Below are 72,089 nucleotides of genomic sequence, written 5' to 3' on the forward strand. Positions count from 1 at the left end.
TATTATATAGCACATAGTAATAGTAATTTTTGGGTTCTCATGTTTTTTAGGCCTAACTAAAGAGTTTTTACTTACCTTCGGATTAATAGTATACTTCAAATTCCTATAGTGATAGTAAATACTTAAGGGATTCAGTAAATAATTGTTGCACTATCATTGTCTTATATTAATCTTTGTGTTATCACAATATTATTCCCGCATTATGAATCTCCTCATGAAATATTTCTAAATATCAAATGAGCCCTTATAAATGTTTTCTACTTACCGTTTGAGCATGTAGCTCAATCGAATAGTTTTAGGAAACATGTTTTTGAAAAGATTTTAAAAAAGTGTATTTTTATTAGTTTTTAATTGGCAGAATAGCTTGGGACCCCCCTGAACTTATCGATTTTTATTCGGTGTACACCTAAACTATGCGTCGGCTTAATTACCCCCCTGAACTTGGTAATATGATAGTCTCGACCCCCCTAGACGCCGATGTGGCAAAGAGCATGAACACAATCTCTTTTAGGCGCGTGGATGGATCAAAAATCGAAAAATCAACTTCCAAGTGAAGTATTTTTCAACTATTAATCGCCATATAATCAATATAATGATTTATTTTTTCTAATTGTGTTTCTTTTTGGTTTTTCTTAATATTCATTACATATTTTATCCCAAATGTATTTTTTTCTTTTTAGATATAATGATTATTTATTTCAACTATGTATTTTTTTTTCTTTTTTTGGATCCAAATCTAAATAACTTAGTTGAAACTCTATTTATTTTAGCTAAATAAAAAGAAGGTTAGCAAAAGTAATAAAGTTTAGACGGTGCATTTTCTACAAAAAAAATTGTGTATTTTTCTTTTCATGCAATTACTATTTATTTCAACTCTGCATTATTTTTTTGGGGTCAAATTCTTAAAATATTTGGTTGATATTTTATTTATTTCTTTTTAGATACAATAATTTGCTTTAGCTGTGTATTTCTTCTTTTCCTGGCCAAATATATAAAAATAACTTGATTAGAATATCATTATCTTTAGCCAAATAAAAAAAAAAATGGTCAAAATATTGTTGTTAGAAGTTTTTTTTTTTTTTTTTTTTTACAGATTTGGCCCGAAAAAGATGATCTAAATAATTGGTGAACTTAAAAAGGTAAAAAATATATATTTTATCCTTAAAAAATGCCACATGGACAAAAAAAAATCCATGTGGCGGCGCGTGTGTCAAACGTCGAGGGGTTGTCGACGTCTGTGGGTCAAGACTATTATATTAGCAAGTTCGGGGGGTAATTAAGCCAACGCATAGTTTAGGTGTCAGACACCGAATAAAAATCGACAGTTCGGCCTGTTTATTATTGCTTTTTTTAATTTTAAGAAATTTGTTCCCTTCCGAAAAGGTAATTAAAAGTGCAAGTGTATAAAAAAAATCAAGAAACTTTTTGAACTGGTCATTTGAAAACAAACGTTTCTTCATCAACTTTTTTGTCTTCTCGAAATCTCTCAGTGTCAACAATGTAGAACTTATCTGGCTGGAGCCCAAGACTAGGAAGTGAAAAGAAAATCCGCAAAACCATGGTGACTGGTGAGACAATGTAGGGTAACATAAGTACACTTTTCGATTATGTAATGGAAAGGTAGCCACTTTTATCAAGTTTTAAATTGCAAAGATGAAACTTCATGATATTTTCTTGGAGTTTCACCCATGAAATTTAAAACTATATTTCATTAGCTATTTTTAAAGACACGGGCCGAAATGTGGTTAATGGATGCTATTTTTATGACAGAAAATGTAGGATAATTAAGGGGAGCCTTGGAGCAAAGAGAGAAATTTAGTAAGGAGAATTAAGCAGAAAACTCTTTTTTCTTCAAGAATTTTATCCACTCTCAACTTACAGAGACATGCTATAACAACATAAGTACTAGTAATAGTCTAATTTATGATTATGAAGATTCTTATCTGAATAATAATAAGATGGGAATCCAGAAAATTTTAAATTGCAACTGCTTGATAAACAAAATGAAAATAAAGACCTCTTCGGCTTTCAAAAACCTCTTGTGAGTCTTCTTTTCAATTATAATCAATGGAATCGACCATTTCGCTATATAAAGAATAATCGATTTGAACAGGCCGTAAGAACGAAAATGTCACAATATTTTTTTGACACATATAAAAGTGATAGAAAATAAATAATATCTTTTACATACCCGCCAAGTTACGTTCATCAACTTTTTGAAAAATGATAAAAAGAAGGCTACTCCCCGAGCCTTCCAATCAGGGGCGGATTTTGTGGCGTGGGAACGCCAAAACTTTGTATGTGTATGTATATATCTATAAGAAAAGGTACAAATAATAAGTATGCCACCTGGAGTAAAATGTAGCCCATGAGTGGTTAGCCCACCTTTTCTGCCCCGAGGGATGCCAGTACTCCTGTTGGTATCTTTCCTTTTCTTTCTTTTTTTTTCTTTTTCTTTTATGACACATAATGTGATATCCTTAACATTTGAACAAGGCTTTTTATTTATAATCCATAATAAATCATCTAAAATCTTCTCCTCTCTCTTCTTCAAAATTTTAGTAAAAAAAAATTTTCCCTGCAGCCCAACTTAGTTTCTTTATTATATATTATTTTATTTAAATGGTTTAATATGCAAAAAGAAACCGATTTAAAAGAGAATTTTATTTATGTTATGCTCCCTTCATCTCAATTTATGTGGCATTTTCGAATTTTGAGATTCATTACTTTGACTAGAATTTTTTCATGTATCTTTTAAATATTTTGAATTATCAATTATATTGACTATAGTACTTTTTCCGGTTCATGGTCAAAACTAAAAGATTTAATTCTCGGGAAGAAACTTGTAAGCTTGAGTTGATGTACCTATCAGAGTTCTATATAATATTTGAAATAATATTTGTCTATGTAACTCAAACAACAATCGAACCACAATTCAAAGTTGATCAAGTCATCAAACCGATCAAATGCTTACTTTATTTGGACCATGTAAATTACAATACGTCTACATTTATATCCTTGGAAACTCCAAATTAAGATCCGCCTACTCGTCTAAAACGAATTCCGACATATATCTATTTATTCTAAATATTTTAATCTATTCATTAAATCAAATTTAGTTTATTAATATTAGTGAATCGTTGAATATACACCGACCTGCTTTCATAAGCACTTGTTGGCAAGTTGGGAAGAAGGCTTTGAGGGGAACTAACTCGATGTGGCCTCAGCTCGATCTATAGGTCACTCTGGTTCGAACCGTGACCACGATGCTTGCATTGGGCGGTATCTCGTCTACACCACACCACTTAAGGGGTGGTGCAACCCTTCCTCGGACCCTACTAACGCGGGATGTTTTGTGCACTGGGTTGCCTTAATGTGGGGTAATGAATATCAAGAAATTTAACATAACCTCTAAAATTTGAAACTCCATGACATTGACTACCTCTTAAATATATAGTTAAAAAAGTGATTAGTAAACTCTCTTTGTACTAATAGACAATGTAGGGTAACTTGTGAAGTTTTTTTAATTTCTTTCTCTTTTTACATTTTGTTGGTAAGTTAATGTAGATGTGGGAGACAATGACCAAACCTTAGTGGTGTCATGACTCTCCATCCATCACTAAATCACAAATTACATGTAATTTGTCTCTATGAACAACTTTATATGTATACTGTGACTTATGGATTGGTGTGGCTGCTTATCCACCAAGAAAGAAAATGCTTTATGCGCTGTTAGAGTAATATTTTCATGAGTGGAAAAGCAAAGCTTTTCTATCACTGTCTTACTAATCCTAGTCAAAGATATGTTATAATGATACTTGTTGCATACTTGCATCTGTATATATGTGCATGTGGGTAATGATTTTTGTGATTGTTATTAGAACTATTTGCGATAAGTATTGGATGATAATATAGACAATGGAGGGTCCAATTTTATCTACAATTGTCTCATAACTTTTTTTAGGCCCCATAGCTCTTTTGTGTTAATGGGATTTTTCTTTTTCTCCTTATTAATTCTTCAAAGTCAATTGGTTGCTAGTGAGACTAGAATCATGGTGGTTTTTTCAGAGAAAACAACTTTACACAAGAGAAAGATGGCTAATTGGTTCCTTTTTAGTTTGAACTACTTGTTGAAATGTAACTTTCATATGTTGGAGTTGTACCTAGGGTATGGTTTAGCTAGTGGCGAAGTCAGAGATTTCGTTGTATATATATAAAGTAATTTTTACCTTATATATAGTCTAATTTTCTATATACACAATATAATTTTTTGATAAAGAAAGATTCAACTAATTAATCACCCTTCATAATATATAAAAAGAGGCCAAAATTAAAAATAGTTCATTTTTTACTTTTATATAAGATCTATTCAATTATCTCGTAATTTTCTATATACACAAAAAAAAATATAGAAATAATTCATATTTTTCTTTAAAAAAAAAAATTTTTTGATTATTTTAGTGAGTAAAAAATTATTTGAGGGTAAAATAATTTTGGGCTTGGAGACGACGATGTTACGTATTGATAATTAATTAATCACCCTTCATAATATATATGAGGCTACACCGTTGATCTAGGCGGCAATAAAATGGGTGAAAGATATATAGACATCAAGATTCAAATCCCAACTAAGATAAAACAACGTTAGGTATCTCTGTCATCAATTTAATCATTTTGCTGCGTAAATAACTTGATATGTATATTAATAGAAGATAACAGATATTCAAGGGAAATATATAGTTGCGGTACGCAAGTTAACATGACCACCATCATTGTCAAAGAGAAAGCTGTCATATGTGGTAATAGCAAATCTCGCTTATCAAGATTTCCATGATATTATGCAAGAGTCTTTGTTTGTGAAAGCAACACTTGTGATCGATGTTGAATGTAGCACCTCATATGGTGATATTTGGATAAAAATGAAGCAAAACAAAGTACACCATGTGTCACCATTAAGTGCATTTGTGGGATTATGGAAGGAGTATTGATAAGACAAATTCGTACTATGTGGTATTGATATTTTTCTATTATCGATAATAGTTGGTGGGGTAGATATGACCTCATCCAGAGACGGATCCAGAATTTAGAGGTTTCGGATGCCATTCTACAGTGAAAGTAGACGTATTGCAATTTATATGGTCCAAATAGAATAAAACATTTGATCAGTTGGATCAACTATAACTTGAAGTTCAAGTTGTTTGTCTTTTCGATTTACATAGGAAAATATTATTCCAAATATTATATAGAACTAACTCATGTTTAAAAGCATAATTACTCCTCCTCTAACATAAAGAATGTTTCTTTTCTAAATCAGCCCAAGGCTATCCTTTTCTTTTGTATTTTGTTAAATCATTTAATAAAAATAAAACAAATTGTAAAACTAAATATAAGAAATAAAATGGAAGAGAAGCTGGGGCTGTAATAGAATCTGTGTATACTAATTTTTTTAAAAATTGTAGGGGATCGAACTTGGGTCCCAAGGGTGGTTAACTTGGCGATTAGCCACTGGCACCACAGAATCTCTTTATTCTCTGCGTGGCACAAGTAATATGTATAAGATTTCTTATACATATATATACAGAGTTTCCACCGAGGAGTCCTGGTGGTGTGGCAATCTCACGGTCCTACATAGATCCGCCTCCGACCTCACCGGCTTTAGTTAAAAAAATTGTATTTGAATTCTTAAAAGAAAAAAAAAATCTTGGTAAGAATCTATTTCAACTTTAGTAAGCCTTACTCGAAGAACCTAATCCGAATTAGTCAAGATTCCAAAACAGATAGATTGCTTTGAGAGAATGGTTTTCAAAGTGGGTGGTCATGAATTTTGACTCCTCATGCCCTATGGACAAAACTTCAAGTTTAAGAAGCTATGCCCCAATGAGCATCACTTTTGACCTTAAAGGTTGTCCATGAGGCAAGTAGGGGTCAAAACTTCAAGACCATCCATTAGCATTGAATATAATGTCCTAAAAGGCTAAAACATATAACGGATACTGAGTGGAAAAAAAGAAAAATATAATCCCTATTTTTCTCAATATTTTATATTAAAAGTGACAAAATAATATGACGATCGTGCAACAAAAAGGTACTTGTTTCAACTTCACATAAAAAAGTTGAGAAAAGCCCTAATACTGTCTCTTATTTTTAGGTATAGTCTCAAAGTCATCCCTACTCTTTTCGCGTGAACTAATAGTCCTCTATGTTAGCTATATTGATGCACTTTTCGTCCATCTCCAAAATTCCCTAACTTTCTTTAACGTTAGAGAAAATTTATCACTTAAGATCTTGCCCCAACAATAGAATTTAAACTTAGAAACATAAATATCTTTGGGAAAAAGACATGATATCGCTTCCAGCAAATTAAATGGCGAAATTTTGCTCTATATGTCCTGAAATACACTTTAGGCCAAAATAAAAACAAGTTATAGTCAAACATAGAATTCACCCCACACTTTCTCCTATCTGTTATTTCACCGATCATTTTTTTTAAAAAAACCGTCTCATGTCTCCTGTCCCTTTTCTCCTAAGTCTCCTTCGCTCTCCGCCAGCGCTAATGAGCCACCAGCACCGCCTCCATCTCTATTTTGGTCTCCCCTTCTCTCTTCTTTCACTCTGATTGTCGCCCAGGAGCTGACTATCAGTCGAAGTAAACCAAGACAAAAGCAGATTTGATATTTTAAAATAGGTAGAGCAAAGGGACAGCCGGAGCTGAACATTTTCCGACCAAGAGAGCTGCAAGGGAGACAGATCTGGTGGCGGAGCTTTAAAGCTCGCTGACCGCCGGTTTAAAAACGCAATAGATCGAAATTTCTAGTCATATCTTCTTTTCTTTATCTCCCCCGTCTCGCATATCATCACACTGTCGCGAACCTCACCGGAAATACTTTAAGCTCTAACTGAAAAATTAAACGGATCTGAAAGTCACCACCGAAGAATATATTTTTTCCGGTCAAGTTTGTCGTCATTAATACATTGTGTCAAAAGTGTATAACAACTGTATAATTAGTGTGTATACATTATACACTGAGTATATGTTGATTATACATTTATTATACACAAATAATACAAAACAATCTATATAATATGTGTATATATTGTATGAAAAGTGTATATATGAAGTGTATAACAATGCATATGTATTGTATATATAGTGTATAATATAACATTTAGGCTACAATATGCCTATTGATTTTTTGTGGTCATCTAGTTGTCAATATTTTCACCGGATGATTACTTATATCCTTGACCCAATACTTATCTAAGTAAAGTATAGACATCAAAAGTTATTCATTTAATTGCACAGTTTGCCTTCAAATGAATTGGTCTTTAATTTTTGCCATTCAAATCGAACTTATGCCTAGCGGAAAAGTTCTTTAAGGGCACTGGGCATAACTTGTGGGATATTATGATGTGAAAATATAAACTTATATCTTCGCGAAAAGTTGTTTATTATGATGCATAAAATTTAAAGACCACCACAGAGTAGGATAAAATTGCAAATGACCTGCAATTATTTAAGCAATCTATTCGGGCCGTTATCGGGCCACTTGTCGATTCAAGCTTCATTGAAAATAGGCCCAGTCCCAATGCAAATGGATAAGTTATAGTGGTTAATCATGACACACGGATTGTCCTTCGAAGGCACTGGTCTTTAATTTTTGTCCCTCAAATTGCTGATCTTTAATTTTTTCCCGTCGGGTGGCCGAAAATATCCGAAGGTTCTGTGTTCGAACCCTCGCTTAGTAAAAAAAAAAAAAAAAAATCGCAAGGCAAGGCTTCGCTAAACTTCTGGCTTAAAACAGGTTTGCCTTGCGAAATTTTGCAAGGTAGATTTTTTTTTTATTATTCTGCTGGAATGCTACAAAAGTTAGGCCTTAAGGCGTAACTTTTGTCCGAATAGGCTTAATTTTGCTACAAAATTCTGCCTTACAATTATTATTTTTTTGACTGAACCGGGGTTGGAACCCAGAACCTCAGGGTATTTTAGGGGAAGCACAAAAATTAAAGACCACCCCTGAATAAGGCCAATCGTGCAAATTTCCCTAATTATGATATACAAATCCAAAAAGACCATGAAAAATGTTAATGTTGATGGGCAAAAGCCTGCATATATTTCTCTTAGTAGGACTTATTTCATGGCCCATTAATAAGTTGACTCCCATAAGGACTTTCATTGACTTCTAACCTAGTTTCATGGAAGAATAAACTTATGGTGACAAAAAAAGTCTCCTAATTAGAAATGGTGACAAGTTTGACCAGCCAAGGTCAAATTGTCTTAAAAATGTGATTAACTTAAGTTGGACTAAATTATAATTTTTAAAACTTATAATCTTTACAAAATATAAAATGACCCCAACTTAATCCCAAAAAACCCACTAGCCCCCCTTCTCCTCCCCCCACCCCCCCCCCCCCACCCAACCCCAAATTTATTTTTTAAAAAAGTTTTAAATTTTCTTTATTTGTTTTTTCACCCCCCCTCCTAATCCTCCCAACCCTCCCCACGCCCCAATTGCTTTTTTTTTTAACAACCCCACTCCGCCTCCTCCCACCCCTCACCCCCTCCCCCCACCCCCCCTCCAAAAAAAATATTTTAAAAAAAAAAAAAGTTAGAAAAGTTTTTCTTTTTATTTTTTTTGGACCCATCACCCTCCCCAAAAAAAAATTGTTTTAAAAAAAAGAAGTTTTGCAAAGTTTTTGTTTTTTTTTTTTGCACCACCCCCCCCCCCCCCCCCCCCAACCCAAAAAAATAATTTTTTTTTTAAAAGAAGTTTTTGAATTTTTTTAATTTTTTTTTTTTTTGGGTTTCTTACTTCCGCCACCCACCCCAAAAAAAAATTTGTTTTAAAAAAAAAGGTTTTGAAAAGTTTTTATTTTTGGTTTTTTGCACACAACACCCACTCCAAAAAAAAAAAAAATCTTGAAAGGCAGTTTTGATTTTTTTTTTTTTTTTTTGGGTTTAGGAAAAGTTTGGATAAAATTCAGGTTGTTGTTGTGTGTTTGTAGTGAAATAGATGATTTTTCTGTTGTTGTCCTGGTATGGTTCAGGGTTTAGGAAAATATATCCAACATATAGTTTTTTGTTCTTGTCCTGATATTTATCTGGTTCTGTTTGTAGAAGATAACTAATAGATTTGTAGTTGTTGCAACAAGTTCTACACTTTTTGCAACAAGTAGACAATCTGTTGCAACGACTCACTAATCTGTTGGACATAGCTTCAGTTATTTGCTTCTGTTTGTAGAAGATATCCAACAAATTTGTAGTTGTTGCAACAAGCTCTACACTTGTTGTTACAAGTAGACAATCTGTTGCAATAACTACAAATCTGCTGGACATAACTTCAGTTATTTGGTTCTATTTGTAGAAGATATCCTACAGATTTGTAGTTGTTGCAACAAGTTCTACACTTGTTGCAATAAATAGACAATCTGTTGTAACAACTACAAATTTGTTGGACATAGCTTCGGTTATTTGGTTCTGTTTGTAGAAGATATCCAACAGATTTGTAGTTGTTGCAACAAGTGTAGTGCAACAAGTTCTACACTTGTTGCAACAAGTAGACAACCTATTTATGAATCAGCAAATGTTGAGGAAAGATATAGTCAAATTGACAGCCAAATTAACAATCAATCCTCACAAAGAGATGAAGAACAGAGCCAATAAGCAGTAGATACAAATGAAGAAAGTGAAGAAGAACTAGAAGATGAAAAAACTAATAATGGAAACGAAGGAGATGGAGTAGATCAAGGAAATCTGCTACACCCCAGAAGGCAGTTGCTGAACAAAATATTACTTAAATTGTGGTATTTGGAGCTAAGGTGTCTACTGAATAATTTCTGTTTATGAACTTATTTATTTTGCTTACTAATTGTTGCAATAGATGCACACATTTGTTGAAGAAGTTGCAACAAGTTACTAATTTATTTCAACAAGTTACTAATCTGTTTCAACAAGTTACTAATCTTTTTAAACAAGTTGCTTAGTTGTTGCAACAAATTACTCACCTTGTTGGAAAAAATCAAAAAATTGCTTAAATTATTGCAAAAACTAAAAAATATGTCACAACAGATGAGTTAATCGTTGCAACAGATCATACATTTGTTGAAAAAGTTGCAACAAGTTACTAATCTGTTTCAACAGATGGATCAGATGTTTAAGCAAGTTGCGTAGTTGTTGCAACAACTTACTCACATGTTGCAGCAGATATCTCATATGTTGCAACAACTTACTCATATGTTGTCGCAGGTATCTCATGTGTTGCAACAACTCCTCTATTGTTGCAACATATTCACGATATTGATCACATTGAACTCCTTTGTTTATACTGAATAACATTGAATTCATTTTTTTATCACTAAATATGGTCGAATTAAGTACTTCACATCAAATCATTCTAATGATCACTTGATTTAGGAAGACTACACTTAGAATTGCCCATCTAATCTATGAAATTACTATCTAATCCATTAAGGATGTTAGTAGACATATATATTCATCGCTAAATACCATTTATTTTCTTTGTTTAACACTAAATATGGGTGAATCAAGTAGTTTGCATCAAATCACTCTAATGATCACTCGATTTAGTGCATACTGACTTAGTAGATCATCTCTCTTGACTCAAAATACATCAAATTGATTAAGTATTATACATTGATCACTAAATATCGTTGATTTCCTTTGTTTATCACTAAATATGGATGAATCAAGTAGTTCACATCAATTCACTCTAATGATCACTCGATTTAGTGCATACTGACTTAGTAATCATCTTTCCTGATTCAAAATGCATCAAATTGATTAAGTATATACATTGATCATTAAATATCGTTGATTTCCTTTGTTTATCACTAAATATGGGTGAATCAAGTAGTTCACATCAATTCACTCTAATGACCACTCGATTTAGTGCATACTGACTTAGTAAATCATCTTTCCTGACTCAAAATATATCAAATTGATTAAGTATTATACATTGATCACTATATATCGTTGATTTCCTTTGTTTATCACTAAATATCATTGATTCCCTTTGTTGATCACTAAATATGAGTGAATCAAGTAGTATCTGTTTCAACAACCGTAATATCCGTCGGCAAGTGTAGTATCTCGTTGCAACAACCGTAGTATCTCACAACAAGTGAGATACCCGTTCCAACAAGATACTAGTTGCTACAGCAATTCTTGTTACTTGTTGGATAAAACCCAATAAGTTACAGAGCTGTTACAACAGATTCATTACTTGTTGGAAACTGTTCAGCAATTTATTAACAAGAATACACGCATTTGTGATTTGAACACGATCAACATATCATATAAACCAAGTTCACAAACACCAAAGACATAAATTATTATTCTAAAAAAGAACAATATTAAAATGTCATAAAGTTCCAAAAAATAACTATTTTTGTGCCAGCTGTTTTACATAAGGAGCATTTATTTTTCCTTGTTCGCAATAATTCCCCGATTCCACGCCTCCTCTTTGTCCGCATTCTTTCGGGTTTGCTAGAATCAACATATGGAGGAGGTATCTCTCTCTCTCTAATTCAAAACTTCTTTTCAAGAATTTTTTTGGGGGGGTGGGTGATGCAAAAAACAAAAACAAAAAATAAAAACTTTTCAAAACTTTTGTTAAAACAAAATTATTTTTTTTGGGTGGGTGAGTGGAGTAAGAAGCTAAAGGAAAACATTACTTTTCAAGATTTTTTTTTTTTGCGGGGGGGGGGGGGGGGGTGGGTTTGGTGGATGGGGTGGGGGTGGTGCAAAAAATTAAAAACAAAAACTTTTCAAAACTTTTTTTTAAAATAAAATTAATTTTTTTTTGGATGGTAGGGGGTGGTGCAAAAAAAAAAAAAAACAAAAAAACTTTTCAAAATCTTTTTTAAAAAATAATTTTTTTTTGTGGGGTTTGGGGGTGGGGGAAAGGGCGGGGGGAGGGTGGATGGGGTGGGGGTGGTGCAAAAAATCAAAATCAAAAACTTTTCAAAACTTTTTTTTAAAATAAAATTAATTTTTTTGGGAGGGTGGGAGTGGTAGGGCGGGCGGGGAGGGGTGGGTGGTACAAAAAACAAACAAAAAAAATACTTTTCAAACTCTTTTTTAAAAAACATTTTTTTAGGGGTTTGGGGGGTGGGGGGGGGGAAGGGCGGGGGAGGGTGGATGGGGGGGGGGGGTGGGTACAAAAAACAAACAAAAAAAACTTTTCAAACTCTTTTTTAAAAAAACATTTTTTTTTCATGGGGGGTGGGGGTGGGGGTGGGGGGCAAGGTCAGGGGGAGGGGTGGTGCAAAAAATCAAAAACAAAAACAAAAAACCTTTCAAAACTTTTTTTTTAAAAATAAAATTAATTTTTTTTGGAGGGTGGGTGGTGGCGGGCCGAGGGGGGGGGGGGGGGAGGTTGGGTGGTACAAAAAACAAACAAAAAAAAAACTTTTAAAAATCTTTTTTTTAAAAAATATTTTTTTTGGTGGGGGGTGGGGGTGGGGGGGCAAGGGCGGGGGGAGGGGCGGATGGATTGGGATGGTGCAAAAAACCAAAAACAAAAACTTTTCAAAACTTTTTTTTAAAATAAAATTAATTTTTTTTTGGAGGGTGGGGGGTGGTGGGCGGGGGAGTGGGTGGTACAAAAAAAACAAAAAAAGAACTTTTCAAAATATTTTTTAAAAAAGTATTTTTTTTGTGGGGCGAGGGGGTGGGGGGCAAGGGAAGGGGGAGGGGTGTGGGGCTGGGGGCAGGGAGGGAGTGGGGGCAGGGGGCATGGGGGGCAGCGGGTATTTTATGATTTATATGAGTTGGGTCAAAGTGTTAAAAACAAAACTTGAAGGTAAAGTGTAAAAAACAAAGCTTGGGATCAAAGTGTTAAAAATATAACTTTGGGGCAAGTCAAAACTCCCTAATCACTAATCCAAAGTTTATCACCCCTATTCAATTAAAAAAACTAGAGTTACCCCAACTCAATTTTTAAACCTTTTTATTACCTTTAATTAAAAGCCCCTAATTTCATGCGATTCCATTTTTATGGGCCTATTTATTCTGTATTCGAGATCCAAGAAATTGCTCAAGGTATCTCCTGAAAGATTGATATTCATTTTTTTGTTCCTGTTTCTATATATATTGCAAAAATTTGTATATAAAAGTTTTCGACCAAGGCAAACAATATATGTGCGCTCTTACTATAGAAGTTGGAATAGGCTTCTGGAACAAGTTACGGTCCGAGCTAACAACGAACTTGTAATGATCTGATATTATATGTGACTAATCCAATAAGGCAACTTGATTGAATATAGCATGAATTATACCGATTTATCATGGCACAATTCTTAAATGTAATTTTTTCCTTTTGTAGCTTTAACATCTTAAAAGAGAGGCATCATGAATGAATGAAATAAATAAAGGAGAGAGGTGTTATGAGTGAAATAGAAAAAAATAAAGGAGAGATGTGTCATGAGTGAAATGAAACAAATAAAGGAGAGAAGTGTCATGAGCAAAATGAAATAACTAAAGGATAGGTACAAAAAAGAAAAAAATAGAATAAGTTTAGACAAGGCAACATGATTGAGAGGTTGAAATCATAGTGATCTTATATGACTCGTGAGGAATTCAATAGGACATATATGTTGAATATATCATGAAGTCATATCAGTATGTCATGAATTGCATGCTATGAGACTAATTATATTTTTTTGTTTTGAATTTATGATAGAGAGGTATCATAAATGAAAACTAAATAAACAAATGAGAGAGAGATCACGAGACATTAAAATAAAATAAAAAATCGCATAAGTTAGACGAGGTGCCATGAGTAAAAGGTTGAAATCATAACGATTGAATATGGTTTATGAGTAATCCAACATGACAGAATGATGAATTTAACATGAAGCTATATCAGTCTATCTTAACTTACATGACACCGCTTTCCAATTTTGGTTTCTCCCTATTGCCATTCCTGCTGCTCAACTTAAGGGTATTTTACTATGAGTCTTTTTTATTAAACGTAAGAAGGTCATTTTTACACAAATGCCAAAACTAAGGACAATATTTAAATAGCAATGCAAAAGTATTTTTTTTGTGCAAATCCTCCATTGCGATCCACCCAAAAGAACCCAACAAGCGAAATCAAACAAGACATGACATACTTGTACGATTTCATGGTATATTCAACCTAACTATTCTGTTGGCTTGCTCACAAATCATTTCAGATCGTCACGATTTTAGAGTTACAAACATAAAAAGGAAAAAATACGTTTCAGAACAGTGGCATACAAATAATGCTAGACTTATATGACTTCATTTTGTATTCAACCTGTTACCTATTGAATTACTCACAAATCACAAATAAAATGATGTTTTTACCATTTCATTTTGTTCCAAAAATCAAGAATACATTAATTTTCCCCCCAATTTTATCCTTATTAAAATGAATGGAGTTTTACATAATCAAGAAACCATTAAAGATCTATTTTTTCAAGGCGATTGATTAAGGGTAAGTTAATAATTATTCTTAAGGGTTGCGTTCAAACTAAAAACAGATCATTTATTAGGAAACAAAGGGAATATTATGATCTCAAAATTACAAACAAAAAGGTAATTTAAATCCACGCCCATAAGGCCATTAAAGGCCTCGACCAATAAGTAGTCCGTCCGTTTCAATTTTTTTCTCTTACTTCCCTTTTTAAAGGCTTTCTCGACCATATAACATATTTAAAACCAATATTAAAGTTTTGTTACAATTTTTTTTAATTTAGAACTTCAAAAGTTTACTTTCTTAAACCCTTTTTAATATGTTTTGAAAAGGATGTTTCCCGTTTAATGTATGGTTTTCTATGAACCCACGTTTGTTTCCATTGTTTTTAAAATTATGACAAACCCATATATAACGTTTTTATAATCACGGATTTGGTGATTTTTCCGTGGTCTTTCATTTCTCCATATAACATATTTAAAATTACAATATTAAACCCCTACCCCACCCCCGACCACCCACCCCCACGCCTAACTTTGTTACACCACCCACTTCTCACCAATACCCACAATCACTCACCCCCACGCTACCACCCACTACCCCACCCTTATCCCACAACCACCCACCTCACACCACCTACCCCTCCACCACCCCCACCCCACTCCTCATCACCACCACCTAACCCCACCCCCACAACCACTCACCCCCACCCTACCACCCACTCACCCCGACCCACCACCCACTACCTTTATTTTTTAAAGTTTCTATTTTATTCTTTAATTAATATATATAAATTAATTTCTAATTAAGAGTTAAAGGTATTTCAAGAACTTATAAGTTATTATACAGTACCATACAGTCAAATCAAACAATAAAAATATTATTAAACCACAACAAATGATACAATCTATCTAAACATTATGTTCATTAATACAGTACAATACAATACAACACCATACTGTACATTAATGAACCACGGGAAACAACCATCCAAACATAGGCTAAGTGGGTATTTACTATATTGTTGATTTTATTTGAACACTTTGGAACTCCAAGGTGTTTTGAGCAACTGTGAGTAAAATGCATGAAATGAAAGCCTTACAAAGATGCAAGATTTTCAGTCTATATATTCATTCTCACAACAGAAATTTATTCTCAGTGGCCAATGCTACACTTCACAAAGCTGAGGAAGAAGTAGACATCATTTGTGAAAACAAAGATTCAAATATTTTACCATATTTACACCACATAGTACAAGAATGTGCAAAAGAAAAGACCCCAATGAATGGAAAATCTGCGCATGGTCAGATGATAAAGTCCGGATTTGCAACTGATACATTGACGACAAACATGCTCATCAACATGTACGCGAAATGCGGGTTTGTTGATTTAGCACATAAGGTGTTTGATGAAATGCCTCAAAGAAGTCTTGTTTCTTGGAACACCCTTATGGGTTCGTATATCAAGAACGGAGATGGAGAAGAAGCGTTGCGTCTTTTCGTTCGAATGCAAAGAGAAGGGACTCAGTTTAATGGGTTTACTGTTTCAGGTGTTCTTTGTGCTTGTGCTGCAAAGTTTGCTGTTTTAGAAAGCAAACAATTGCATGCTTTTGCTCTTAAGGTATCGTTGGAATTGAACGTTTATGTATCGACTGCTTTGCTTGATGTTTATGCTAAATGTGGGTTGATGAAGGATGCTTTTTGGGTTTTTAATTCAATGCCTGAGAGGAATGATGTTACTTGGAGTTCAATGGTCGCGGGATATGTCCAAAATGAGCTATATGAGGAGGCTATAATGTTTTTTCACAGATTACAGAAATCAGGGATCGAGCATAACCAGTTTACTCTTTCTTCTATTATATCGGCTTGTGCTGCAATGGCGGATTTGTTAGAAGGGAATGAAGTGCATGGTATAGTGTGGAAAACTGGTTTTGGTGCCAATGTTTACGTGGCTTCATCTCTTGTGGACTTATATGCAAGATGTGGAAGTATTGACGATGCCTATATTGTTTTTTCAAATGCTGAGGTGAAGAATGATGTGATATGGAATTCGATGATTTCTGGCTTGGCTAGAAATGCACGGTCTTTAGAGGCTATGACGTTGTTTGAGAAAATGCAGTTCGCGGGATTTTATCCAAGTGAGTTGACTTATGTCTCTGTGCTATCTGCTTGTGGTCATATGGGTCTTGTTGACAAGGGGCGGATGTATTTCGACAAGATGAAGAAAGAACACAACTTATCTCCCAATGTATATCATTATTCATGTATGGTTGACATTCTTGGTAGAAAAGGCCTGGTTGAAGAAGCTAAGGATTTAATAGAAAATATGCCATTTGCTGCGACTCCTTCCATGTGGGGTTCTGTATTGGCCTCTTGTAGGGTCCATGGAAATGTTGAGGTGGCTGAAATTGCTGCTAAACATCTGTTTGAGCTCGAGCCTAATAATGCTGGGAACCACGTCTTGCTTTCAAACATATATGCTTCCAAGAGAAGGTGGGGTGATGTTGCATCAACAAGAAAGCTTCTTAAAGACAGTGAAGCGAAGAAAGAAAGAGGCAAGAGTTGGATACAGATTAAAGACAAGGTTCACACATTCATGGTCGGGGAGAGATATCATCCAAGCATTATGGAGGTTTATCCAAGATTGGATGAATTGTTGGTAGGTATGGAGAAGTTAGGTTACAAAGGTGAAACTGAACACGACTTGCACGATGTGGAAGTGAGCAGAAAACATGAACTTCTGAGGCATCATAGTGAGAAGCTTGCTTTTACTTATGGGTTGATGTGTTTGCCTTCAAGTGCTCCTATAAGAATTATGAAGAACCTCAGGATCTGTGGGGACTGTCATTCTTTTATGAAGTTTGCTTCAAACGTAACAGGGAGGGAAATAATTGTAAGAGATGTTAATCGTTTTCATCATTTTACTAATGGATCATGTTCATGTGGAGAATTTTGGTAAAGAATGTAACTGCTTGGATTTTAAGATCCCTCTTTTTTTTTGGTTCGGAAAGGTGGAAAAAGTAGTTACAAATCTGGTTTGTTTAGACCTCAACATATATAAAAAATCAGAGGCATTATATCACGGAGAAGTTTATTACCTGTTATCTCAACACGATGGCTGTACAACAGGAAGCTGAGTTTAATGCCTGTTATCTCAACATGATGGCTGTACAACAAAAAGCTGGTGAAAATCCACTTTTCCTCTGAGCATTTGATGTGATCACAAACTATGTAAATAAGCTGGACTCTGGGCAATGCCTTGCCCATAATGATGATGAGCAAAGGCCACCAGCTACATCTTCTAACACCACGAAGTTAAATTCTTATGACATCCAGCGAGGGGTCAGAATGCTCTTGCTGACTGTCATTCCTTTTGCCAACAATTATGTTAGGTGAGTGACTTTTGTTTTCTCTTAAGATACTATTCTCTACTTTCAGAGAATCCTTTTCATTCTTAGATTATCCGATCTAAATTTAGCTAGTTGGCTGACGCCAGTTTTGCTTTCTTTTCCAAATAACTTAGCTTATTTAAATAGTGATTTTTTTTATTTTTTTTTTTGTATACAGAGGATTCCCCCTCTTTTTACTTATAAGGGAACTCAAGAACCAGCACTTAGTACTTGGTAATTCTTATTATTAGTATCACTTATCAAAAACTTACATATTTCTTATTTAGATGGCTAATGTTTGGAAAAGTAGCTGCAGTTATTGCTATCATTTGTTGTATTAGTGCGTAGGAAAAGAAATGATCGGTCCAATGTCTGCATTATACGGCCTGGTAAAGTGGAAGGATCTACCTTCTGAGGTTCTAGGAGGTTAGACAAGCAAAACCAACACTTAAGTTCTCCACTGACCTGTGTGTTTCTAGTGCACAATTTTGTAAAATCAAACACACTCTCCATTCTCAAGATGCGGCCTTTTTTGTTAGATTAAGTTGAATCTCATAAGAAATTCCAAATATATGAACTTATGAAGAGAGAAATGATGCTTCTTTGAATTCCATTTTCCTGTGAGTGTATGGCCATTAGGACCTTTTTTTTTTTCTTTTTTAGTTCCTACTATATAAATGGAAAAACAACCCTTGTTTTACTAACTTTCTCATGAACACTGTATGTAGTGAGATTGCATATAGGTACACATTTTTTTTTTTTTTTTTTTTTTTTTTTTTTTTTTTTTTTTAATAAGGAATGAGACTATTCCTCCCTGTTGCATTGTGCGTAGAAGTTTTTGTAATACCTCTTAGCAGCAAATGACAGAGATATTCAAAGAAATTAGGAATGAAACACAACCAAAAGAAGGGAAAAAATTGGGATAATGACCCTGGTGTGGCGCAGGGTAGTTTGTTTTGGCATTTAACTTTTAATGAAAGCAAATATATGAACTTATGAAGAGAGAAATGATGCCATTATATTTGAATTCCATTTTCCTGTGAGTGTATGGCCATTAGGACCTAGGCCAATTTCCTAAGGTGATACACTAGGAGAGCTTTCTCTTTTGTTAGTTCCTACTATATAAATGGGATTTAAAACAACCCTTGTTTTACTAAACTAAACGTGAAAGAATTATGGTAGTCACGAGAGACAAAAAAGATCATAATAGCTGAATTTTTTTGTAAAGAAAGCTAGAGTCTTGGAATTTCATCTTGATCAGGAAATACAGAAGACTAACCAACATAATCCACTTTGTATAAGTTTTGTCTAAACAAGGCTATCCCACTTGATTATAAATATTTTCATTTGATATAGTACCTATTCAATAACTTAAGTATAAAGAATATCTCTAAGTTTAAAACCTCTCCAATGTTGAGGATTTGATGGAGAGGCAGAATCTAGTCGTTTCCTTTACTTGCATGAACTTTTACGTTTAGTTGTATGTCCATTTGTCATGACCCCCCCCCCCCCCAACCCACCACCTCACCCTTTTTTTAAATAGAACTCCACTAGATTCCAAAGGTGCTCATATACCTGTTTTACAGGGTCAGTGGTGGCAAATCACTGTCACCAAAGGAAAGCTATCCTGTAATATGATCAATAGATGAATCACCGAGTCATGAATCTTATGGTCCTTGCGGAAAAACAAGAGTGTATACTTTGTGATAATGGAACCAGGCCCAAGAAAATTCTTTTTGCTGCGCAGCTCCTGATCTCTGACTACTTTCAGTTGGAAAGTTGAATCATAACATTACTTACCTCAGACCACACTCAGCAGGAGGGATCATTGTTACTTTTGGATCGAACAAGAATTGATAGTGTGACTGGACTGGTAATGGTGGTAGCCTGGTTGGTGAACATAAAGAAATATTGTTGGCTTTTGATCTAAATATAATTGGAAAATATCGCACAGCTCATTTACCTCCTGAATTTTGGACATTTCATTTGCAGGATGCTTGTTAAATTATCGGCAAAACATTAGCAAGTGGAACAAAAGGATATGATGGAGAATTAGGATAGTAGCTGTTCTAGCTGTTATTTTATGGCTCAGAGAAGCTATATTACATTGCTCCTCAGTGTGACTAGAGGCTGTAATAAGATTAGCCCATTTTCTGATGAGGAGTTATATGGATGGGGTTCTTTCCAGGACTAAGTTCAGGTCATGAACGTAACCCATAAAAACTTAAATTATAAGTTGTTCATGCACTAACTTTTACTCAACTTTAATTTAGGGGTTAATATCAAAAAACTAGAAATTTATTTTTATATGTTAGTGTTTAACATTCTTTTCTTTTCTTGATCTGGAATCCTTGTTATAAATTTTGAAGCGTTCCATTACAATGTTTGAATATATCTTCAGGTGTGTGACAGGGACATCATCTTATATATACACACACGCATATACGTGCGTGGAAAAGACACAAGTATAGTGAAATTAATAAAATCGATAGAAATATTTTGGATGTGTTTGATATGAAGAAAATATTTTTCTGAAAATGTTTATTCGATACCACGTCATTCTCTTGTGTTAAATTGTCAAAAGATATGTTCAAGAAAATTGCTTGTTTTATTAAAAAGAGGGAAACTTACTTTTAGGGTGGAAATCATTTTCCTTTATAACTATCTGAATCCTGAGCTTTAAATCGCAGAACCAATCTTGTAGAAATTATAACTTCTTCTTGTTTTTTTTTTTTTTTTTTGGTTTCTCACCAACCGGATGTTCGCATTTATCCGTAAATTCGTAAAGAATGCGTCTTAAAGTCCGATTATTTTGCATTCAGTCATTCGCCGTCCCTACGGTACGTGGAAACTACCCGCGCGAAGTACCTCGGGGGAAGCAATCCTTACCAAGGATTTTTTACATCATAAAGAATGTTGGGCTCAAACCCGAGATACCTAATCTATTTGCAATTTAATTTTTTTTTTTTTTTTTTTTTGGGAGGATTTTGACTAACTTTTGATTAATTATTAATGCACAAGCTATTCAAAGAACTTCAAGCTAATGCACCATATCTTTTGGTAACTAATTTTCAATACTTAATCAAAACATTGGGTTCATATAATATTGATTTCGGTAAATTTTTTATTTGAACGGGCATCCATGATCTTTCCCCTATTTTAAAATCATCAAAATCCATTTATGCAGGTTTTTTGGCATTTTTTTGAGCGGATTGTCCTTCTTTTGGGGTGGTCTTCAATTTTCGTCCCTCAAATTAGTGGTCTTTAATTTTTTTCGCCTTGTAATAAATTTTGGTATACCCAAGCGATGTTTAAATCGAAATATTTTGATGTGTTTGATCAACCCCAACTTAAAAAAAAAAAAAAAAGAAGGAATTTTTTATAACGCAAGACAGTAGAAATTATAACTTCTCCTTGTTTTTTTTTTTTTTTTTGGTTTCCCAATTCTTAAAGTCCGAAGGCAGAATTTTGCCTTCAAAATTCGTTCAAACCCGAGATACTCTGCCTTAAATTTTCAAAAATTTTAAGGTAGAATTTTGCCTATTTTAAAATCATCAAACCATTTAATTTTTTGGGCGGATCCTTCTTTGGGTGAAACCAAGAGATTTTTAACCCCAACGAAAAACAAAAAATTAAAGACCATCCCTAGCGAAGGACAATCCTGCAAATTGCCCCTTTTTTGGACATACCCGAGCTGCCCAAAACCATTGTGGCCCAAAAGGGGGTCGGCCCATTATATCCAAGTGATACTAAAAACCCTAATCCCCTTCACTTGCCTTCTCTTATATTTTTTCTGCTGTAAGCATACATTTGCTCAGTTGCCGCATCTCCATTGCTCCAAATCTTCAAGTAATTTTTCTTTCTGCTTTATTTTCCTGAAAATTAGTAACCAGAATCTACATTTTTTCTGTTTTCATTCTATGTACTATAAAAAGGACCTTGTAATTCTTTCTATATCGTTTTATCACAACGTTGAATGCCTTAATGAATGTCTTCTTATTATCTGTTTTTGGATCTAATTATTCCATTTTATAATTGTTTCTTGTTTATGCTATAAAAACTGTTTATGCTTACTTTTTTATTTGAAGGAGATTGAGGGTGGGTTTGTTGATTAGCTTGCTAATGGCTTCTTTCATGGTAGCATTAAGATTGATAAATAAGCTTGTAGTATTAACCAACTAGAGGTTAGAACAGTTAAATCCATGGTTTGTGTTAAATCTGAATTCTGAATCTGTTAAGTAGTCTCTTATCTAAACAATGTAATTGTATTAAAGATACTGGATCTTGTCTATTAATATGATTTGTTTACTTGACAATTTTAGGTAGATCTGTGCTTTAAGAATGTTTCACCTCATTAGTCTAAGGAAGTAAGATGCCGTGTCCTGTAAATTGGGATTGTCCTCTGAATCTCATTAACTGAAGTATATCATTATGATGATAACTTTTACAGAAATTCAATGAGTTTAACAAGAATTTGAATAAAACCCGTGACAAGGAGTTCCCGTGTTGGATATTTTTTTAATCTTTTGAATTGGTTTGTTTGAGTAAACTGTTGGCCTTGCTTTTTTTTTTTTTTTTTTTTTTTTTTTAAATGATGACATATTGTGGTATATATGCTTCACGTGTTAGAGACTTGATTGATATGCTTTAAAAGTCAATAATTTATACGTAGTTTTTGGAGGGTGTGCTCAAGATGGCCTGTACATCACTGTTATAAAAAGGTAGTAGTATTTGGACTGATTTGAGCCCTAAAAGAGCGCATGGTTATAGAGGATTCATTTACTTGTCCCTTTGTTTGTGATTGAGGCATTGTAGTTGATGGAATGATATGTTTGATGGGTCTTAATTGGTACCTTGCGATTAACTGATTCACATAATCCAATACAACATCTAGCTTCCTATGAAGAACCTTGTGACAGTAAATATTCTTGTTTGGTTTATTCAACAGGGATCGTACTAGGAAGCTTCAGCAAGGATGGGTCGTGTACGCACCAAGACCGTGAAGAAGTCATCCAGACAGGTAATTGAGAGGTACTACTCAAAGATGACCTTGGATTTCCACACCAACAAGAAGATCTTGGAGGAAGTTGCCATCATTCCTTCAAAGCGTCTCCGCAACAAGATTGCTGGGTTCTCCACTCACCTTATGAAGCGTATTCAGAAGGGACCCGTTAGAGGCATCTCCCTGAAGTTGCAAGAGGAGGAACGTGAGAGACGTATGGACTTTGTTCCTGATGAGTCTGCAATTAAGACCGATCTGATTGAGGTTGACAAGGAGACCCTTGACATGCTTTCTGCCCTTGGCATGTCTGACCTTCCCGGTGTTGTCAAGCAGGCTGCAGAACCACAAGCAGTAGCAGCTCTCCCAACCTATGGTCGTGGTGCTGGTGGTTTTGGTGGCAGGAAATACTAAGACTAGAATATAAGATGTTGTGAACAAATTTAAAGTGAGTTTTTGGTAGACTTATATGTTCTAGTTCTCCCTAATTTTGTTCTTCAAGGATTGTTAGAAGCCAAGTTCATGTTATTTAGTTTTTGTGAGATGAATGGTGAACTCTTGAATCTTGGCTCTAAATGCACGCAAGTTATTTCCTTAATTACATTTGCTGCTCGAGAGTGTTACATGGTGCATTCTCATTCTTATATTTTGTCGATCCCCACCATCATGAAGTGGTAGTTGGTCATTCTTTTCCTTTATAATTTTTGTTTATTGGTGGCTTTAAGTTTTATGACTTACAAGGGGCATATTTGTTCTTTAGAGCATGCATAGGAAATGTCAGATGTGCTTTCAGCATTTCTTGATTTTTTGGCAAGATATGTATCCCAAGAAAGTCGAAAGAGGTTGGCTTCTGTTTCGAGTATAATAGCAGACATTTGCCTTATAATTTCATGCACTCAGTATTATATTACTGGTATTTTGAGATGGAGTATCTTTTTCATAACATCTTCTGTGGATCTCGATTGGATTTCTTAAGAATCAGTGTAGTGGATCCTGTAGTGTTTTAGTCCAACCTTGTGTTGCTAATGCAATGATTTATATTCCGACCTAGTCACTGTGCTCTCATCCAAGCCCTCTCTTAACACTGAAAGCGGTTCAGTGCCAAGAAAAAATTGTTTAAATTTATGGGATTATCAAAAATGAAAGATAAAGACAAGAAATACAAAGTTCCATCAAAAAAAAAAAAAAGAGCAGGAAGGAAGGCTAAGGACGGACAATGGATACCATACCTTAGCTTCAAGTGGTTAAATTCCATGGCAACATCATTTGGTGCTGCGTAAAATATCATATCAAAATATCATCCGAAGAAAACTCCAAAGTGCATAAAATGCACAAAATACCTTTCTTTCAGATATCTAAACACCACTAGTTATAACTAGGATTTAACTGATATTCATCGACATAAAAGTAGATATTTTAAATATAATTACATTATACAACAACAACCATATAAGGCTATATTTAAATATATTTTTCATTCCACTCCTTTAATATTTTAACTTCCATTTTGATGAAATTATTTAATTCAAATCAAATTTGGAACCGTAACTTGACATTATAACTTATGTATCCTAATTTTCGAAGTTATTTAGTTCTAAATAAATAATCTATACATAAATTAATGAACTTTTAAGACAAAATACATAATTTAACTTGTGCGAGTTATTTATTTCTTAATCGAGGATTAGGGGTTCGAACATGGATATGGAAAAAAATCTTTGGAGGAAGCGCTCCTCCCGAATAAAGCGCGATGCGATGCGAATTATCCTGATTAATTGGCTCGAAACGCGATATCGAGCACCAATCGAAAATCAAAGAACGTGAAAAATGAGGTAGGAGGTTCGATAAACTTTTGAAAAGTAGACTTTAAAAACAAAAACAAAAAAATTGACTTAAATAAATAAGATTAGGACCTAAAAGTAATTAATTAAAAAGTTTTAAAAAAAATTTGAAAATTATTGTGAGGACTACAAAAGTCCTAGGTTCGATAGCTTTTGAAAAGAGACTTAAAAACAAAAAACAAAAAAATTGACTTAAATAAATAAGATTAGGACATAAAAGTAATTAATTAAAAGTTTTTAAAAAATTGGAAAATTATTGTGAGGACTACAAAAGTCCTCACATTTGCTCTTATATAATATAGTAATAGTAATATTATAACTAGGATTTAACTGATATTCATCGACATGTAATTAAATGTTTACATTATACATACAAAAGGCTATATTTTATTTTTGTTACTAATTCCAAATATTATGAAACAACATACTTAAAAATGATTTGTAATTACGTTTGAAGTAAATTGATATCATAAATAATTTTTACGAAAGTTAGACCCCTGCTATTTATTTTTGGCTTAATGCATATGTGACCCTAAACTTGTCCCTTTTTTCGGTTCCAAATGCGGAACTAAGTGTTATTCCTATTGAACCTCAACTCATCCTCAAATGTATGTATCAAACACATTTGACTTACGTAGTATTCCATCTTCAATGTAACAACATGCTAATGTATATTCTAATTTAATTATATCATCTTTTAGTTAATATTAGCGACGAGAAAAAAAAGAAAATTAATGCATTTTAATTTGGCAAAGAAAAACAGAAAATCATAGGAGGTTTGATAGGCAGCACTTTATGAGTTCATTTTAGGAACAATATTTAAAAGTAAAAAAAAAAAAAAAATGACAAGTTTAAAAGGAAATGCTTATACGCATTAAGCCTTTATTTTTTATATGATATTCAAAACTCTTTAAGGACCCAACTAATAAGAATTTGAATAGAAAAGTTTCAGTTTTGGGGCAAAGCACGGTGTATCAAAGGCGATTCTATTATCATAGCTTGAAAGACTTTTCAGACTTTTCGTTAAGGATGAAAAGATACTTATCTCTATATCACACCTTTTGTGGTTTAAATTTGGAATCGATTAAGTTTGAGTTTATCATCAACAATTATGGTGGGATGGATATGACCCGTGAAAAGTTTTGAGAGCCTCAATATGAAAAAAATTCTGGAAAAGAACGCTTCCGTCTTTAATAGGTCTTACACGATGCGAATTCGAATTAATTGGACTAAAAAAAAAAAAAAGTTTTGAGTACTTTGGTCGTTAAGTTTTTAGGCAAATAAATTACCAAAACTGCCCCTGAAGCACCAGAGAGGGTGTTTACATTATGAACTCTCAAGAGTCTCAACTGCTGTTCACTCCCCCAGTGGAGTTAGAAGATGATAATGGACACTAGTGTTATCTTCTCCCTCTCTTCCACCTCACACTACTCTCCATCTTCACCACACTTCACCACTTCCATCCTTACCTTAAAACACCATCCCACCACCACAGTTATCTCCCTCAAGACTTCCTCATCTGACTTCCAAGAAAAACCCACCACCTCCACCAGCCTCAGGCGACCCAATCCTGAATTTACCAAAACCCCCTTAAAACAGCTCCTTAATTCCCCTCCTTCCACCACCAAGAAACCCCTTAATAACCCTCATTCTCAGAATCTTGAATTCACTAAAAACCCCTTAAAACTTCTCCTTAATTCCCCTCCTGCCACCTCACCACCAACCCCACCACCCCCACAAAGCCTCACTAACAAACTTTGGTTATCCAACAAACTCTCACCACCATTAGAAGAAAGTGAGAGTGATTTGGATAACTTAGATGTTGAGGAAATGCAAAAAAGTAGTGAGTTTAGGGAAAAAGGAAAGATCTTTATTGGAAATTTACCATTATGGGTTAAAAAAAAGGAGCTTGGTGAGTTCTTTAGACAATTTGGGCCAATCAAGAATGTAATTTTAATAAAGGGTCATCATGAGACTGAAATGAATAAGGGGTTTGGGTTTGTGATATATGGGGGTTCAACTGCTGAAAAGGCAGCAATGAAGGCTGTTGAGTTTGATGGGGTTGAATTTCATGGGAGAGTATTGACTGTTAAGTTGGATGATGGGAGGAGAATGAAAGCGAAAACCGAGGAAAGGAAAAGGTGGGTTGAAGGGGAAGATGATGTGGAGTATAGGTCTAAGTGGCATGAGGAAAGGGAAGGGTCAAGAAATGATTTTAGGAAGGTTTTAGATACACAGCCGGATAATTGGCAGGCCGTTGTGCAAGCTTTCGAGAGAATCAAGAAGGTATCATGCTTACTGAGATACCTTAAATTTACTTTTCTTGCATTGCTCTTAGCACCTTGTAAGTGTAATTCATTAATATTATATGATTTAGTTCTTATAGCGACAGTTTTGGTGTTAAATATGTATTGCTAATGTGTTTTGCAAATGAGGATGTGATAGGCTTGGTCGTATTAGCAAAGCTATAAACTAGATTCTACAGAAGTGACGTAGGTTGTGAACATGTTTCATAAGCAGTGAGTGTCTTTTACTTGGTTCTTTCTATTGCACCTTAGACAGTTTGTTGATTGACTCATTTTTATGCCCAAGAGACTTGGAGGTTAGACCAAATTATAACTTTGAATCTTAATATGCCAATAATGCTACCATTATTAGGCTGCAAAACGAAGAGAATTAATTCTCTCTCAGTAGGATTTTGGATACATGAAGGAATATGTTCGATTGTCGATGCATATTGATTGCTCGTGCTGTGCAAGCTTCTACTGTATATTGCTTATCAGTGCGTTGTACAACTTGTTGTCCCAATATTGATTTGGTAACAGAAGGATGCAGTGATATGGTGTTGTTCAGAACAATGTTTATATAATGATATAAAGTTTCTAAGTGATCTGTTAGCTCATAAGCACTACTCCCTCTGTCCCAGTTTATGTGATTCACTTTCCTTTTTTGTCCGTCCCAAAAAGAATGTCACCTTTCTATATTTAGAAACAATTTAACTTTAAAATCCTCATTTTACCCTTGATGAGATAACCTATAGCCACACAAATGTCCGGGGCTTGTTATAGACCACCCGTTTCAAAAATCTTTTCCTTCTTAAATTTCATGCCAGTCAAACAGTGCCACATATATTGGGACCGAGAGAGTACTTCATTTGGTTCAAAAGCAAGTCCAAGAGTACCGGTTACATAATTTCATATGAGTTCCCAAACACTTACTTGCTGAGATAAGCATTTATAAAAGTTTAATTATGTACCTTAGTTTGCAGTTGTCTTTTGAAAGAATTCTCAGTGTTGTTTCTTCTTAGCTCTAGAAACATACCCATATATCCCAGATACTTATGGAAGATATCATACTCCATTTAAACTTATTACTTACTGCTAATGTCCTGCATTATGTGTCCCTTTTCCTTTCCTGGGTTGCCTAAAATGGTGTGACTTTTCGTAAAATGAACCCTCAGGGGTTGGCCAGGTGGCAATTGACTTGAGCCTTGGGGTGCTCCCTTTCAAGGTCTCAAGTTCGAAACCCGCTGGGTGCAACCAATTTCTGAGGGCCTGAATTACCCGTGGTGCACTTGCGGGAAACTCCTTGCCGTGGGCCTGTGCACCCCCGGGATTAGTCGGGGCTCAAAGAGACTCGGACACCCGGTGCTTAATCAAAAAAAAAAAAAAAAGATCATTGGCTGTTGCATTGTTTTGTTGTGTAAGTGTAGCATTGTGTCATGGCCTACTCTCTTATTAAACTATGTGAAAAACCATAGGGGACAGACAATTTGTGACTGATGGAGAACTAACCAGTTATACATTCATTGACATTTATACAGATTTCTTCTCTCAACCCGTATGCTTTACCACGTTTCTTTTTCTCGCGTAACAAGCATTCAAGTTTGATCGTCAAAGACTGTACATCTCTCTTTTAAAGGCATGGTTAGTAGGTAAAAAAAGGGTCTATTAAGTTTGATCATAGAGACTGGTTTACGTGAAAATCTTATAAGAAGCTTGATGTCAGATTTATTACACTTGAAGGATTCCGTTAATCCTAAGACATATACTTGTAGACGTAGTGCCATTGAGCCACTTCGATGGATTTTCAATTAATGTTTACGTCAATGTCGTAGCTTGTCCATCCTAATGATACTCCCTCCAAGCCATTGTATGTAAATGGATTTAGATTCTTAAAACTTTTGACTGTTGTACGGAATAATATAATTAGTAGAATGGTGGCTAATGGACTCCCATTGCAGAAAGCGTATTAAATATATTTGGATAGAGGTTTTAATATCGCCAAAAATATGATTTCTCTGCACCCAAGGGTGTGGCCTAGTGGTCATGAAGTGGGTTAAGAAATGAGGTCTCAGGTTCACATCCTAGCAGAGACAAAAAAACACTAGGTGATTTCTTCCCATCCGTCCTAGCCTTGGTGGGCAGAGTTAAAAAAAAAATGATTTCACCATTAATGCAAGTTGTGATTATATCCACTTGCTCTTTTTATTGCTTATCTTCGGTCTTCAATGTGACTGTCAAATGACAAGCATCTTTTTTTCTTTTTTAATCTATATTTGTTTGAGTCTCATAAGTTTCTACTGTATGAAACACTGGATTTTACTTCGGTTGACAGGTAATTAGCTAATTTATACTCAAAGTGGGTAAAGTACAACATGCCTCTGCTGAGCACTTGATCATATTCTTTCAGAGGAAGTGATACCTTCTTTTTGTAGCCATCCAGGAAAGAGTTTGGTTTAATGGTGAACTATTATGGACGGCGTGGTGACATGCATCGTGCACGTGAAACCTTTGAAAAGATGCGTGCTCGAGGGATAGAGCCAACAGTTCATGTATATACCAAGTAAGTCCCCTACCCAATTGTTGCTTCAGTTTCAATAAGTCCTTTATTAGGAAAAATGTTATCGGATAATTAATCCTTGTCAACACTTGTGAGCAGATATATTGGACCATTCAGTTTTGATATTCTTTTCCTAAAGTGAAGCCAGCACTCATTTGCCTCTTCCTCTTTTTATCTATTGATTAGGACTAGTGACATGATCCCGGTGAAATACGATTGATCAATAACTGTCTAGCCTTTTCTACTTTCTGCTCTTTTTAGTTTTTTTTTTTTTTTTTTTTTTGTGTAATGTTGCATATTCTTTTTGGAATCACGCCTAGAATAGTAGTGTTACCTTTATCAAGAATCTCGTCTAGATTAGGAGTTACAAACAACTGTTTAAACACTTATTTCAATTTTTTTTTTTTAAAATTGATTATCGATTATTCTCATTAGTAGTTTTAACATTATTCTTGCTGGGATTTTCTCTTTCCCCAAGGTTTGAAGATGAGTTCCTTAATTGCTTTATCAAGTTTATAGTTTGCTCTCCTTCGTTTCTCTTTTCTCTCTCTTACTAAAAAAAGCAAAAAATTTCAATGCATAGGTTGGAAATATTGATTCATTGTAAATACTCAAAATTCTTATGCTTATTCTCTTAGTATGACTAAAGCATCTGGGAAACTTTTACAACTTAAGTCACTGGGCTTCAAGTTCGTTGCTAAAATGGTTCTAATTTTACCATTTTCTCTGTATTCTATTGCAGCCTCATCCATGCTTATGCAGTAGCTAGAGACATGGAAGAAGCACTATCTTGTGTGAGGAGAATGAAAGAAGAAGGAATTGAAATGAGTCTGGTGACTCACAGCATCCTTGTTGATGGATTTGCTAAACTGGGAAATATTGAGTGAGGATTCCACCCACCTTTAATTGTTGTTCACTCAGCGCTGTATCTGTTATCTCTTCTTTTAAAGCTTTTGTCTATGTCAATATTTGATTTCATGTTTCCAAGGATTTTTTTTTTTAAAGTTTGTGTAGTTTGTTGCTCTCATCTCGGTTTAGTACATGACCTTGGAAATGTAAAACTAAAAACTGAAGAGAAGTTACCCGCAAGGGTGGCTCAGTTGGTTGAGCATAGGGCTTTCATAATGGAGGTCTTAGGTTCGAAAGCCCCTGCCTACGAAAGTAGGGGATTTGCCTTCTGGGTTGAGCTCGTCGCACATGGCTTGCCTAGTGCGGGTTATCTCTCCTGTGTGATTTGCGGGCTATTGCACAGGAGCGGGGTTTGCGCACCCAAAGGCAGCTGCAGGTTCCCTTGTCATCAAAAAAAAAAAAAAAAAATAGATAAGAGAAGTTAAAAGTTCAATCGTACGTCAGTGAACAGTTTTATTAACTGAATTGTAAGTGTGGATATATTAACTGTGCATAATTGTATTACTGAGTTTTTTGCTGGAATATAGAAATATATAACTTATTTCTAGGTTTTATATAATGTGTATATAATAATTAATATGTCGAGTAATCCTGACCTCAAACTTTGCAGTTTATAATCAACCACTTTACCCAAGTATGATGGCAATTCATTCTCAACTACAATGATAGGATGTGTTGAATTTTCAAATGTGAACTTGTAGCTAATATACTAATTTACATATTTCAGTTTTCTGTGCTAAATAGTTAATAGCATATCACGTAGCACTCTGTGTTAAAAGGATTTGAATTTGATTGTTTGACATGATTTTGAATTTCACTGATCATACGTATCTATTTTCTAATTGCCAGTACACAATTTCAAGTGTTATATTGGCTAAGCCAACACAACCCCTTATGTTTTCGCCCTTTCTCAACGCCTTACACTGTGGTAATATAAGTATCCTGTCTCAAGCTGAAGAGTGCTTGCTGTTGTATTGGTAGCTCATGAAATATCTGAAACTGATGGTACACAGTTACTTTTTGCCACAATATCGTCTCAATTAAATTCTGGAGTAATATGTCTGATATGAGGCCATCACATGGTACCTAAAACAATGTCTTCACACTAAAGCTAGTTTTGTGCTATCAAGATTTTTCGGAGAAACTAGTTATCTCAACTTTTATTTGGGCTACTTGGTGAGCATCTTGTTCCTAATCTATCATTTCTCTTTCGTTTTGTGGAAGAGCTGCAGAGCGATGGTTTAAGGAGGCTAAAGAGAGGCATCCGACTTTAAATGCTATTATATATGGCAGCATCATCTATGCTAACTGGTATGTTTCCTTTGATTTTAGCCTTTCCGCTTTTCAATTTTGACTTGGTGTTCGCTATGGTCTTATATTATTCATGCAACTTTGAACTTGCAAGCCATTTTTCTAATTCCCATTGTTCGCTGAAATTCTACTTTCTTCAGCCTTCCTGATATTTCATGCATGTTTCTTGGATATCATTGCAAGTTAATGTCATTTCTTTGGTTTTTCAATGAACTGACAGCCAAAGATGCAATATGGACCGAGCTGAAGAGTTAGTTAGGGAGATGGAAGAAGAGGGTATTGATGCTCCAATTGATATCTATCATATCATGATGGATGGTTATACTTCGATAGGAAATGAGGACAAATGTCTCATTGTATTTGATAGACTTAAGGTAAGTATTATTCAGTATAACTGCATAGATGAATAAAAATTTTAACTTATGCTTGTTCAATACTAATCTTATGAAAAATTGTCAATCTACAAACTGAATGCATGATGTCACTGTTTAATATGGTTTCTCTCCATACATTATACGCTCTATCATAGGTACTATATTAAGAGACGGAAATAAGAATTATTTGGAACTTCAGTAAGAGAAGAAAACTCTTCATACAGAAGGAGAAAATATCAGCGCCTTGTTATTTTTTTTGGAAGAAGTGCTTTTCTGAACAATGCTTTAAAAGGAGAAAGAAGTAAAACCTTTCTGACAGTGGTTTGAATATGAAATAGTTACTTCTGATTAGAAACCTTGCAATGGTCAGTGGACAGCTTTGCGTGCTCTGAAACTTTATTTTGCATGCTGACTTATCTGATGTGGTATTGTAATTTCTCTTGCAGGAGTGTGGATTTACACCTTCAGTTGTCAGCTACGGATGCTTAATGAATCTTTATATCAAGGTGGCCTATTGTCATTGTTGCTAGTTTACTTGTAACTTTCATTTCTTATCATGCTGATTTTGTCTTCCTGTGTATCTTTTGCAAGTCATTCTTGGTTCAATACTTGCAACAGAGTTCATGTAAATAGTAGCAATGGGCAAAAAGGATAATTTAGTTCTACTGTGAGTCGTGGCCATGGTCTCCAACTTAGGGTCCCAGAGTCTGCCTCCTCAAAACCAAAAGTTTCAACAATATGGTTGACTTAGCTTGTGAAATACTTGAACCAATGAGTCTAGCAATTTTATAACAACCAAGGTCCCATAAGGTGCCGGAGACTAGAGTCGTGCATCAAGTCAGCATTATTTTACTAAATTGAATTGCTTGGTCATATTAGCTGTATTCTCCCGTCCCTTTTTATTGCAAATCAAGAAGTACCAGTCTTCAACATTGTTCACGTCATAGATGAACATGTGTTATCTGCTATCTAGATATTCTCAATTATGAGGTTATTGCATGCTGTGACTTTTACAGCTTTCCTGGTTTTAACTGTAAGTAAAGATGAAAAACGTCTGGTAACAGTCAAAAGTGGTATCCTAAATCATTTATTATTCCCACTTATCAGCAAAATTTTTACTATTTCCATGGTCTAAAGCTATGGTATTCTGCAATATGAAAACTTTAGCACTTTTGGACCTGGACTTCTAGTAGTTAATTACCAGAGGCGGATGTAGGAATTGAAACTTGATGGTCCGGTCTTTTAAGGTTCAACTCATTATACAAAAATAAATAAATTACGGGCTTAGATCTAGTGCTTGTTGAAATTTTAGTGGATTTCACACACACACACTAACTATATATATATATATATATATATATATGCTCCACATCGAAAATATTGGGTTTGGATGAACCCAGTATCAAAAGGTTGCATTTGCCCCTCCTTATTACAATATATTGAAATTGCTGATGTGTTGTCACACAATGAGGTAATTCATGTGAAATTTGTAAATTGATAAACCCTTGCAGATTGGTAAAGTTTCCAAAGCTTTTGAGGTCAGTCAAATGATGAAGTTGTTCGGCATAAAGCATAACATGAAGACATATTCCATGTTGATCAACGGATTCATTAATTTAAAAGATTGGGCAAATGCTTTTGCAGTTTTTGAGGATGTGATAACGGACGGTTTGAAGCCAGATGTGGTCCTTTATAATAACATTATCAGAGCATTTTGTGGCATGGGTAACATGGATCGTGCTGTACGTATAGTTGAGGAAATGAAAAAGGAGAGGCAAAGACCTACTTCGCGAACCTTTATGCCAATTATACATGCCTTTGCTAAAGCTGGAGAAATAAGAAAAGCACTTGACATCTTTGATATGATGAGGAGGAGTGGGTGCATCCCAACTGTTCAGACTTTCAATGCATTAATTCTTGGCCTCGTTGAGAAGCGTCAGGTAAACCTAAATTCCAGAACCTAGTTTGCATTTAAACAAGCTTAAAAATGAGGACATATTTGTGTTACTTGTCTCATTGCTATAAAGGGTACTGGACATGGACTGTGTACTGACTGATAGATTCCAAAGATTTGTATACATAATTGATTTATTGTAATAACTGCTTAAATCATCAATTATGAACCACTAAATGCAAAATTTTAATTCCATCTTTGAAAATAGTAAGGTCTATTTAATTTCCTTCAGTAGACCCTTTTCATTTGTTTGCTTTTATATTTAAATTGATGCAGATGGAGAAAGCTGTGGATGTTTTAGACGAGATGTTGCTTGCAGGGATTAGGCCAAATGAACGTACGTATACAAGCATTATGGATGGTTATGCATCTCTTGGTGATACAGGAAAAGCTTTTGAATATTTTTCAAGAATTAAAGATGAGGGTCTGGAACTTGACATATATACATATGAGGCATTACTCAAGGCATGTTGTAAATCAGGCAGGATGCAAAGTGCTTTGGCAGTTACAAAAGAAATGAGTGCCAAAAACATCCCAAGGAACACCTATGTGTACAACATATTAATTGACGGGTATGGCCTCTACATATTTGGTTGGTATCTGCTTGCAAGCTGTTTTGCAGCATCATAGCATCTAGGGCCAAATGGTTAAAAAACAAGTAACCATCCAATCCGACCCATTAAATATGGGTTGGAACTGACCATTAATTATGGATATTTCCCATATTATCCACTAAAAGATGGATATCCAGATGGATATTATGGATGTCCATATTATCAATTCCCATTTGTCTGCTTGTTATTTTTCACGAGTTCTTTCTTCTAGGGAGTCTAAGCTTATTTTGGCTTTTAGCTTGTGTTCTTACCTGACTATTCCTGAAACCATGGATAAGATGGAATCAAATATGGATTATTATCCATCAGTTAACCCATTTTTTATCCGTGGTAGATATGGGCAGGTCAAATATTTTAACCATTTTTGTTTAACTAGTTTTCGACCCTCCCATATCTGATCCAACCCGCCTGTTTGCCACTCCTACTTGCATCTGACTTTGGACCCTGGGGGGACGGGAGGAAGGAACTAAATGCTGATTAGCACCTTGCTTTAACGGATATACCCCTTTCTATTTGATGGTATTTTGCCTCTGTATGGCTATCTTTTTATGCTGTATCCCGTCATATTTGCTATATTTTTCTTCTCCACGCAGATGGGCTCGAAGAGGTGATGTTTGGGAGGCTGCTGACCTGATGCAACAAATGAGACAAGAAGGGGTTCAACCTGACATCCATACCTATACTTCTTTTGTAAATGCTTGTTGTAAAGCTGGAGACATGCAGGTATGCATATCTATATACAACTCTTATGTTGCTAATTCAGTTTTGTTTAAACGCCTACACATCGATATGTTGATCTCATTTGTTGCTTTGTGTACTGTTCTATACAATTGAGGTGGGTAACATTTGACATTTAAAGACTACTAAAATTTAGTAATGATTTGCATTATAACTTTTGGCCTTTGCAAGCACTTTCTATAAACATTCTGGAACTTTTTGAGTACTATCTGAAATATGTTTGAGCCAATGTACGCGTTAAGTTACCAACTTCGTGGTTCTGATAATGCTAAAAAATTCACGATTTATTTGAGAAAAAAAAATCTAAAATAAATAAAATCAGATAAGCTTTACCATTTGATACCTCGATTCAGACATTGAAATTCTTGGATGTCACCAGCTTAACTTATTTCCTTATTTTTTGACGCTGTCCTTTGCAGTGAAAGACCTTATTAGGCTCCTCTTATGTATATAAAAAAATTTGTGCTATATATATTTGCATCAGATGCTAGTCGGAGTTTGAGTTTAGTTGCTTTGAGTCGTATCATATGCTCTGCTTAATGGTAGCTTTTCTTGGCAAAAGAATGTGTGTTCTTTAATTTTTCCAAATATCCAAATGACTATTAATCCATATTTGTTTCGTTTCAGAAAGCGACAAACACAATTCTAGAGATGAAAAGGGTTGGGGTTAAACCAAATGTTAAAACTTACACCACTCTCATACACGGTTGGGCACGGGCTTCACTTCCTGAAAAGGCTTTAAAATGCTTTGAAGAGATGAAGCAATCTGGTTTGGAGCCGGACAAAGCCGTATATCATTGTTTAATGACGTCACTGTTGTCAAGGGCCACGGTTGCCGAATATTACATTATAGCGGGGATCCACCGCGTTTGTGAAGAGATGGTGGAGTCCGGATTGACTGTTGATATGGGAACTGCAGTTCATTGGTCCCGATGCTTGCGGAAGATTGAGAGGACCGGAGGTGATTTAACAGAAGCACTTCAGAAGACATTTCCTCCTGATTGGAATTCCTACAGAAATCTTAATGCAGCTTCAAATGAAACTGGGAATAATGAAGGGTTAGACAACGGTGATTACAACGATGGTCCTTTCTTTGAGAACGACAGTGATATTGACAGTGACGATGATACAAACGCCCCTGAGATGTAATTAGAAGTTAGCTTGATGAAATTTGGTTAGCGCTCTATCCATCTGTTTAGATGTATTAGGTTGAGCTATTTGTGTAGAAAATACAGAAAAGAGGTCTTAGATATGGATGAAATTTTGACGCTTAGTTCATGTCAAGATATGCGAAATTCAATCTATCCTTGTTGTAACACAAGTAAATATAATTTTTTTCCCCTCCAGATATCTTGGAGAAATTGTAGCTAACAGAGTTCATTATTCTTCACCTGAAATGTACATTGTCATTTTAAGCAAGCTAACGCACTGCCTCTTTTTTCCTAGTTGTGATTTACTTATTATATTTTGTATTTTACAACGGGGGTATCCAGGTCAGCTTGCATGTACCTCAACTATTCCATCAGGTACGTGCCACTTTCCACCAACATAGGTATCCGGAGACTCTAGAGATAAAATTAAGTTAGCTTTTTTGTCACTGTTGAGATTTAAACTTTGGTTTGTCATAGTTTGCAACCTTTATTAATCGTTATGAGCCTGTTGGATCGGCTTATGGCTTTTAGCTTATTTTTACTATTTTGGCGTAAAAATAAGTGCTTAAAAACACTTTTTTATTTTATCCATGCTTAAAAACTATTTTAACTTAAAAACACCTAAAATAATCCAATCCAAATAGGCTCTAAGTCACACCCTTATGTGTAAGACACTTAATTATAGCTTAGCTTTTTTGCCACTGTTGAGATTTAAGCTTCGGTTTCTCATAGTTTTCACACTTTATTAACCGTTAAGTCACACCCTTAGATGCGACACACTTAATTATAGCTATGAACTTTTACTTTTGACTAGAGTGTGCATGCTGTTTCTGCATAGAGAGATTCCAACTTCTAAGCTTTGCCAGATACATTTCTGTAGCTTTTTATAAACTGTCCCCCATAGGTTTCACTAGTGGATTCCAACTCCAGATATTCCAAATTGAAAAAGTTTTTTGCCAAAAAAGTAATAGGAAACAATCAAAATATATGGTACTAGAAAATAGTTTGGTCTCAGGCATGTTTGTACCATCAAAATATGGTAGCATGGGGTTGGTGCTAGAAATTTGGACATTCCTCTTGGATTTTATTATGTACTGAAAGAGATGCTGCAATAATTTCTGTTGCCTAAATTAAGAAACAAAGTTGTACTATATTCCGGTTAGGCAAACAATACTATCTTCAGGTAAAAGGTAAGAGATGGAACGGGAAGGGAATAAAAATCTTGCTGAAAGAAGATGCTTATACAAATGAAATGAGACCAGAAAATGGAAATAGTAAAAATTTAGTTCAAGTGGAAATGATCGAGGGACTTGTGACTTAGGTCACAGGTTTGAGCCTACGCCATATGCGAACTAGTGTTTAACTGGAAAAGGGTAGATCGGCAGGTCCGTTATCCTTGAGTTTCGAAGGCTGCGGTTGGTCCAAATATAGGCCCCAGACAATTTTTTATAAAAAAAATTATGTGATTGTTGGGGTTCAGCTTATATTAGAAATCACACCATATTTGCCGTGTTGTTCTAGTTTCAGCTGCAGTATAAAATACACGCGGTATTTACCAAAAAAAAAGGGTTTAAAAATTTATATACCAAAAGGGTATATCGTGGCGATCCACGATATACCCCAAAAATTTTTTTCGGGCCGACACAAGTCAACGAAAAATTAAAAAAAAAAAAAAATTAATTGTATAACGGGACTAATCCACGTTATACAATATAAATTGTAAAACGTGGATCGGTCCACGTTTTACAAATATATTTTGTAAAACGTGGACTCGATCCACGTTTTACCTCTAAATTTTTTTTTTTTTTTTTTTTTTATTAAAAGAAAAAAGAAAATTTAGTAAACTTTTTTTTTTTTTGTAACACTTAGTGTGTTTTTTCATACTTTGACCAATGATTAATCGTGTGTGAAGACTAAACGTCAATATTTTATATAGAACTCCGATATTTTTTCTCGATAATGTAGAGCTCAATACATCAAGGATACGTAGACGTTCGGATCGTCATTTTAGGGGTTGAAAAGGTGCCGAAGTAAGTTTTGTTTGAAAAAACTTAGTGTTTGATCGTAAGGTTATTTTAGTCAACTTTATATGTTGAGAAAATTAATCAGCTTTATTTTCAAAAATTGAAACCGTGGTTGAAATTGACATTCACGGTACATTACCTTGGGATTTTTACGTTGAAATCTATTGCGTATCATCATCTTATAAGTAAATAAACCAAAATTTCACGCCAATTTGGGGGAAAATCGAAATTGAATGGGATAAAAGGCGTTTTTTTAAAAATCGGCTCGGCCAAACCGCCTTGCGGGTCCGCATAGATCTCGAAAAAATACGCAAGTTCAAAAAAAACGCGTAAAACGACGTCCGAGCGCAAAGTTATGACCATCTAAAGTTTGACCACTTTACAACTAGTTTTTCCCTATATTTTTTAGAATTATATTTATATTCAAAATAATGTTTTATCGTGATAAAAAATAACACGCTTAAATCAAAACCTTAAAAAACAAAACACTTAAACCTTAAACAAAACTTATTTCGGGCACCTTTTCAACCCCTAAAATGACTATCCGAACGTCTACGTATCCTTGATGTATTGAGCTTACATTATTGTACGCAGAAAAATATCAAGTTCTATATAAAATATTGACGTTTCGGAGCTTCACACACGACTAATCATTGGTCAAAGTATGAAAAAACACTAAGTTTTTTCAAACAAAACTTACTTCGCACCTTTTCAACCCCTAAAATGACGATCCGAACGTCTACGTATCCTTGATGTATTGAGCCTACATTATTGTACGCAAAAAAATATCAGGTTCTATATAAAATATTGACGTTTCGGAGTCTTCACACACGATTAATCATTGGTCAAAGTATGAAAAAACACACTAAGTGTTACAAAAAAAAAAAAAAGTTTACTAAATTTTTTTTTTTAGTGCTCGAAAAAAAAAAAAAAAAAAAAATTTAGAGGTAAAACGTGGATCAGTCACGTTTTACAAAATATATTTCTCTAAAACGTGGACTGATCCACGTTTTACAATTTATATTGTATAACGTGGATCAGTCCACGTTATACAATTAAATTTTTTTTTTTTTTTAATTTTTCGTTGACTTGTGTCAGCCGAAAAAAAAATTTTGGGGTATATCGTGGATCAGCCCACGATATACCCCTTTTGGTATATAAATTTTTGGGCACCCCCTTTTGGTAAATACCGTGTATTTTTATACCCTTTAGGCTCCGGACTCTTTGCCAGAAGGTGCAAATAGCACACATTAAGGATAAAATGTGAGGAGGTCGCTTAAAATAGTTTGGACATGTTATGTGTTGATTAGATGTACCGGTTTATAAGTGTGAAACTATGGTGAGTGAAAGTGTTAAAAGAGAGACGAGGTAGGCCCATAATTACATGGAAGGAAGTTGTCTCAAAAGACCTGTAATGCTTATAACAACACAGACTTAGCTTAATATAGGGCACAATGGAAGAAAAAGATCCATGTCGGTGATAGCTACTAGTTGAGGATAGATTTTAGACTTGTATGAAATTTTTGATTTAGGGCACAATGGATCCAAAAAGATCATTTATATATTTTTTATTTGATTTATTTTTAATTCAGCTAGCTTATGATGAACCCCCCATTCTCCCAGCTCCTACTTCACGAGGGCCTAAAGTTGGCCAATTTTCGATCAGATTATTGGTTGGACTTCATTAATTATTTTCTCCATGTTAGATAAATCAACAAGTTTTAAGTTAATAAGCTATCGACTTTAATTTTGAATAATTCACATCACTTCTATTTAAACCTTTACCTTATCCAAAAAAATAATAATCCACATCACTTCTATTTCTAGTGAAACACGAGATTTTTCTTTTTTTGTGGAAAAAGCCCGTATTCATAATTCTGATTTTATATGTGGACAATTCCTCATTGAAATGGTTATTATTTCATGAATTTACTATAACAGAAAATCAACTCGTAACAACTAATCAAATTTGTTTCGGAAAATTTAGTTTTGTAGGTCATATAACCCACGTAGTAAAATTTGTGTACATCCTTATGAAAAAATATTTAATAACTTAAATTATAAGAATATTGCCTAAACTACTTTATTTATCTCTTAAAAGACTAATTTAATTAACACTCTAATCACTAATTGAAGCAACAAAAGAATGAATGTGAAAAAAGAAAGTGATAAATTAGATGCTTCTTATTTTTCGATTAACATCAAATATTTTCGAACAAATTAATTTGCCGAAACGACAAATAATATGGATTGGATGTAGTAAAAAACTACAAAGGCATGCTATAACAATCTGGCATAGACTTTTGGACAAAAGCAGCATGACATTGACCTGAAACTATCAGAATTAATTTCCAGTAGTAATATTTTCTAATTACGTTTCACAAGTTGGGTGCCCTTAATTTTCCCCGTAATCAAGAACTGTCCTATAATTATCACTTTCCTAAAGCATGCTATGTAATGTCAGATTTTTTAATTAATTAGTCACGACCCCCTTAATTGACTTATATTTTAATAATCTCAAACCCTTCAATAATTATCTGAATTTGTTCATTCACGTCTTTATAAGGGGACATTATGAATGGTGATTATCTCTCAAAATCTTTTAATTAATTGAAAATTATGAGAATAATGAAAGCTATAATTGAACTTCAATCATAGAATTAAGGTCAATGTACCATAATGTACCCCACCCCACTGTCAATGCATTTCTACTAGTCATGAGGACTAGTAGAGAGGGAACAAAACAGATCACAATTTTTATTTTCTCGCCCCTTGAAAAAATATTTTTATTAAGAGCCTGTTTGGATGGGGCTTTAAAAAGCATTATAAATTCTAAACAACTTATAAACGCTTTTAGATAAGTTAAGCCAAACAAACCTAATTAATTTTTTGGGCTTATTTTAAGACAAAAATGGGCTTTTTAAATGTAAATAAACACTCAAAAAAAAACAATGATTTATGCGCAACTTATAAGCCAATCCAAATGGGCTCTAAAAAGGAACCAAGACTATGAAGATAAGAATCTCATAAATTCCAACGTAAGATCTTCTAACTAATCACACGAGGGAAGGATCAGATGAAATTTCTTGACAATTTAAAAATAATTAAGACTAGAATAAAATAGCCAAGTTGGAATTTTGCACTTAGATATAATCCTTGAACTTGAATATATCACCAACCCCTCCCCCTCACCCCCCCCCCGCCCCCACCAAAAAAAAAAAAATACCTCCACCAAAATTGAGAAAATATTGGAAGGTCAAATAGAATAAAGAGAGCTATATACTGTATAATCTGGTTGAGAGATTTATGGATTAGAATTTAAACGTATCAAACGTTAGATAACATGAAGGTTAGTGCATGGCTGTTGCATTTATTTACTTATTTATTTATTTTTATTTCTTCTTTTCTTCTCCAGATGCTTCCGAGAAGCAATATATAATTTCATCGAGTATCAAGCTTAAGGGTTTTCCTCCTTTTTTTTTTTTAATAATATATAATTTCACGCTGGCTTATTAATTACTCTAGCTAGCTAGCTGGTAGACATACATTCCATGCATAAATTTATGGGTTCATATATACTATTGATTGTAAATTTAGTAAATTTTTACACATAAATTTTTACACTGCATCGAAAGTTTGGGGTTCAATTGAACCCCAAGTTATAGTGCTCCATCCGCCTCTGGTAGCTATGTAGGGGCAAATGTAGTGTATATGTTCGTGATTCATCCGAATGAATTCAGTAATTTTCGTTCAAGTTTTTTTAAAAAAAAAAATTGATGTACGTATTGAAAATTTACTAAATAAGTATAAATTTATATTTTTTAACTCATAAATCAAATGTAAGTTTCCTTGAATCGATTTATGTATATATTTTGTAGATGTTACCTAATATTATCTAATGCACCTCATGCTTCAAAACGGTTGAATGGTGCACTTATTAGTTGGATATTAAGTTAACTAAGGGCTAAATGGTGGACTTGGTTGAGTGTTAAGTTATTTACCCGAAGTTGGATTGATCATTCGCACATAATACCTTTTTCTCCTCTACCGTGGTGCACTCATGTTTTAGAAATCTAAATCCCTTTCTGACAGTAGAATCCAGAGACGGATATAGCCTTTTGGCTATGGGTATAACAAGAACCCATAATTTTCAACAAAATATTGATATATATTTTAAAAAATTATGAAAATTTCACCAATTATTAGATCATAGCTCATAGTCTTAACAGTATAAATTCCGTTCTTTATTTTTTTAAGGTTAAACACATTAACTTTAAATTTTAGATATGCATCTGAATAAATCCCAAACACGTAAGCATGAAATTCAATCTTGAATTGCTTGGTGGGAATAAGGCACACGTGTTTAATTTTGTCCACAAGTTGAAAGAAATACCCTGTGTATTTTTAGGTTGCAACAAACAAGTTGATTCACTATTACTAGGCTAGAGTCCATTTTTTTGATTATGACAACCTTTTATCAATTGGGCTGCATGCATTTTCTTCTGATTTTAATCATCTTTATATTGCATGCATGGATATCTGATAATGATGACTTCCAAAACTACTCCCATGACCCCGTTATTCTTGTCTTTCATAAGCAACGTACACTTCAAAAAATTTAACACAAAGATAGAAATTGAATGTCCCTGAGGAACTTGCACATGAAATGCAGTGTTTTGTGTGTGCAAAGATTAATTTGTCTAAAGATGTTTCTCTTTTATTTGCTATTTTCTTGTCTTTTGTCAGTTGTATGTATTTGGTTAAATGTTCAAATAATGTCTGTGTGATGATAGTCGAGCTATAATGAGTGCATATGAAACAAGAACAGTGAATAGGGAGATGATAAGCAATATATTGTCAGTATATTATCGGTACTGTAACCTCTAAATATAGTGTATGATGGAGACAAATTTGATAGTGATTTGTCCTAAAGCGTGCACATTGTGTAAATTATTGCTCTACGCTTTGATTTTTCCTACGGTTATTATTTTATTATTTATATAGGGATGAGGGGGACAGTTATGATATTCTTAGATAGCTGTGTAATAAACTTCTTTTATCAAACTATTCCTTCACTCTCATTTTAACATGTTAACTGGAAAAACATCTAAGTATAAGGTATAGTTTATTAAACTATCTCTATTTATTTATTAAACTATCTCTATTTATTTCTTATTTCCCCTCACTTTATTGCACTAGCTATTTGAAAGTGAGTACTACTATTAATCACTTCTAACCTCTTCAACAGTAAGCATTTAAAATTATTTCAAAAAATCGTGTTTCTAAAGCTATAGATGTTTTCACTTTTTTTTTTTTACGAAAACGATACGTAATGGGACTGAGGAAGGATATTATATTAGGAGTATATTATTTACGCATCACAAGTTAAATTCGGTGATACGAGCCACTTTTGGATCAAAGGCAGAGATATTAATAACTACCAGTCTTTGCTGAAAATTTTTAACGGTTAAGGCCAAATATGCCCCTAAGATTTGCGAAATTGTACACATTTGCCCTTCGTTAAAAGGTTGGTGCAAAGATGCCCCTAACGATTTTTTTTAGCCATATATGCCCTTGAGTTAACGGAAAATATTGGAGGGCATATTTGTTCAGTTTCGCAAACGTTAGGGGCATATTTGAGCCTTTGCCGTTCCTGAATATTATGGCACAAATAGTTCTCAATTATTTTGTAGTTCACTTTATGCTAGCCAATGATTTATTGCAACTGCATTTTGAAACTCCACACTTATCGTACAACCCCTCACTTTTCTCTCTTATTCTTTCACTTGTTTATGAAATGTCGGAAGCTTCGAGTTCTTCAAATATCTGTGGAAGGGTTTGTGGATGTGTAGTTGTGGAAGGGTTTTGTGGTTGTGGAGTTACTGCACTCCATCTCACTTATGGACTTTAAATAATTCTACTAAATTTCGGTTATGCGTGAAATTCGCGAAAGGGCCAAACCACATTGAATGTTATGTAAGAACAGTATAAATGCTTAAAATGTGATACTCTTTCTATTATTATTATCAAAATTTTGAGCACTGCGGGAGACATTTTTCCATGTGTCATAAGTCTAATGTAAGTTATCTCCTTTTTTATGTTTATGTTTTATTGCAGCAATTGTTGCATCCATTATCGTGTAGATATTGGGACTGAGAAGACGAAATATCCAGAAAGAATCATCCAGATCATCAATAAATTGAAAAATAAAAATGGTATTATCATTAGTAAAAAAGAATCTTTTGAAAAGGGAAATGGTGCTCTTGTTTGTGAAAACAGTCTTTAAAAAATGGTTGTAATTGCATCTACTCTTTTAGTTGTATAATTTTGATGTCATACAATGGTGGATGGATTGTAATTACAATTTTTTTTTTATGTTTTGGAATGCAATGATATTTTGTGCCATAATATTCAGGAACGCCAAAAGCTCAAATATGCCCCTAACGTTTGTGAAACTGAACAAATATGCCCTCCAATATTTTCCGTTAACTCAAGGGCATATATGGCTCTAAAAAAAAACGTTAGGGCATCTTTGCACCAACCTTTTAACGACAGGCAAATGTGTATAATTTCGCAAACGTTAGGGGCATATTTGAGTCTTAACCGAATTTTTAATATGGTTGAGCACAATCAACAATAATTGTGGAGGGCACATTCTACATTTGACAAGTGTTTTGTGAGTCCCTTTTGTCAGCCCACTTTTTCTCTCCCCTTCATTTCCTCAAATTTCCTTTTAACTGTTACAATCCTTTTCCCTCCAGCACTCTTCTCCTAATCTCCTCTAATGTATTTTATCTCCCTTCGTCTTGATTTGCATTATTCAAAAATCAAATAGAGATAATAAATAGATTAGTACTAACCCAAATTTTATCTTCTTCCTTTTTTCTGTGTTTTCTAATATGGCTAAAATACTGAACATAAAGGTTTCAGTCTTCTTGCGTTGCTTATGTTATATTTGTTGGTTTTTTCACTTCATGGCTTAAAGAAATGGTGTTGCAAAAAAGTATTTCTAATTTTTTTTTTTTTTTTTTTTTTTTTGACGTTAGACAACGAAAGTGATTTTAGAGTAGGTGTGCTCTCATTTGCTCATTGATAAGCAGGAGATATTATGGTGAAACTTTAGAGATATTAAAAGATGGCATATATATAAATAAGTCCTTAAATTTGGCGTAAGCTGACAAGTATGCCCTCCAATTTTGGGTGTGCACAAGTAGGCACCTCAACTTGTCTTCACTTTGTCAGTTGAACACTCCAACTTACAAAATGATCATCTAGACACTTCAAAATTTATGTGCCACGTCAGCATTTGTGTTTACATGTTCAACTTTATAAAAGTTGAGGTGCCTACTTGTGTACACCGAAAGTTGGAGGGCATACTTGTCAGCTGAGGCCAAATTTGAGGGCCTATTTATGTATTATGCCTTAAAAGAACTCACCATGCAATTTAAGTGCTCAAATATCTTTCTTCTTTTTCATATGTGTTAGTTTCTCATTACTTTAATGTCTATCCAATCACTACTGTAAATAGAGTGTTTATGGTTTGATTTGGGTCGGTTTTTCCTAATAAAAAAACCAAACCAATCAATTCGGATTTTCAAGTTAAATTCAAAACAAACCAATTAAGTCAATTTTTCATCGCTTCGACTTTTGTCGGATTCGTTGTTTTTTGTTGATTCTTTTAATAAAATGTATAATAATATACTTCCAAAGACATATGAGTTGACTATATTCCAACATAACAGTTACTCTTTAACGAGACAAGGAAACATAAGTATGTAATTAAGTTGTACACGTAGCTTCCTCCAAAATATCACATACATTGTCAAAGAATTTAGCCATTTTCAGGAAATATAATAAAATTACTTACGTTTAGCTTATTTTGTATAAAAAAAATTAAATATTTAATTGTGATATATCAAAATATCTTGGCAATATTGAATTAAGCAATGAGGAATAATTAAAGGACTCAAAACAAGTCATTCTAAACATGAAATAGATTCTTAGAATCATCAAAATAAAAATTACAAATCAAGCTAGAAGGTAAAGACAAAAAATTGAATATATATATATATATATATATATATATATATATTATAATTTTTAAATAGGTATTTTATATAATCGGTTTGATTCGATTTTCTTGATTATTTTTGTTTAATTAAAATCAAATTTAATTATGTCAATTTTTAAAATTAAAAATTGAAATCAAACCAAAGCAGGAAAGTGGTGATTTTTTTCTTCAATTTGACTCGATCTTCGATTTGATTTGACTTTTCGGTTCCTTCAATTCCGTGAGATATAAAATGATAATTTTCAAAGATTTTTTTTTATGGGGTAAAAGGATTAATTTCTTTTAGCTGATTTAGTTGAGGGGAACACGGATTTTTTTAATTAATTTAGTTGAGGGGCACAACATTAAGGGAGAACGAAGAGCCACTTAAATTGGTAAAAGCACGAGGAGTATGAATAGAGAAGGGTAGAGAAATAAATAATGGTGATGTCGATCTATTTTTTCGATAGGAGTATGAAAAAAGAGCTGTGAAAGTATAAGTGAAAAATAAAAAAGATAGAGATAAAATAGAGAAGCAGTGTTGGTAAAAAGAAAGAAAAGAACTAAATAGTGAACTGTAAATATGTAATGGATGAGAATTTGAGGAAATGAAGGGGAGATAAAAAGTGGGCTGACAAAAGGGACCCACAAAAACACTTGTCAAATGTAGAGTGTGCCCTCACACGACTATGTCTGGTTGTGCCTCAATCATATTAAAAATTTTGTCTTTGCTACGTCACAAAATACGAGAATAGAAAGGTTAAGAGCAAAAATATAAAGATCGGGTATCAATATTTGCATGGAATCATTTTCTTCTATTTAAATTATAATTAGGGAAAAGAAATATATTATTTTCTCCTAATAAAATTATTATTGGACTCTGATATTATTCTCTTACCCCCGTGTGTATATATATATATATATATTTCAAAAGATTTAACGTTTTAAAAAAAAAGTCATATGTCCTTTACTATTTCGACATTTAGCGGTTTTTCCTCCTTTTTTATTTGCTCGTTTAAAGTCAATTTGGATTCTTCGATCAGATCCAGTTTATGATAATTAAAAATGTGTTTTCTTGTTCTGGTATTCTTTAATTGCGATTTATAAATTATTGGGTTTAGCCATTACTTAGATGCTTTTTAATCCTTTCAAAATAGCAATAAAATACCTTTTTTGCGATTTCTGTGAAAGAATCCTAGAGACGATGAATTTCGCGTTAAACATTTTGGATCGAAAAAGTTTAATCAATTCTAAGGAATTTTTGAATTGAATTCTTTCAATTTCCATGCTGAAGATATATTTACGAAGTTGTTATGTACCATTCTATTCCCTTCAGTCCCTTTTTAAATGTTGTTTAAAGCTTTGACACACCCATTTGAAAACATTGTAGCAATAATATATTCAAACACTAGATGATTTATTGGAGAAATAGTTGATTAGAAAAAAAAAAGAAAAAAAAAGAAGATATTTAATGTTTTTTTTTTAATTTTTAAATCAACACTTATTGTGGGCCAAAATTTGTTTGACTCAAAATTTTTTTGAAGTGACAAAAGAGTTGGTATTCTCCAATTATTGAATTGTCACTTCATCAGTTGGAGTATCGCAGTTATTAATGGCGGTACTGCATGTTGACCACTTTACAATTTGGGAAAAAAATGCATCAAGAATTAGAAGCGGCGGTGAATTATGGCCATTGGGATGTCTTATCGCAGTGGTAATAAGAGTTGAAAAAACAGTGAAATCTGTGAGTATAAGATAAGAGGAGCGTTATAAATGGCAATAATAAATGTGCTCATTGCAAAAAGAGGAAAGGTGAAAACTAGAAGCAAATTATACTACTACCACTTCGCTACATAATTTTTGAATGTCAACAACATAATTTGTGTTGTGTTTGCGTGTGTGTCTGAAAGATTGATTTCCAAATAAATATAACTCACATGATGTCTGCTCTCACAACATTCTTAAAAATACAATAATTGTCCTTTCCTACCTTAACCTAGCTAGGTCAATTATCTAGATATTAAGTGGAGTATATATATGGATAATTAATGCAAATATTTACCATCGAAGGTTGTAATAGAATGAATAGAATTCCTCGCCCCTTAATTAGATGATTCGAGTTCAAGTTCTGATATGAAAAATTTCTTAGTAGGGAACATTTCCCAATTTAATAGGCCTTTTATATGCGGCGCTAATCCCAATTAGTCAAAAACCTTAATCGGGTACCGAACAATAGGTGAGAGATAAATTAAATAAAAAGAAAGATAATTGAAGACTTTCACATGAACATCAGCTGACAAACAAGAAGAAATGACAGATGCAAAGATTTTTTTACACTAATCATTAAATTTAACCTATTCTAACGGATTATTTATCTCTTTTTGACAGGTCAACAATTAGTGCTTAAAGATTTAGCTGCAATTATTTTCAGTGACATAATTGTGTGACTTAATTTACACAGACAAAGAGTAACTTAAATTCATTTTAACGTTATAGATGTAATACGCATGCCACAAAACAAATAGTCAAAGCTATAGATTCTAGCAATCTAATATGGCCTGTTATACCTTTTCATTTCTTGGATATTTTCCTGTTCTGTTATGTCTTTTTCCCCTCCTTTTTCCATTAAAATTGTCAGACATTATTTCTCCATAGTGCACTTTATCTGTAGTTTACCACTCGCTTAATCAAAGTATTTTTCACCTGAGAAAATCACCATACTTAGTACTAGTAATATTAAATTGATGGCTTCTAGTATAAAAAAATGTTTAGAGAAACAGAGATCATGCATCACAAAAGTAACATGTGTTGGGATCCAAATCAGAGGGCGTCATTATCGAAACTAATAATTACGAACTTTGAAGGACGATAAATCAGACAACAACAAAAATATACTTAAAGACATAATATTATAATATAATTTGGTCAAGTGACCAATATATTGAAAAAAACTAATATAAAAAGGAAAACATTAAAATTATAAGAGAATAATCTCCTCTAAACAAAACTCTTTTAATAACTACATTGTGGATGCTATTGTGTTTTTGTTATATGAGAGAGAGTCTTCAATATATAGAGGTCCAAAACTTTTTCCTCCAAGAAAAGGAATAGTCAAATATGGAAGAGAACTATATTTTCCAATTTTGGTTATCCTTGACTTTCCTTCAAGAAAAAAGTAAAACTCAAATATGATAAGAAAATCAGGGTAAAATCTTAACAATATGACCCTAAATCATTTGTTCTTCGAAAGCACAAACGACCAAAAAAGAAATTAGAAAAAAAGATCTTGAAAATCTATTTGTATTATTACATACATGATGTAGCTGAAGGAACATATCTTATCATGAAATTCTGCAGCTAACATTATTATAAGAACTTCTCCATGATTAGATTAGCAAATTAAATTATGAGGCTGCATTTTGTTGGCTAGGTAGACTTGATTATAATTTTTTTTTTTTTTTAAAAAAAAATGTACTGGGTACTGCTAGCCTGCCATGTTCAATTCTTCGTGATACTGCATTTATTGAAACCATTAAATTCTTCAAAAACATACAATTAAATAACACACATGAATAGACCTACCAACCCCCATATCCTCTCCACCTTCCTCTCACCTCTCTCTTTATATCTCCCTTCCCCTTGCTATTCCTTTTATTATCACCGTTAATACCAACCCAAAAAACACAGCTTTTTGAAATCCCAAAAACCAGTAGAAAGTATCCAAAAAGTTAGATTCTAGAAAGAAAAAAAATCACAACTTTTTTGTATCCCAAAACTAGTAGAAACTAACCAAAAGTTACATTCTTGAAAAAACTCACACTTTTTTGTTTCCCAAAACTAGCAGAAACTACCCAAAAAGTTGGATTCTTGAAAACATCACAACTTTTTTGTATCCCAAAAAGTTAGATTGTTGAAAAATACAACTTTTATGGGCAAGAAAATGAATCTTGGTTCATGGCAATGGCCTTCTTGTGCTTACTCCAAGACACTATCATTTAGAGCAAATGACAACAACAGCAACATTTTCAAGACTATAAATTCAATCTTTTTAGACTCTTCTACTGATCATCATCATCATCATAATGATGTTCTTGATATTGAAACCACACCAGAATCTTGGTTCACAAATTCCTCAAAATCAGCTAGTTTTTCAACAGAGTCTGATGAAACAAGTGAACCATTAATGGAAATGATCATTAAAGGAGCTCGCTCAGACAGACTGTTTTTTGAGCCAAATTGTACTAGTTCACTAATCTTGGATGAACAAAAAGTAAGTGAAGATCAAAATCAAGAAACAGAGAAACTAGAACAAGAAATACAAGAAGAAGATGATGATGATGATGGTGATCAAGAATTTCCATTTAAGGAAAGTGTAGCATTGGCATTGGAATCAGATGATCCATATTTAGATTTCAAGAAATCAATGGAGGAAATGGTGGAGACACACGAGATTAAAGATTGGGAATCTTTACAAGAATTATTAGGATGGTACTTGAAGATGAATGGGAAAATAAATCATGGTTTTATTATAGGTGCTTTTGTGGATTTGCTAATTAAGTTTTCACCTCCTAATAATTGTAATTCTGATACAATTACTTGTTATTCTTCTGCTGCTTCTTCTTTTTCTGCCCCTTCTTCTCCTTTGTCTTCACTAGGAAATAAGGAGCAAGAAAAGGGGAGTAATATTAGTCCTTTAGGATAATTAATTACTCAATTGTAATTTTGTGTACATTATTGTATAAATTGCTTAGGTCAAAGGGAAAAATTATACATATTGCAGGATTTATCAATTTTTTTAACCCCATCCCTTCACTAAAGTAAGTCAACATAAAATTTCTGAATGAATACTCCATATTTACTTGAAGTTACTGCATTCATAATTTGAGTTTTATGTTTTCTAATTCTAAAGTGTAACAGTTTCAGCATTACCTAGCTTACATGGGAATAAATAGTAAAATCATTGTAAGAAAAAGAAAAGAAAAAAAAATTCACCAAAATAAATTAATAAATTACCTAAAACTCATTCTATATGGTAAGCATTAGTGTCAGAATAATTGTCCATGCTTTTTTCCCCCAAATGAATGCCTTAAATATTATTTGTTTTTGTTTTTACCTTGATGCAAAAAATTATGTTAATGGCAGTTCTCCACCTCTCTATAAGGTTGTGGTTTGTCCGGATATTTTTTAGATATACCCACTCAAAATGGAGCCCGTTTGAGGCAACCCGAAAATTCAAATTGGAAGCTTTGATTCAGCAATATGTTTTTATAGCGAATATATAATATAACATGAAAATCGGTTCTAAAGAAGATTTAATCGTTATAGTGAAAAGTTATCGTTATAATGAAAAGTTGTTATAAAAGATGATTGTTATAGGTGGTGTCAATTTGCTAATTTGCAGTGGAAGCGTTTGTCAAAACTTTGTTACGTAAGCTCTATTATTTGAGCCTTTGGTGAATCAAAATGGAGCCCTTCACGCGGTGTGAAGGTCTCTCTAAATTGGAACATGTAATGTTACATCAAATGGCCTTTCTTGCATCTCTACTCTTGAGTTGAATTACATTTTCTAAAAGGTCAAGCAACTGCAGTACGTGTCAAACCTTGCTTTGCCCCAGAATGAATCCATTATTATTGATCTAAATCTTAAATATATATACATGAAAATAATAAAAAGTAATTAATTCCAAAGTACTATGAATTCTATTTTAAGAAGCTTAAAAATTAAAATCATTATACGCCTCTGAATTGGATACCTCACAGGTCATTGATATCACCAACCTAAGTCGTGGACCTTCTTGTTTATTACATTAGAGTGATTATTGTTGCATAATATCATTGTACCAGACAATGATAATATTAAATTACGTTTAATCTTTCTATATCAATCGAAAAGATGAATAACACGAAACGACTCAATTTGAAACCCAAAATTGTAAATTTTCTACACGTATTCGTATCTTTACGGATACTTCAATTTTATCAAAGATAGAGGAACAGTCGTTACACTACTCGTGCAGATTGCTATTCATGTGACTACTATTTTTGGATAGCTAGAAAATCAAATATGTTACAACTAGGATTAGGACTTCCATTCAAAGTTTATAACTTATTTTGATTTCAATGTGGCTATTGAGTTCTAGAAATAGATACCAACAACCATTATTTTCTGTCTTGTCACGGTAAAGATAATGTTTGGCAACATTAAATGAAGCACAATAAGTTGGACAATGTAGATTAATATATTGTAGAGAAGAACCATGTGTTCATATAGGAATTTTTGCCAAAAGTGTTTTTTGGTCTTCAAAAGGGCAGCTAGAAGATCATGGTATGATCATGTGGTGTGAATGAGAATATTAGGCAGATAAAAGTAGTTTTCTATAGGCAGATACACACAGCCTGGATAACGAGGATTATATATAGGAGTTACGACCATTCCACTCTTTCAACATTAAGCAGCTCACCCAATTAATGTCTTGTCTTTCATCTATGTGCCCACTATTTTTTTGGCCCATTTTCTCTGACTTTATTAAGAGTTAGGCATGAATCTTGCATGAGATTCAAAGGGAGATACTGAAATTTGTGTTTATAAGTAACATCAATTTTTGAGTATCTAAAATAGATACCTAGTTAGTTCACCTTTTCATGTAAAATCATGAAATTAAATCAAGTTATAAATGTAGATTAATATAAAAAACCAATAGGAATGATGTTTTGTTAAAATCATAAAATCATTAAATGATTTAATGAGAATATAGGCAATAAAAGTATATACACACAGCCTGGATAACTTATATAAAACCATTTAGAGCACACAAACTTATATGCCCACTATTTTTTTCAAAAAAGTAAGATGACTTGCAAAGGTGAATTAAGGTGTGAAGTTATATCATTCATGAAAATCATGCAATCCACAAAATAAATTTAACATGATATACAAACGGTGTAAAAAAAGTATCACATTTAAATACCATTGCTTAAATAGATATTTTAGAAAGCATAGATTGTGACGTTTTAAAATAAGAATTATAAGTGTAAAGAAATTTATATCATATTTATTGAGTGTAAATATTTTTTTATTTTCGAATCCACTTTTATGTAATATGATAATGTAATATTTTCTTTAATAATTGGAAATGAAATTTTAGTTTGAGGTATGAATCTCCAACTTCCCCGTCAAAACAGGAATTAACAAAAGTCAAAAGTACCTTTCCCAAAAAAAGACATATGACCAATCAATTGTCTTGCGTGTATTCTGAACCATACTAATTTTGGTTTCCAATTCTATTGACCTTAGGACATATAAAATTCAATAACTTAATTTAACAAAAAGTACACTAGCTATCCTAATAGTGACACATATTCATCCCCGTGGCATCAATTTTCTCAAAACCCTTTTCTCCCTACCTCTCCCCCTAAGCACCATGAAACTTTTTTCATCACCTTGTAATGGAGGTAGTACCTCTAGAAGTTATTGCAACCTTAGGTGGTTGAAAGAAAATGGAGACTGTGATGAGCAGTGACATCAAGGTCTTTTTTAACCACGATACTTGAACTTTAAAAAATCGAATATTCCAGTATCTATTCCCACCAACCCATTCACCGAAAAACTTTATCCACCAAAAATTGAATAGCAGAAGAAATCACCTAAGAGGACATCGAGATTTGTAATCTACTGATATTAGTGAGTTTTCCACACAAAACGTATGTATGTGTTTAATTTTCACCGTTCTCATTTCCCTCGCCCTGCGCCCTATGCAATATAAGAAGAATATGAAACCTAAAGACGATTATATAGCGGAGGGACGCATATTTATCATACTTTGGAGGTTGAATTTACTCAATGTGAATAAAGTTGGGACTAAAATCATAATTAAGCTAAACTTTGAGGGCGAAAAGTAAACTTCAGAAAGAAGAAAAAAAACAAAATATAAGGATCATAAGTGTAATTTTCCCTACAACTAAGAACTCAATGAGAGTGAGACAATTGGACAAAGTCTCCTTTCAAAACACGGATCTCAGAATTATCATCTTGAGTTTGAACTTGTATCCATGGACAATCTAAAAAGTAAAAAACAATTTATACTATAATTAACTTTTTAACTTATTTTAAACATGTAATATCCCTTATTTTCTGGATTAATCATCTCTAAGTGACTTGATAGTACGATAGCTCTTTTATATTATCAACTATTTAAATAGTAGCCGTCTTTCCAAGCCCGTATCACTCAAATATAAAAAGTAGTATTTTAAATTTAAAAAGTATAAGTGTATCACAATTTTTCATTTCATAATGGCACGTTAAACATGTCTTGTTGATAAGTCTTCATAATTATTAAAGTTTGTAATCATATAATTGGATATGTTTAAGTAAAAAATTATTTATGAGGAAGGAAGTTTAGTTGGAGAATTATTAAATATAAAAGGGACTACAAGTGATTCGCTATTCTGTAAAATAATATAATTTAAAATATGTTAATAATTACCACTTGACGAATATCACAATTCGAAAAACATTGGCATTTTTATGAATTTGTGAGCATTTAACTTCTTAGTTATTGACAGTAATAAATTTATTTCGGTGTTTATTAAGTCCTAATTTCACTTATAAATTCATGTAGCAAGAGTTTTTGACAAAACTCATTTTTTTCATCTTCTAGAATCATCTAGTACAACAAAAATTCTCAATGACTTCAAGTTTATATTATAATATTTATAACATTGGTTAGTCTTTACATAAATTAATCCAATAATAATTAAAGTACATAAATAATGTACTTCTCTCTGATCCATTTTACTTGTCATGTTTATATTTTGCACGCCCCTTAAAAAAATACTCACTCCATTCCATTTTAATTGTTGTTTTTGCTCTTTTACGCTCATTAATAAAAATAATAAGTAGAAGATATTATTTACTAAGTTACCCCTGTTTATGAAATGTTTTTTTAGACTTGAGAAATATTAAAAAGAATTATAAGGGTATAGTTGAAAAGAATTACAAATTTTAATCTTGATTATATAAATTAATAATTATTTCGAGATAAGTATTTTTAGCTAAAGTCATTGTTAATTTAGGACGGATGGAATATTGATTAAAATGATAATTTGACTAAATTACCTTATATATTTTTGCTCTCAATTAATATTTATCTTTCTTTCACCACATTAATCTATCTCTGTATTTTAGATCAATTATTGTTAATAACCATAAAAATTAAAGTAAACTAAAAATGAGAATAATTTTTAATATTATACCTGAAAATTAATTTAGAACAAATCTTTATAAACATATGTATAAGTTCATTAAAGATGCAAAGCCCAAAATGTATAACCCAAATAATAAGTGCGAATGCCCTTCAAATGCTTTCTTTAATTTTGCCCCCGTAATGCGTGGTGCTTTAATATTTCGACCTTACAGAAAAGATAATAAGAAAAAGACTTATGAAATACCACATATAAAAAAAGTAAGTGACCTGAACCAAAGGTGAATTAAAAGCATTTAAGTGATTGTGACGCTTTCCACTAAATAAGACATTTCCCAGAAATCTCTATTGATTTTTCTTTCTGGCAACATGAAAAAAGATAAAATATATAATATATAGCGTTTCAATTGAATGAGATTCAACTCAATTTCATCTTTATTAAGTTTAGATTTGTTAATATTTGAAAATAACAACAAATCATCTTCTATGAACTAAACTTGTAAATATCTAACTTTACTCAACAACATAGAATTGATCAAATTTATTGCTATTTTTTCATTTTCATAATTGGAAAATAAAAAAAATACACAGTTTATCTTGAGGCAGAAGTTTACATAGGAAAAGAACAAAGTATCTTGTTCTCAAACTTTCATTTTTATGAGCAAAACAAAAATTCTACGGAATTCGAACTATATAAGTATGTCGGAGGAGGCGCACTTTACAAAAGAATCTTTGTTATAGGCAACTTTCTTTCCCAAAAAAATAAAAAATTACACAAGTGTTAATTAGACAAGTATCTTGGGAGGCGAACCATACTAAAGAACAAAGTATCTTTATTAGGTTAAATTTTCATTTTCGTAGACCAAAAATTTACTGTGAGTGTTAAGAACAGAAAAGTATGCAGGAGCGGAAATTCATTTACAAAAGAACACTAGCTATCTTTGTTAGAGGCAACTTTTCATTTCCGTAGGCATCAAGGGAAGGAGAAATTCTCAAAAACCCTTTTCTCCCTAAGAAACAAAACTTTCATTTTCATAAAGGAAATAAAAAAATATCACAAGTGTTAAGAATTAGATAAGTCTAGGTGGTTGAAAAAAAATGGAGTGAGAGGCAAACAATTTTTCATAACCAAAACAAAAAATAAACGAGTGTTAAAACATTGAGTGTGGGAGCGATTCACTTTAAAAATTACAAAGTATCTTGAGTTTGAACTTTCATTTTTCACCAAAACAAAATATTATTAACAAAACAACACCAATAACACATAAGATTGCATAAAAATCAAAATTATTAACAAGACAATACCAAAAAATCAAGACACATATAAACTAACTTAATTCATGAAGTTTTGCCAATAAGCATAACTAATATGTGAATTAACTTTAGTTTCAAAAATCATAAACTCGCCCCGTGCCCTATGTTGTCTCGACAAAAATCGATTATTAAACAAAATACGAATCAACATAAAAAGTTGTTCATCATAAACTTTTCAACAAAGAGAAAACCAAAACGCATATCAAAATCGGGCTAAACATATTACGACATTCATAATACGACATTCAAAAAATCAAAATATATACATGGGAACGAAACTAAAGTTGAAAAAATCGTAGACACTATAACAAAACACTATAATTTTAAATAAAAAAGGATCAATTAAATAACAAAAATGACGAAGAACAAATTATCATCTTGAGGAAACTTTCATTTGCATAAGCAAAACATCAAGTATACAAGTGTTAATAACTAGAAAAGTTAACTTTTTACTTTTTTAAAAGAACAAAGTATCTTGTTATTTCATTTTCATAAAGAAATAAAAAAGTACTCAAGTGTTAAGAATTAGACAAGTGATTTATTCGGCTTACAAAAGAACAAATTATCTTAATTTTCATAAGCAAAACATCAAGTATACAAGTGTTAAAAACTAGAAAAGTATGCGAATGTATCACAATTTACTTTACAAAAAACAAAGTATGTTAGATGAATTTCATTTTCATAAGCAAAATAAAAAAAGTACACAAGCGTTAAGAATTAGACATAGTAATTGGATTCATTTACAAAAGAACAAAGTATTTAAGAGGCAAACTTTATTTTCATTATTAAAATAAAAATTTACGCAAGTGTTTAGAACTAGAAAAGTAATATGGGAGGAGCGAAGTTTTTTAAAGAACAAAGTATGTTGTTAATTAAACTTTCATTTTCACAAAACAAAAACATTATTAACAAGACAACACCAAAAAATCAAGCACACATAAATTAACTTAATTCATGAAGTTATGCCGAACAAGCATAACTTTATGCCGATGTTTATAACTTAGCTTTACAAAATTACAAAGTATGCCGTGAGAGGCAAACTTTCATTTTTCATAACCAAAACAAAACATTATTAACAAAATAACACCAAAAACACATAAGATTGCATAAAAATCAAAATTATTAACAAGAAAACACCATAAAACCAAGCACACATAAATTAACTTAATTCATGAAGTTATCCAACAAGATTTTACTTGTATGTTAACTTTAGTTTCAAAAAATCAATAACTATTAATTGCATATGTTGCCTCAAACAAACACATTCTTCACAAAACCTCATTATTAAATAAAAACAAAGAAGACATAACAAAACTAAGTTACAAAAACTTCAATGATTCAACAAAGAGAAAACCAAAACGCATATCAAAATCAACTAAAACATATTACGACATTCATAATACGACATTCAAAAAACTAAAATATATATATCATGATTATAAAGTTCAAAAAATCATACAGATAAGTATAACAAGACATTATCATTTTAAATAAAAAAGGATCAATTAAATATAAAAAACGATGAAGACAAAGATATTATATTCAACAAATAACAATTTAACATAAAAACAAATATCAAACGAGCAAAAGATCTAATTCGTACGTTTTAGATCAATTATTGTTACATAACCATAAAAAGGAGGAAAGAAGAAGCAAAAAAAAAAAAAAAAAAATGACGAAATAAAAAGGATTTTAATGGGAAAGGATAATTTAGAAAAAACTTTATAAACATAAATTTAAAAATTCATTAAAGATATAAATGAAAATATAAAAATAAATTAAAAGTATAACTCCGCGCAAAAAAAAGAAGCTAATTCAATAAGGGACCCAAGTGGGTTTGATTTTAAAAGAAAAGATGACGACAAAATGGAAGCGTGCAAGAAAAGTCAACACTAACAACACGGGTGTAGTTGATCCAAATCATCAAAGAATGAAATTACTATTTTGTTCCTGTGAGGACTATAAAAAATTTGTGTCCTCACTTATATATAGTAGTAATATATAAAAGTGAAATTCTATAATCTTTGGAGCTCATAGTCCTATCCCATGTGTCTGTAAACAGTAAAAATATTAACTATTCCTGAATTCTTGGTCGGCACTTATTAAGCTACTTATGAAATCAAGACGACCAAAATTCCTTTTACAAGCCAAAGACACAGTAAAAAACTTGATGCGAGAATTCCTCAAACAGTGCTGTATTGAAAAGGAAGCAAACATGAAATTATTTTGACTATTCCATCACGGAAAAAGGAACCATGACAACATTGCTTTATGATGAATAGTTAGTACCAATCCCTGCACATGCATGTAAGCAAACACAGTGCAATATCCAGAAATAAGGTCACCATTAACTGACACCAAAAAACCAAAGTATTCATTCAATAGTTCCCGTCACATCACATCATCCATTGTCAAAAAGAAGCACAATCCGACCACCTGCTTTCTACAGTAGTCTGTCAGTAATTCCATATTGCATTTAAAAGTGTGGTAGAGAAAAAAAAGGTCTTTGATATGTGTGTGAGGGGTAGGGGTTTGTGATGTACAACATGCATGAGATGATAGAGTAAACACAAGGAAGCATGCAATGTACAACAAGCATGATTAGTGTTATGCAGCAAATAAGGAAGCATCCTCTCCTGCAAGCACAACTTCTGTTGCTTGCCAAACAGGTTTGAATTCACAAACAATGGCCAATCTAGAGTAGAGACGCCATTTTTGGTCCAACTCATTGTGCTAATTCCGACCTTTTATATAAATATATGTGGCGTGTGTGTTGTGAGAAAAGAAACACAAACAGGCATGCGTAAAGAACACAACACGCTGATTCTAGATCCAAAATCCGCCAATCCCAATCAATCTGTACTTGGATATTACATATCCCAGCAATTTCTCTGTTAAAATAACACCCATTCTCCCCCAACACAAGATAATTATAAAAAAGGAGACTTGGCAGGTGTTACCATAGAATCAAGCAAAGCTAAGTATCAGTTTAACAAATGCATCCCTAACAGATAGAAGCAACAAAGTACACATGCTGATTGAGCAAAGCACACTGGACTTAAACACATAATACCTGACTTTAAAGCATTACAAATATACAAGATTCTTGCTGGTCGATCTTGCTCCCCCTTCAACACAAGCGCAAGACCTTCATGTTTTGGTTTTTCAATGAGGAAGAACTTAGAAAATCAGCTTTTTATCCAAACCTACTCCATGCTAATCCTATGAAAGAGTAGAGGACTTAAGAGAGATGCTACCACTTCAGAAACAATTATTAACCTCTTGAAATTATCGTTTGCAAGGTTATTCAATAAGCATTGAGATGTCATCTTTCACCTAAAGCTTCATTGCCACAATTAAATACAGAAAACTGAGATCAAATCAACTCGAAAAATGATAAATGACGGGATGTAACTCCAAAGCCTATCCTCAGTAAAGTGAACGCGAACTCCTACTCGGCATAAATCAAAATTCAAAGTTGACAACAATGGATGTCGTTAACAGATGCAGAAGCTCTCTATAGATGTGCAGCCTTTGTTCCATCTCTCTTACTCCTGGAACCAACAAAACGGTCACTGCCAATTATTAATGATAAGTTTCAACACCCCGCACAAATTGCTGAGAACTTTTACTTCATTACTCTAAGGAGAGGTCTCTAGCTTGACAGCAATTTCCTCGTGCTCTATATCTGTTATGGTACTTGAGAGAAATATCCACACATTATGAACTTATAACTCAGACATTTTTACCAAAACCACGTCTTTTCCAATGACGAGTTTGAGTCATTATCCAAGAAATTCACATCCAAATACAGAATGTCAACATGTAACCTACACGGGGATGGTGATAACCTCTTAAATTTGCGTTTACACATTCTGTTCTTTTTCCTAATAAGTGCAATTTAAACATTCTATTTTAACGTACCTATCAAAAGAGAGAATAGAGCATTCTGTTCTAACAAGTAGGATGTTAAACATAAATCTGCATTCATATTTATTGAACGCCAGGTGCTATCTTTGACAACCAACTTCATTCTCAAATATATGGTAATCCTCTTTTTTCTCAAATTCTCTGCTAATGCAATTATCCTTTTTCTAAAATCCTCAGCTATCAGAAATCAGGATCACTCGCCTGATTGCTAGCCAAGTAAAAAGGTGTAACTTCTTTGGTTCCCTAGGAATCCAAATAAGTAAGTGTAGAAAAATCGATTCTTCCCTCACCAAGAGCTAATGATTATACGATTTTATTGAACAGGATCCATCTCTCCTCATCTCCACTTCCAATGAGTCTCGACTAACATGTGATACTTCACTTGAAAAGCGTTTCAACCAGCCCCTGGAATTAAGCTACTCCCGGGTCTTGAAAGTTCCTCCGAACTCTTACGTCCAAATGAACTCACCCTTTTTGTAACCTCCGAATCTATCATATTGTCAACTCCTCCTTCGGAGGAAAACTCAGAGATCTTTTATACCTCCTCCCCCCTCCCATTTCTTTGGAGACAGAACGTACTCCTAGCTGATTAAGTGGAACCTCCTAGTCCCATTCTCTGACTCAACAGAAAGTTCATTTGGAGCCTTTCCCATTTAATTGTGACAGTGGCCGGTGCAAAAATAAATGACTTGAAGTACATGGGATGCTCTTCAACATTGTTCTTACACTAAACAATTGCTTTTCCCTTTTTGACACTCTTATAGCCTGTTTGGCCAAGCTTCTAAAAACAGCTTATTTTAAAAAGTACTTTTCAAAAAAGTACTTTTGGCTAAAAACAGTTTGTGTTTGGCCAATTAATTTAAAAAGTACTTTTAAGCAGCAATTAGTGTTTGGCCAAGCTTTTAAAAGTGCTTGTATATGTATTTTTCTCAAAAGTACTTTTCAAAAAAGTGTTTTTGAGCAAAAGCTAATTTTTTTAGCTTCTAAAAAGCTACAGTTTACATTTCTGTGTACTTATTTTCTCCATAAAGCTTGGCCAAACACGTCACTTTTTTAAAAATAAGCACTTATTGGAAAAATAAGTACTTTTGGGGAAAAAATAAGCTTGGCCAAACAGGCTATTAGACTACTTCACTTTTCCATGCTTCTAGGAACAGGCTCAACACTGCAAGGGATTTCTTTCGTCTTATAGCACTTCCCGTCCAACCGCGAAGACATTGAATAAATTTGCTATCACAACGTACTTTGCACCTTTAGAACTTTCCAGGTTAGAGGATATAAAACCGAAAAAAACTATCAGATCAGCTGCCTCACTTTCTTAGTACTTTATTTCATCACTGTTTCAATGGCAATGTTGATCCAATGCAACATACAGGTGATAGTTGCAGCACCAGGAGCTTTAAGGAAAGAAGCCATGATTAAGGCATGATAACAATCATCATAGCATGAAATCCCACCTATAAATAGAATACTGAAAGGCAAACAGCAACGCATGTGGCGCTCGTCTTTAACTTCAAACAGATTTCTCCTTGTTCTATTCTGTAAGAGACAAACTACAAAATTTAAGCCCCCCCCCCCCCCCCCCCCCAACCAAAAAAAACCCCAGCAGCAATGTTGATCCAATACGACATACCGGTGATAGTTGCAGCACCAGGAGCTTTTAAGGAAGCCATGATTATACTATGATAACAATCATCATAGCAATGCATTCCCACCTATATATAGAATACTGAAAGGGCAGCAAACAGATTTCTCCTTGTTCCATTCTCTAAGACACAAACTGCAATCAATCCAAATCTGCCTGATTAGTGGAGAAAAATGTATATTTACTGATAACTATATCGGAGAGGACATACAAACAATTTCGTGAATTTAAAAACCTAAGGCATAGGTCTGGTGATATAACCTATCTCCTGATCTGCGAAAGAAATGGCAAAACATACCCATGTAATGTCGTTTAAACAGATAATTTCCTAATAAAACAAGGCACCTTGATCTTTTTCTACACTCTACAGCTTAGTACTTAATCTTCTTCAGGTTTACATAAATAACTCTCTGACTGTAGCAATTTAAATTCCATTACAAACAAGACATAGTTCAAGACAGCCATAACAAACTCACAAGGGTAAGGTAGATAGGCTCATAAAACAATTAGAAGTCCTCTTTCCAATTGAAGATAGTCCCAAAGAAACCTGTTTCACATATCAAGGAAAAGCAAACAACTTTTAACAACAGCAGAGACTCAGTGATTGATATTAATGATGATAGCAGGAAACTCATTGCTAAGATGACCTCAAAACTTTCAACAAATTGCATCTCTGTCCATCATCTGGGCTAAGGAGACAGAAGGAAAGCTTAATCAGAATCCTCGAAGTATTCTCCTTCATCAGATGGCTCATCAAACGAACGCAGGTCAAGCTGGTAGCGAAGGATTCCCCCGATGCCACCAAATCCTCGGCAAAACTGTGACCCCTCTTGAGACCTGTTAGTGACAAACTCAAGTGAACAACCGAAGTTTTTGTACTCATTGGCAAACCACTCCAATAGCGGCATTTTGTCCTGGACCTCCCATTCAGCTGAGTTGTCAGGATCCTTGAACTTGTTTTGATCAGCCTCTTGGTCCTTGTTTAGGTGCTTAATGACAATCTCATTGGTAACACTATTTTTCAGCACATATCGGTTTATATCAAGATTTTCCCAAACAACAAGAGTTTCAACAGCTCCCATCTCCAAAGCTTTTATTGTGTCATCCACGCCAAATACATACTTCCCAGTATCTTGACTGATTTCCTCAAAGAATTTCCCTATCAAGCGCTTTTCTTGTATAAACTTCACATTTGAGAGAATCTCAGCAGATAGCTCAATGGCCTGACTGAATCCATTTTCCCCACCATAGGACACATCAACCACATTAAGTATCTTTGCCTGTAGACGTGGATCAAACATATCAGACTGGCTCAGCTCTGTCTTGAAATCAGCTGACCCAGCAAGTATTAGTCCAGATACATTTGGCTGACTAGTGGCTGGATTAATGTAGAACTGAGTAGCAAGCTCTGCTGTCTTCCTCACATAGTTATGGCGTTTCTCCATTCGAAGACGAGCAAATCGCAGAGCTGATTGACCTCCTCTTCCATGCTTCTTGGGTAGGTCAACAGTGAATTTATGAAGGACTTCCCTAGTGTTGCCACTTAAGGTCCCAAAAAGAGTGCCATTACCATCCATGACGATGAAACCAAACTTCTCATCTGATTCCAAAAGCTCACCCAGAGGTCCCGTGTGAAACTTGTTGTCACATAGGTACAGAGACGCATTTATAGGCTTAAAAGGTGTGAGGTCAAAGGTTACCTTCTTTTCCTTCCCATCTTCAGTCATTATAGTTCCAGTATAAAGGACCAATCCATTAGGAGGTACCTTATTATACAGTTTAAGCCTCTGCTGGGCAGACGTTATTGCACCGAGGACAGACTGACGATTTACTCTGCTCTTAATATTTGATGCTGTACCATATTCTTCTGCCAACATCTTGGTAATCCGAGATATCTGATCACCAGGAGGTATAATAAGAGAGATCATACTGGTACCATTTCCTCTTGCAGATTCAAGGGCTTTGATTAACTTTTTCATTTTCCATATTTCAATATTCTTGTCATTTTCTTGGCCATCTGACATTGCAAATTGATACAACCACAAGCTCGGCTACAAACTAGTCTGACCTAGGAAGCAAATTGAAGACAAATTAGAGTCCACGTCGATCAGGAATATAAAATTCAGGAGATAAAAGAGAAAGATAATGTAAGATTACAAACTATAATTGATTCTGAAGCACGTATTTCTGAGCATTCAATCAAGGGCCTTCATCGATGAATAAAAATTTCACAATCCCACTTATATAATCAGACGTAATTAAAACAAATAATGCACATTTATCAGCACCCTAGAGCTTTTCTAGGTATGAATGCTATCATTTTCCGCAAATTGAACTTCATGAAGCGCAATTGAATATTCTTCTTTTTTAAAAAAAATAAAAATAACCAACCCACCCCTGACTGCCAAAAAAGAAATAGCATCCTTGAAATATAAAAGATGAGTACAACAGGAGAATACGCATCTTAAGAATTACCAGCACTAAAGCCTGTACCAAATCACGATTACCATCTACTATCGTCTAATGACAGGATACCTTTAAGACTAGCTTCACCTTTGATTATCCAAGGTAGCATGTAAGTAATTCATATAGATGCTTCAATATTCACTTACGATCTATAACATGGAGACATTTTGCAAGTAAGCAGAGATTTCATCAATATAATTTCAACTTCTTAAATACTCCGAGGCTTCATTTAGAGCCCGTTTGGCTTAGCTTATAAGTTGCTGAAAACAGCTTATAAGCTGTTTTCAGCTTTTTTGAGTATTTGGCTGGCCAGCTTATAAGCCATTTTGTGCTTAAAATAAGCCCAAAAAAATAAGTTGGGGTAGCCCAACTTTTTTTTTTTTTTTTGGCTTATAAGCTGTTTTCAACTTATAAGCTGCTTTTTTTAACCTAAGCTGTTTTCAGCTTCTTTTTTTTCAGCTTATAAGCTCCTTTTTTTAAGCTAAGCCAAACGGGCCCTTAATAAGAGGGTTCCTAGTCGGGAGAAACTGCCCGAGCAAATAAATGTAAGTTCAGCAATACAATAAGTACAAAACCAAACCCATGTCTAGGTTGAAAACATATACCTGGTTTCCAATGATAAGGACAAAGCACCTTTATTAATTTCTGAAGAAATAACCCTAAGAAAATAGCAGTACTACTTCACAAGCAAAGACCAAGTAAATTATTTTTATTAACCAACATAAATTACCATTAACAAACAAAAAAAAAACTTAATACACCTAAAGAACGCTCACCCAATCTTTTAATCACCCTCTAGGAAGGGTACTAGACCAATTGACCCTCCCGAACAGATCTCTAATTACACAAAAATCTCTGCACTAACCATCTACTTTGTAAGCCTTTCTCGAAAGTTTAACTAACTCAAGTCTATCTACATATTCCTTCTTTATCTGCGGCTTCAACGCTAACCAAACTCTTTTACCATCAGCCTCAAAAGGCAAACAAATGAGGTTTCATTCATCAAAAACTAAAAAAGTTTTGTTTTGTTTTGATAGCCATGGTGTCCCGGGCCAGCTTGCGCACCTCGACTAATTCCACGGGCTACCTGCTACCTCCCATCAGCACAGGTACCAGGTAACTTTATCCACTCAGGCTTGAACAAATGGGAAGAAATCACCAGTTCTAGGATTTAAACCTGTGACCTCATAGTTCTTCGACCACTAGGCCGCACCTTTGGGTTACAAAAACTAAACAAGTTTCCACATTAACTAACTAAAACCACTTCTTTTTCAAGATTCTACTGACAACAAATCATGGAACAAAAAAAAGAGATTAGGTCTTTGACATATTCATTCGGGCAATCACTTCATAAATTTTTTAAATCTCATTTTAGTATTAACTTGTCTAGTTACCAGCACAACATAGCTCTAGTAATGGTTTCTCACATATCTACAAGCAGTAACTTCGCAATAAATCAATCCACAAATAAGACAATCAATTTGAAGATACTACAAAAGCAAAAAAAACAAAATAAATTAGATTTAGAAAGTAAACTAATGAAAAGGCAAATTAATTTTGAGAGAAAAATAGGGGCATAGGTTACCTGTTGGAAGAAAGCAGGCGCAGTAGCTCGAGCAGAACTGGCTGTTGAAAAAATGTGAAACCCTTTTGAGCTGCTATTTATATGCCACAATAATAATATTTTTTGAAATAATAAATGGATACAAGTTTGTAAAACCAGCAGATTCCGTAATTTCGGAATACAATGAAAAAACAGAATTTTTATTGTCAAGCTGGAAGTTGACATATTTATTTACATTTTTTCTCTGCATTCCCTCTGTGCCAACTTAGGTGAAGGTATTTGGAGTAAGAGAGTAAAAATACTTTTAATTTTACTATGAATTTAGATATAGTTTTTTCAAAAATAAATAAATTATATATTTGAAATTTACACAAAAAAATATCACAAGTCAACAAAGTTTAAGAAAATGATAGTCACAGAAAAAATTATTTAACCCCCAAAACAGTAAGGCCTTCAGCTAAAATGGAATGGAAGGAGTATTTATTACTATAAGTTATCTATATTTCTAAGTGAACCTTAAATACTCCAATAAGTCCTTTTTGATTGCGATTTTTCATTTTCAAGGTTGACCAATATTTAGAAATAAATCGGACTAGGTTAACTCATTTACCAATTAAAATTTAAATATTTTGAAGTTAAAAGAGAAGTAATATGATTTGTTATTTTTTACTTATATATGAAAATATGAATAGACTCATTTTTTAATCTATTTTACTTAGTTTGACTCTTGACATGTAAAATGGTATAAATATTTCTCGAGAATCATTTGATAAGCTAATTAAGTAGGTTTGCTTTTTCTCTAGGGGTTTAAATATCTTTATTTAAGATTGGTGGCTGGGGTAAACTTGTAATGCCTCGAATATTCTAATAGGATACTCATAGTTTTCCACCAGTACAATGCACAGATTATAAAAATATGTGTGATATTTTCTAAACCACTCGATGAAAGTGTGATAAATAAAACACTTTCTTTCCAGTTACTAGGTTCTTGGATTTTATTATCTCCAGCATGTGTTGGGTTATATTGAATCCTCCCAAAAACTCTCACCAATTAGATGTCTTTATATTACTTGTATTTAATTTAATGTAGTGAATATTCTTCACTGTATTGTTAACATCAATAGTATGTCCATGGTCTTGCCTGAAGACATCAAGAACAGAATACATAACACTTATACTAAGCAAGCAAGAGCAACCTATTAAAGACAGCTTTGTTTGGCAACATTTAGTTTTAAATAAAAAAATGTTACGAATAAATATTGGACGTCTCGTTGTTAGCAAATATCATAAATTCAGTTTTGGATCTTTCAAATCATTTCAGTAGGACATTTTCAGCATCATTTCATTCTCTTCATAAAAAATAGATATAAAATCAATGAAAATTTGTTTTCATATTTATTATTTTTAATCGTAAAAATATTTATTTATAATGGTCATTTATAAATGTTTCTTTGAATGAACGCATGCAATTCAATAAGAAAATCTCTTTTTCTTTTCTTATTTTTACATATTATCTTTGGATTGGAATTATTTGGCTTTAAAATTTTGAAATTGTTTCTCATTATAAAAAATAAAAAATAAAAAAATAAAAAAAAAGGATAAAATACGAGTTTGTCTTATACGATCACAACTTGTTATGGGAATCGAAAACCTTAAAAAAACTAAAATTAATCCTTTGAACACAATAGACTGCCAATAATCGATATACTTTATAAAAGGAAAACCTGCAATTTTAATATATGCAGCGTTTGCAATAAGAAAAATTGAATCATGTTTTTTAATTCAAATTTACTTCTTTTTTTCTAGCAAATTGTGAATCACTTCTCAGAGGTCTTTTTAAGTCAAATTTGCTTCCTGTTGACTGGTGGCAATTGATGACAAAGAGTGAGATCTAACCCCACTTTTATGGTATGATCTAATTATATTGTTAATTATAGTCAAGTATAATTTTTTTTTTTTTTTTTGGCAAAGAGGAGGAGAACTTTTTTTTCAATTATGCGGGATTAATTCAAAATCATTCTCCTTCAAAACATCTTTTGTTTTTCCACATTGGTTAATCTTCTCTCGTTTATTTTTAAGTCAATCTTCTTGTTTTTCCAGCTTTTAACAGTAACCCCCTTTTATGGTATGATCTACTATGGTAGGTATGTTGTTGTTTTGATTTTTTTTTTTTTTGGGAGCCAAAACCCTTAAAATCCTATTACTCTGCTATCCGTTTATTTTTTAAGTCGCCAATTGATGATGATTGTGGGTGGTATCATGTGATGATAGTGACTGACAATAATAATTAATAGTCATGGTTGATGATGGTTGGCATGGTGGCACCCAGTGGATGATGATAATAGACTATAATAGTAACGACTAATAGGTATTGTTGGGGTATAGAGGTTCTCACGGTTTGGTTTGGATCGGGTTTTGGTTAAAATAAAAAACAAACCAACTTAGTCGATTTTCTAAATATTAAAATCAAACCAAATCAAATATAATATACATTTATCGGTTTTGTTATTATCGGTTTTGGTTCAGTTATTCAGTTTTTTACAATACATAAAAATATACTCTTTCCTTTTTTTTTCCTACTAATACATAAAAATATACTCTTTCCTTTTTTTCCCTACTATTTAGGTAAATGTAACATCATTTCGTTAAAATATACTCGAAACAAGTCAAATATATTTAATTATATAGTGTCTTATATACATGTAAGTTAGAATACTCAAAACTAAAGATTCTAGAAACTTTTTCTACCTATGACACAAGAAAGATTGGTTAATCCTTATGGAAGAAAATATGTGATTAAACTTCGTGAACTTCATGATAATTTCGATATAATTTAATCTATTATTTTAATAAAACCAAAACCAGACAAAATATTATCGATTTTTAAAAATTTAACCAAACCAAACCCAATAAGTGTCGATTTATTTAAGCGGTTTGCTTTGGATTTCGTTTGGATCGATTTTTAACCTAACCATGAACACTCCTAGTTGGGGATATATGATGATGGTAGTTGACATGAGACATCTAACAATAGTAGTGGATGAATGTAATAGACCAATGGTGACAATTAATACTGGTTGTTGGGGATAAACGATGGTGACTGATGGTGGTAATAGTCGGTGGTGATAGGTGATGGTTTAGATTATGTTGGTTGGTGGTAATGATTGTAAATGGTAATTAGTGGTGGTGACAGCTGATTGCGGGGATTAACAATGGTGATGGTTGTGGCTGGCGGATGATGGTAATCGGTAGTGGTGTGCAACAACAACGAGGATAACAGTAAAAACGGATGAAGTAGTAGTGAAATATCGTATCTACAAATCATAAAATGGTTCATATCAAGATAACATTAAGATATTATTAATGGTCTTACTTGTTCAAATATATTCAGACTCGTTAAAATGATTGTAAAAGAAACATAACAAATTAAGTTAATGGCTAAGATCCAAACAAATAAGATTCATACACAAAATAACATATTTAATAATTGAGATTTGAATAATTAAATAAAATCTTCATTAACCAAAATATCACGGTGCGCACGCCAAAGAAGAGATAGGATAGCCAGCATTATATTGAGGTCACAAAATAAAATTTCGCATACTGCACTGCCTAAGCCTGGCATGTGAAGAATGCAGCGATGGCGAAGCCAACCACAAGGGTTCTTTTAGATGTGTATTTCCTACCCTATATTTCTAGATAGTTCGAACCCAACCCCCGATCTCCTGGTCACATGGATCCAAAACAAACCCTAAAATTTATTACTATTATGTACTACATCATCATTAATGGATCCAAGATAATCAGTTTAATTTGAAGGGTCTCATTCCTTAAAATCATTCTTAAGGTTAATTTTCAAAAGGAATCGCCAAGTTCTTTTTGTAACAAACCAACATCTCCATAAGAAAGTCAACTTGATTGAGAAAACTACTTTATGTTAATTTTATTTTTATATTTTGAACTAGTCCATGTTCTATTAGTACTCAAAATGACTTGAAGCAACTTTTTGAGATGTCTCTGTTCTCTTGTAAAAAAAATGCAGGCCCAATTTAAAATGTATCTATTTTTTTCCTTCACAATGTGTTATAGTATCTAAAGTAAAGTATAGGTGACTTCAGCCAAACCCGTTTTTCTCTCTGCTTTTCCTCCTCCCCTAACGGAGTAGTATTTTCAAATTTATGGTAATTGAAGTATAATGTCTTGAAAAAGTGAGCCTTGAATTTCAAATATGAAAAGTAAGTATAAATCAAATGGTCTTGTTGGAAAAGCTTGAAAACACTTAACAAATAACCTTTGTTGCAAAATGAGTTTTTTTTTTTTTTTTTAATGACATGGAACATGCAGCTACTTACCCTTGGGTGCGCGTGACAGCAGGAACCCACTTTCATGTAATAGCCAAAATGAGGTTATTAGATTTGTTGGCGTTTGCAAATCCGATCAAATTTCGAACAAGAATGTCTGATATTTGGCCTTAACAAGACCACACTTCAAAGTTCACCAAACTTTAACTTCAATCTCATATGTTTGAAGTAGTTCTAAATTGAATATATTTATAAAAAATAAAAATAAAAAGCAATTCCGACTACAACATAAATAGCAGTCCCAAAATCGAATGCATTTCGCCCCATTTCATTTTTTTTGCGTAGATTGCCCTTCTTTTGGGTTGGTCTTTAAATTTTACCCCTCATATTTGTGGTCTTTAAATTTTGCCTCCCGTATTCATCGGTCCTTAATTTTTGCCCTTCGTTACGATCTTGAGCTTTAGCATGAAATCATGAGGTTAGGTTCGAACCCCGCTCAAGCATAAATTAAAAAAAAAATCGCAAGGCAAAGGTTTGAGTCGCGTGTATCACAGGTTTGGCATCCTAAGTATAAATGCGGCTTGGCACAAGCCTCTCGTATCTTAAGATTAAGCCATAACTGGTTATTCCTTAACAAGTGTATCTTGATGAAAGCACGCATACTTATAAAATAGAACTTTTAGTTAAACCTTAACTAAAAGTATGCCCCATAAAACGTATAACTTTTTCTTAAGACATAGAATGTATAAGGCAAACTTTTAGTTATGCCTTGACAGAAAAGTTCGCCTTATTGGATATATTTTTAGTTATGCCTTATGGGGCCAGGACTTTTAGTTAAGGCATAACTAAAAACTGCTCAAAGTAGGATCTTTTCCTTAAGGCATAAACTTTGCCTTATAAGTGACTTATAGTTGTCTGACTCAGACATAACTTTAATTATTCATTAAGGGAAAAATTAGCTCTTATTCTTTTAGTTACATGCTTATGGGCACTTTTAGTTAAAGATAACTAAAGT

General features: G+C 33.3%; 5 protein-coding genes across 6 annotated transcripts; 4 read left to right on the forward strand and 1 right to left on the reverse strand.

Annotated features, from left to right (window-relative positions):
- Positions 1-15,467: 15,467 nt before the first annotated feature.
- On the forward strand, positions 15,468-17,588 carry LOC132059231 (pentatricopeptide repeat-containing protein At5g04780, mitochondrial). The gene has a single exon (XM_059451781.1). It carries the CDS (start codon positions 15,540-15,542, stop codon positions 17,415-17,417), a length of 1,878 nt encoding a protein of 625 aa, XP_059307764.1. The 5' UTR covers positions 15,468-15,539; the 3' UTR covers positions 17,418-17,588.
- Positions 17,589-21,552: 3,964 nt separating this feature from the next.
- Positions 21,553-23,444, forward strand: LOC132059232 (small ribosomal subunit protein eS17). Its single transcript, XM_059451782.1, has 2 exons — positions 21,553-21,696; positions 22,796-23,444. Exon 2 carries the CDS (start codon positions 22,823-22,825, stop codon positions 23,258-23,260), a length of 438 nt encoding a protein of 145 aa, XP_059307765.1. The 5' UTR covers positions 21,553-21,696; positions 22,796-22,822; the 3' UTR covers positions 23,261-23,444.
- Positions 23,445-26,024: 2,580 nt separating this feature from the next.
- Positions 26,025-36,819, forward strand: LOC132059233 (pentatricopeptide repeat-containing protein At5g04810, chloroplastic). The gene is made up of 10 exons (XM_059451783.1): positions 26,025-26,973; positions 29,405-29,532; positions 30,272-30,412; positions 31,663-31,749; positions 31,970-32,123; positions 32,570-32,629; positions 33,635-34,063; positions 34,354-34,649; positions 35,285-35,414; positions 36,057-36,819. Exons 1-10 carry the CDS (start codon positions 26,068-26,070, stop codon positions 36,576-36,578), a joined length of 2,853 nt encoding a protein of 950 aa, XP_059307766.1. The 5' UTR covers positions 26,025-26,067; the 3' UTR covers positions 36,579-36,819.
- A 13,351-nt stretch (positions 36,820-50,170) lies between these two features.
- On the forward strand, positions 50,171-51,462 carry LOC132060625 (transcription repressor OFP13-like). Its single transcript, XM_059453611.1, has one exon. It carries the CDS (start codon positions 50,583-50,585, stop codon positions 51,354-51,356), a length of 774 nt encoding a protein of 257 aa, XP_059309594.1. The 5' UTR covers positions 50,171-50,582; the 3' UTR covers positions 51,357-51,462.
- An 11,652-nt stretch (positions 51,463-63,114) lies between these two features.
- LOC132059234 (eukaryotic peptide chain release factor subunit 1-3-like) lies at positions 63,115-66,938 on the reverse strand. Of its 2 annotated transcripts, none has more exons than XM_059451785.1 (2): positions 66,795-66,938; positions 63,115-64,806 (listed from the first exon to the last, which is right to left on the reverse strand). In XM_059451785.1, exon 2 carries the CDS (start codon positions 64,765-64,767, stop codon positions 63,454-63,456), a length of 1,314 nt encoding a protein of 437 aa, XP_059307768.1. In that variant the 5' UTR covers positions 64,768-64,806; positions 66,795-66,938; the 3' UTR covers positions 63,115-63,453. The 2 variants fall into 2 exon arrangements, with proteins under 2 accessions (XP_059307768.1, XP_059307767.1); XM_059451784.1 differs by having other exon boundaries at positions 63,115-64,811; positions 66,795-66,918.
- Between the last annotated feature and the right edge of the window lie 5,151 nt (positions 66,939-72,089).

The sequence above is a fragment of the Lycium ferocissimum genome, chromosome 6, assembly GCF_029784015.1.
Source record: "Lycium ferocissimum isolate CSIRO_LF1 chromosome 6, AGI_CSIRO_Lferr_CH_V1, whole genome shotgun sequence".
Lineage (NCBI taxonomy): Eukaryota > Viridiplantae > Streptophyta > Magnoliopsida > Solanales > Solanaceae > Lycium > Lycium ferocissimum.

Bases quoted from the DNA above. Each gene is read 5' to 3' on its own strand.
- LOC132059234 (XM_059451785.1), bottom strand. From the start codon at position 64,767: ATGTCAGATGGCCAAGAAAATGACAAGAATATTGAAATATGGAAAATG.
- LOC132060625 (XM_059453611.1), top strand. From the start codon at position 50,583: ATGGGCAAGAAAATGAATCTTGGTTCATGGCAATGGCCTTCTTGTGCT.
- LOC132059231 (XM_059451781.1), top strand. From the start codon at position 15,540: ATGCATGAAATGAAAGCCTTACAAAGATGCAAGATTTTCAGTCTATAT.
- LOC132059232 (XM_059451782.1), top strand. From the start codon at position 22,823: ATGGGTCGTGTACGCACCAAGACCGTGAAGAAGTCATCCAGACAGGTA.
- LOC132059233 (XM_059451783.1), top strand. From the start codon at position 26,068: ATGATAATGGACACTAGTGTTATCTTCTCCCTCTCTTCCACCTCACAC. The intron at 34,064-34,353 runs GTAAACCTAAAT...AAATTGATGCAG, and splicing joins GCCTCGTTGAGAAGCGTCAG to ATGGAGAAAGCTGTGGATGT. The intron at 34,650-35,284 runs GTATGGCCTCTA...TTCTCCACGCAG, and splicing joins TACAACATATTAATTGACGG to ATGGGCTCGAAGAGGTGATG.